General features: G+C 47.3%; 2 protein-coding genes, 1 long non-coding RNA gene and 1 other non-coding gene across 4 annotated transcripts; 3 read left to right on the top strand and 1 right to left on the bottom strand.

Annotated features, from left to right (window-relative positions):
* Positions 1-38059: 38059 nt before the first annotated feature.
* On the top strand, positions 38060-38166 carry LOC112938480 (small nucleolar RNA R71). The gene has a single exon (XR_003241679.1). It is a non-coding gene; the product is annotated as a small nucleolar RNA R71 (small nucleolar RNA).
* Positions 38167-43449: 5283 nt separating this feature from the next.
* Positions 43450-44267, bottom strand: LOC4333220 (uncharacterized). Its single transcript, XM_015773590.3, has 2 exons — positions 44131-44267; positions 43450-44028 (listed from the first exon to the last, which is right to left on the bottom strand). Exons 1-2 carry the CDS (start codon positions 44209-44211, stop codon positions 43534-43536), a joined length of 576 nt encoding a protein of 191 aa, XP_015629076.1. The 5' UTR covers positions 44212-44267; the 3' UTR covers positions 43450-43533.
* LOC136355526 (uncharacterized) lies at positions 43733-44455 on the top strand. Its single transcript, XR_010739795.1, has 2 exons — positions 43733-43882; positions 43974-44455. It is a non-coding gene; the product is annotated as an uncharacterized lncRNA (long non-coding RNA).
* A 17493-nt stretch (positions 44456-61948) lies between these two features.
* Positions 61949-62797, top strand: LOC136355649 (uncharacterized). The gene has a single exon (XM_066308477.1). It carries the CDS (start codon positions 61949-61951, stop codon positions 62795-62797), a length of 849 nt encoding a protein of 282 aa, XP_066164574.1.
* The last annotated feature ends 9292 nt before the right edge of the window (positions 62798-72089 follow it).

The raw sequence follows: 72089 nt of genomic DNA, 5'->3' as shown, positions 1-72089 counted from the left end.
ATATCTTAGATTCTCGCAACATTAGGTGATGGGTGGTTAGCTAATTTATAGTCAAACATGTATCACTAAAATGTAAATTAAAAAAAATGAGCTTTTGTGTCTTGAGATCACTTCTTGGTAGAAGATGATCTTGATACCAGGAATAAAGCTCAAACATTCGCCTTCATCCAAAAACCCCTTTTGTGAAAATTTTTGCAAAATCCTTTGTGTACCTTTTATTTTGAAAATTTGGTTTTTATCCCCTTCTTGTGGTGTATATTGACCATTATTATATAATGTTGATTGTTGGCTGGTCATATGCATCATAAGTCTCTACATGTCCATAGTTCTTTATTTCCCCTTGTTGGATTCTCATCTTCTTCTTGTTTTTGGGCCTGACTGCCCTTTATCTGTCAGGCCAGAAGTTCCGGGCCTCCCTGTCCGGAACCTCCGGGTGTCGGGGAGTATATATACTCAGGGGGAGTTAGAAACCCTAGTCTCTCTCCTCATTCTTCTCCCTCCCCAACGCCAGCCCTAGCCGCCGCTACAGTGCCCCGAGTGGCGATTTTCTTTTCCCTCCAATCAAATTCGATTCTTCTCCGTGGATTCATCTACATTGGTGGCTGGGAGGTTCTTCCTGTGATCGATTCGCAGTTTCTTCTCTCAAGGTAGCACTTTTTGATTCCCTCTCTCAGTTCATTGTATTTTTATCCCGATCTCTAAATCTGTGAACCTAGGGAGAAAACCACTTGGATAGTCTTGTTTCTGCTATCTTGTGGATCACCGATCTATAGGATTTGTTCACATGCACTGGCTATTTTTGAGACCTCTGTTCTTCATTTTTGCCGGCCGGAAGTTCCGGTGTTCTTGCACCCGGAACCTTCGGGCGTTGTCCAGCCAGCCTGTCATTCTTGCTTCTCTCAATTTTTGCCTAACTACTGCACTCCAATTTGTTGATTCCTGTTGCAGTAAGCACTATGACTCGTGAGAAAATATAGAAAGCCTCTCAGGATGTGTCCGGTGATGAGAGTCCTCCTATTTAGTTTCCTCGTGGTCGTTTGGGTAAAGAGAAAGTTGTTGAGGGCGGCAGTGGCAGTGGCACTCGTACTTCTCCCAGGTTTACAAGGCAATCCAGCAACCGTCCTGTTCAGATTAGGGATGCTGACAGTGGTCAAGGAAGTGATGCACCTAATACAAGAGGACGGGGGAGAGGTGGTGGTCGCAGTTCTGGGGCTGAAAGGGCATCTCATGATTTCCCTATAGGATCTCGTGAGAATCCTATTCGGCTCTACAAGACTCTTGTTTTTGACACCACTCCTATGCACCACATTGGAAGACCCAAGTCCAACTACCTTCATCAACTTGCCAAGTGTAGAAGAGATCGTTTGATTGATCCAGAGTCACAGCCTGAGGAGTCACAGGATCCTCGCTTTAGGACATTCACTCAATTGGATTGGTATATCTCAGTGATTATGGCTAGAGAGAATTCAGTGGTTGGGATGAAGTGGATTGATTGGGCTTACATGAGGAAGAAAAACAATGAAGTGTTCAACCAAGTGACGCAAGTGTGCCACAACAAGAATCTTGGAGATATTCTCGCCATGGAGTATGACTGGAATGAGGAAGTTATTGCACAGTTCAATGTGAAAACATTCTTTGGTACTACAAGGAAGGGAACCCCTTATGTGAAGTGGTTGACTGAGGGTGTTAGGCACAAGATTTCCATGGCATAGTTTGCTGAGATGTTGGGGTTAGATGATGAGGATCTCAATAGGCCCAACATTCATAGTGAAGCACCCCTCCCCATGATCAAAACCAAGTTCATGTATGCAAAGGATGCACCTAGGACTTGCATGGGATCTACTCATGGATTGCATCCCAACTACAAGGTGTTGTACTCCATTTTTGTTGGTCTTTGCTTCCAAAGGTTGGAGATGCTACTGCTTTGCCATCCAAGCATGCTCATCTTCTCAGTCACATGCGCTACAATCAGCCTCCTTTTAGTGTGATGAAGTTGATTTGGTATGAGATCGCCAACACCATTCTTGAGCCTAAGCGGAGTTGCATCTATGCTCCTTTCATTATGAAGATGATTGAGACAATCACTGGGGTGTTCTACATCAAAGATGGGCGCCATAATCCTTTTCGCCCTCATGCTCCACCTTCCTCTTCTCCAGTGGTCCCTCGATCTGTTCCTTGTACTTCAGCTGGTCCTTCTACTAGTGCCCCACCGAGTTCCTCGAGTTCTTCTCCCATCAAGAAGGCTCTTCAGGCAATTTTCTGTATGTGTGCTAAGACTGCCAAGAAAGTGAAGAAGATCGAAAGGCGTCAGAAGGAAGATAGAAGAGAGGCTGGGAAGCAAGTGTCAGATGATTCTGAGGATGAGGTCTATGTTGATCCATTTGAGGCTTATGAGGCAGCCCGCAACGTTGCCGGTGAAGGTCCATCCACCTTCTTCAATGAAGAATCTTCCCATTCTGATGATGATGATGATGATGGTGATGAGGGTGACGCCGAGGCAGCTGCAGAGGATGCTCCCACCGATGTTGATGAGGGTGACACCGTTGCACAGTCCGATGAATCTCATCTCTCCGACGATACCGAGATTGTTCCCTCCGATGGAGATGGAGATGAGTGATCCTCTTCTTCTCTTCATGGTTTCTTGCTTTTTGGTGCCTTGATGCCAAAGGGGGAGAAATTGTGAATTGAAGGGGGTCATTTAAATCTTTTTTGCTGCCTTGACTGTTGTCTGGTCATTTGGCCGGAAGTTCCGGGTCCTGTGATCCGGAGGTTCCGGCCAAGCAGATCTCCCCTCTATTTTCCCTCTCTTATGGACATGTAATCGTATTCTATTATGGTTGGATGTAATGACTATTAGATGCTTTATTATTCTTTTTGTCAGTAAGTTAGACCATATGGATGTTGCATTTTGATGTGATGATTGTGTTCTTTTCATCTTTTTGAGTGATTGCCATGTCATCTAGTCTTTCTATTTGCATCACTAATCATTCAAGCACTTTCATCTGCATCTCTTCTTTGATAAGGGTAGTGTGAGGTTTCTTTTGAGCTTTCCTTCATCTTATGCATAATGTTTTCATTTCTAGTTCTTTATATGCATATCTTTAGGGGGAGCTTCACACTTCTCTCATCATTCAAAATTTAAATTCTATTGTCTTTTTATTTGCTTTAACCATGTTGTCATCAATCACCAAAAAGGGGGAGATTGAAGATGCACTTAAACCCCCTAGTGGGTTTTGGTGATTAATGACAAGGTGGTTAAAGGTGACAAACGTGTTTATCAAGTTTATTCATAGGAGTTTAGTCCCAAACCAAGTTTTGATGGCTAAGAATGCAAGGAGACCTCCCAATTTGAATGTTCCTAAGTGCGAAAAACACCGAAGGTGATTAGACTAGGTTTTTCACTTTCGAAATTGAGTTTAGGAAAAACCGTACTATTAAGAGGGGTTTCAAGTGTGGTTCTAGGGTATACAAAGTGCTCTTAGTCATATCCATGAGTCAAAAGATTTTTGGAATCATTTTTGAAAAATGATTTTCACCCCGGGACAGAGAGGGCTACCCAGAGGTTCTGGCCGGAACTTCCGGGCGCCGTTTATTTACAAAAAAATTCCTAAGTTCTGCCCGGAAGTTCCTGGCACTTTTGCCCGGAACCTCCTGGCAGGTTTCCAGTTCAAACTTGTGAGTAACGGCTAGATGACGTCACCTAGCATTTATATATATGGATTTCGTCCCCAGGTCACCCTTTGGCCATTCCACTTCAGTTCTGTCATGTTCTAGGGTTTTCTAGCCACTCCCAAGCTTCCTTTGCTTCCTCCACTCAAATCTGTAGTCTATCTTGTGAGATTGAGAGATTAGATGAGAGTGTAGGAGTGTTTTGGAGATGGCTTGAAGATTACGTTTAATTGAGCACTTTGGATACCTTGTGGGCTGTCACTTTGGATACTCTCAGAGATCTTCTCCTAGACGGTTAGGTGTCGCCCGTGAGCTTCCAAAGATCTTGTGGATGTCCCGGGAAAGTTTGTGAGGGTTTTCCTCACCTCCACAAGGAAACGAGATAAGTGAGTAAAGATTCTTGTGCTGAGTTTTCAGAGGTTGTCCTATGTAGAGCAACTTGCACTTGTGGCCTTTTCTAGAAGGAATTTTGAGTTTGATCTTGGTGGTCACTCAATTCTAGAAAATGACCTAGAAGTGTTGTTGTCGAAACGACAACTGCATACGTCGAAGGATGTTGAGTACTAAATTTTGAATTTCACTTAGGATCCCCCATTACATGGCCCTAGGGGGCTATTTATAGCCCTATTGCAGGCTCTTACTACTAGGATCTAGATTGTACAGGGGAATTTACATGATTACCCTTATGAAAGGGACATTTACAGGGGTACATAATGTTATAGGGTCTCATGGGCCCCTGATGGGCCATCTAGCGATTGCCGGCCCTTAGGCTTGATGGGCCGGAAAGGCTTCCTCGGCCCTTGCGGGGGCGAACTTGCCATGGCGAAGTCGTCTTCCTTCGGCAGATAGTCTTCGCCTTGCACCCATCGCCCGAGACGCCCCTGGCCTGGCAAGGCCCTCGTGCGACTCTTCACCTCACGCCGTTCTTGCTCCATAGCCTTCGCCACGGGTTTCGGCAGATCTGGTCGAAGAGCCTCATGTCATCCGCCAACAAGTGTTAAGTTGAAGGCTGTGGACCTCCTCTGAGATCTTTGCATAAGTGAGGCAAGGGGTTAATCGAGACCCGGCTCTTTGGAGCACCTCAACGGAGAGTAGGATTCATGTGATCCGAACTTCGGGAAAAAATCGTCTTTGTCTCTCTTGTGCATGATCTTTGTGTGAATCTGCTGATATTCTGCAATCTTCATCTTGTTCCTCTGTGTGCCTAAACTTCCCTTGCTAGGACCTGTTTTTCATCTCAGTTTTAATTTATCTCTGCTGCTCGGAAGTTCCTAGCTCAAGAACTCCGGAAGTTCCGGGCTACTCATCCTGCCCGGATGTTCCGGTGTTCATCACCAGGAGGTTCCGAGCCCTATTAATTTAACTGCTGTGATTGTTGAGAAAATTTCAGGAAAGCCTATTCACCCCCTCTCTAGGCTACATCTCTACACGTTCAGCTATGCTTGTGCTTCTCCTTCTTCTCAAGCTTCTTCTTGTCTTCCTTGAAGTGGGGGCAATCCTTGATGTGGGGTCAATCCACAATGAAGTGCCCGGACTCTTTGCACACATAGCACACCCTTGCGAAGTGTCTTCCACTTGACTTGTTAGGGGAATACTTGGACGAACTTCCCTTGAAGAAGACACTTTGCTTCATGAACTTGCCGAACTTCTTGACGAAGAGTGCCATCTCTTCATCATCGATCTCCGCCTTGCTCTTGCTCTTGCGACTCTCTTCTTCTTCTTACTTTGCCTTCAATGCCAAGTCTTCCTTCTTGATGCTTGTCGTTGAGCTTTGGTTAATGTATTGGATGAACTCCTTGGACTCTTGCACAAGCATGTCATGGGCAAGGATGCGCCCAAGCAAATCATGAGGTGTGAGAGTCTTGTAGTCCGGACGCTCACGAATGATAGTTACCAAGGTAGAGTTCCTTGGAATGATTGCTCGAACCATCTTCTTGACCACTACCTCATCGGTCATGTCCTTGGAGCCAATTCCCTTGATCTCATTGACGATCTTGCTCAAACGGTCATACATGTAGCTTGGGCTCTCTCCATCCAACATCAGAAACCTCTCAAATTGCCCTTTGAGGATCTCCACCTTGGACTCGCGAACACTATCCGTGCCTTCATGAAAATTTCGAAGCGTGTCCCGAATCACTTTGGCACTCTCAATGCCGTCCACGCGGTTAAACTCACTTCCGCTCAAGGCGCTAAGTATTGCATTAGCGGCTTGAGCGTTCTAATGCTCGTTCTCGTCATCCTCATTGGTGGGATCCTCGGGTTTCTGCAAAACATAGCCCTTTTCGACTATTCTCCAAATAGATGGGTTAATAGACTTCAAATGCATCTTCATCTTATGTTTCCAAGCGGCATAGTCCGTGCCGTTGAAGTACGGAGCTTTGCCGCTATAAGTACTCACATAAGAGGTTGATGTGGATGGATAGTCATAATAAAACGTAGCTCCCTTTTCACCATCCTTGCCATTCCCCGTTTGGTCCGACATGATCTCTCCAAGCGGTTAAGCCTAATTAGGAGATTAGGCTCTGATACCAATTGAAAGGGTCAATTAGGCCTAGAGGAGGTGGGGTGAATAGGCTAATTTAAAACTTTATGCGGAAGCTAAACCTGAGTTAGGGTTGGAAAGTCTGATCCACAGTCAAACTATCCGAAAATATCAGATAGTCTGATGTTGGATCAGACTGTCTGATCCACTAAAGAATCACAACAAGCAGATCTAGTGCACAAACAAGAGTATAGCACAAACAACAGCTAGATCTATAGCGGCACAATTAAGCAAAGCTAAAGAGAAGATGAAGAGATATCACCAACGATGAAGTTGAGGGGATTCTACTCTCCGTTGTTCCCGGAGTTGTTCCCGGAGTTCAAATCCTTGAGGGGATTCTACTCTCCGTTGAGGAGCTCACTAAGAGCCGGGTCTCTACTAACCCTTTCCTCAAGAGGTTGCACTAAGCACTCCTCCTTCCACTAAGGGGTACCTCTTTCTTTGCGGAGGCGAGATCCGGCCTTCACAAACTTCTCCCGGCCAACCACACGTTGATCGGTGGCTCGAGAGTGACACCTAGCCATCTAGGAGTCCTCAACCTCCAAGAGTAACAAACACCACACAACTCTTGGTCAAACCCTAGTGTTCAAGATCGAGTGAAACACACACTAGGCCCTCAAACACCAAATCCACAACCACCAAGATCCACCACAGAAAGAATGAGGAGGGATTTGAGAAAGGGAGAAAGAGCTCAAAGATCGAAAGCACCTTAGCACCAAGCTCAACCCAAAGTGAATGTGAATGAATGAGTTGGGTCACCCTAGAAAAAGATTAGGTGGGGGATATTTATAGACCCCCCCAAAATGTGGCCGTTGGAGGGGAATCTTTCATCCCACGTCAGATAGTCCGATACAAGATCGGATAGTCCGATATTTTAAACCTCCAAGACAACGAGAAACAGAGAACGAAGTTCGATGAAATTTCGGACTTTCCAAGACATCGGACTATCTGATGTTAAATCAGAGTGTCCGATATTTTAGAAGCAAAAACTTCGTCCTCAAACAGAGACTCAAGTTCCATGAAATTTCGGAGTCTCTGTACCATTGGACTATCTGATCCAACATCGGATACTCCGACACATAGAAAAACTCACTCGAAAGTATTTTTCAAACAAAGACAGAGAGTGAAGTTTTGTGAAAAATCGGATAGTCCGATACATTGGATAGTCTGATTTCAAATCGGATAGTCTGATGTTGCTCCAGTAAAAATGCAATAACTTTTTACTCCAAACTCCGATTTCGAAGATCTTAGACTCTATGGAAAGCTAGTTTCGTGGGCTATCAAAACCAACATAAAACATGGTCCAAAACCTTCAAGAGATGTTGAAAAACTTGCAAAGAAACCTGGTGTAAGTGTTGTGACAAGTGAACAACTCGGAATTGAAATTTTGGCTTAGGTTTTTCAACTCACACAAAGATGAAGCATTTTGAGCACTAGTGTTCTACCAATTATATGCATGTGGTATCCCTCTTAATAGTACGACATAATGCAAGGTAAAAGATACAATATACCATTTGATCATTGCCGCATTGCATCGTGATGTCGCATTCATGGGGTATGCATCTCATTACAACATGTCGAGGACATAACAACCTTCACACTTGTTTGAATAAAAGTGTTAGTCCTCTCTAATCGCATTGTAATCAATCATCAAAATCATTAGGGGCCTAGATACACTTTCAGGCCCCAATCCTCCAGTATTCGGAAGGCTACATCCCACCCAAGTCTATCCACAAGCACCGATCCAGCCCCTTCCGTCATAAGCCACGCAAGCGCCAGTATACTTCACCAGGCAGCCTTCGACCGCAGCAATACATCCGGCCCCTCACGTGCAGCTGCAAGCTCAGCCGGTCGCTGCCCAAACACACTCTCAACCGCTTGGCCAAGTGTCACAAGCGATGGCAGAAGGGGCTTCGGTGTAGGTTCAAGCTTTCCTTCAACAATTCAGCCAACCCCACAACATTTCAGGTACAACCCCTTCAGCCTAGCCGAAGGGGAACACAAGTCAAGGTGCGCCCAGTTGGTTGCCGTGGAATCAGCCGGGTCTGGGGGCTTCGCCTTGGAGTCAAGGACCGCAGTTCGACTTCATCAACACTGCTCAGGCACCAAACCTTCGGCCGCAAGAAACAACACCAGGCTTCGGGGCAAACCAAGCACCAAACCAGGCCGCCATGGTGTGGCCCCAGCCAACGTTCGACCCATCCATGGCGGCTCACCAAACAGCACCAATCAGAGCCAGGCAACTGAACACCGTGGTTCAACCTCACGTGCAGGCCGTGACCTCGCCCTTCGCCACACCATATCCGCAGCAAGGTGCCGTGAATAGGGCAGGGGGCGAAAAGGGGCTACCACTGAGTGGGGGAATTAAGATCCGTCCGATCCCACCCCAGTTCAAGTTCCCACCCGTCCCACGCTATTCAGGCGAAACTGACCCAAAGGAATTCTTCTCCATCTACGAGTCCGCGATCGAAGCGGCTCATGGCGACCAAAATACCAAGGGAAAGGTAATACATCTCACTCTAGATGGCATCGCCCGTTCTTGGTACTTCAATTTACCAGCCAACAGCATTTACTCATGGGAGCAATTGCGCGATGTCTTTGTCCTTATCTTTCGAGGCACCTACGAGGAGCTGAAGACATAGCAGCATCTACTTGGCATTTGCCTGAGGCCGGGGGAATCGATAAGGGAGTACATGCGTCGCTTCTCGCAAGCCCGGTGTCAAGTACAAGACATAACGGAGGCGTCAGTCATCAACGCCATTTTGGCAGGGCTGCTCGAGGGCGTACTCACAAGAAAAATTGCCAACAAAGAGCCGCAGATGCTTGAACACCTGCTTCGCATCATCAACGGGTACGCAAGGGGCGAAGAAGATTCCAAGCGACGGCAAGCAATTCAGGCTGAGTATGATAAAGCCTCCGTCGCCACTGCCCAAGCCCAAGTACAAGCTCAGGTCACCGAACCACCTCTTCTCGCTGTTCGCCAGCCTCAGCCGGCGAACCAAGGACAACCGCCAAGGCAAGGCCAAGCTCCCATGACTTGGAGGAAATTCAGAACCGACTGTGCGGGCAAGGCTGTGATGGCTGTCGAAGAAGTTCAAGCCCTCCGCAAGGAGTTCGATGCCCAGCAAGCAAGCAACCATCAGCAGCCTACTCGCAAGAAGGTCCGAAAAGACATTTACTGCGCCTTCCACGGACGCTCTTTGCACACCACCGAGCAATGCCGAAATATTCGGCAGCGTGGCAACGCGCAAGATCCAAGGCCGCAACAGGGAGCAGCTGTCGAAGCACCTCGCGAAGCCATTCAAGAACAAGCACCCCCGGCCGAACAGCGCCAAGATGTGCAGTGCAGAGTAATCCAAGTGATTACAAGGGCCGATCCGCCGAATCAACTGTCGAAACGACAAAAGAAGATGCAGCTCTGAATGGTCCACAACATCACTTCGGCGGGCGAAGGGGCCCCGCAATATCTAAACCAGAAAATCTCGTTCGGGTCGGAAGACGCCAAAGGAGTAATGTTCCCGCATCAAGACCCTCTGGTGATCTCGGCCGAGATAGCTGGCTTCGAGGTCCGGTGAATCTTAGTCGACGGAGGGAGTTCGACCGATGTCATCTTCGCCAGAGCATATGCCAAGATGGGATTACCTTCCCTAGCCCTTACCCAAGCACCGGCCTCGCTTTGTGGTTTCGGCGGAGAAGCAGTCCAAGTTCTAGGCCAAGCGCAATTGCTAGTAGCTTTCGGCATAGGCAAAAACAGACGCGAAGAGCAAATATTGTTCGACATTGTCGACATCCCGTACAACTACAATGCCATCTTCGGCCGTGCGACCTTGAACAAGTTTGAAGCCATTTCCCACCACAATTATCTCAAGCTCAAGATGCCTGGCCCGGCAGGAGTGATCGTGGTCAAGGGGCTTTAGCCTTCGGCCGCTTCAAAGGGTGATCTGGCCATAATCAACAGAGCAGTGCATAATGTTGAGGCCGAACCGCATGATCGGGCGAAGCACGCGCCAAAGCCCGCCCCTCATGGCAAGGTAATCAAGATACAGATTGATGATGCCGATCCCACAAAGCTTGTATCGCTGGGGGGCGACATGGGTGAAGAAAAAGTTGAGAACATCCTAGAGGTGCTCAATTAAAACATTGATCTCTTCGCCTGGGGCCCTGATGAGGTGGGAGGTGTTTCGATAGATCTCATCATGCATCACCTGGCAGTTAAGCCGGATGCCAAGCCAAGGAAACAGAAGCTACGCAAGATGTCCGCTGATCGCCAAGAAGCAGCAAAAGCCGAAGTCCAACAATTGCTCAAGGCTGGGGTCATTCAAGAGATGGACCACCCTGACTGGCTGGCGAATCCGGTGCTGGTGTGGAAATCAAACGGCAAATGGCGCATGTGTGTCAATTTCATAGACCTAAATAAGGCATGTCCGAAGGACGATTTCCCTTGCCACGGATCGACCAACTCGTGGATTCGACAGCTGGCTGCGAACTCATGAGCTTCTTTGATGCGTACTCCGGCTACCACCAGATATCGTCGTAAAAAGCCGCAAGGCTTTCGACCATGCGTCCGACCTGTAGGAGACCTTCGACAACTTACGCGCGGCGGGTATGAAACTAAATCCTGAGAAGTGTGTTTTTGGTGTTTGCGTGGGCAAGTTGTTGGGTTTCCTTGTTTCTAAATGGGGTATCGAGGCGAACCACGAGAAAATGGAATGAAGCCCCCGTCGAGCGTACGTGAAGTACAGAAGCTCGCAGGCCGAATTGCGGCACTCAGTCGATTCCTCTCAAAGGCAGCCGAAAAAAATTTGCCCTTCTTCAAGACCCTCCGGGGCGTGGGAAAATTCACCTGGACACCCGAATACCAAGCAGCGTTCGACGAGCTAAAGCAATATCTGCAAAGCCCACCCGATTTGATCTGCCCAGCACCAGGAAGCGAACTGCTACTGTACCTGGCAGCTTCGCTAGTGGCAGTCACTGCTGCCCATGTCCAAGAGACAGAGTCAGGCCAGAAACCAGTTTATTTCATCTCCTAAGCCTTGCAAGGAGTGAAGATAAGATACATTGAAATAGAAAAGCTTGCTTACGCACTGGTGATGGCTTCGCGCAAGCTTAAACACTACTTCCAGGCCCACAAAGTCACAGTGCCATCACAGTACCCTTTGGGCGTGGTACTCCGGGGCAAGGAAGTTACTGGCCGGCTCAGCAAATAGGTGGCGGAGCTATCTCCCTTCGACTTGCATTTTGTCGCTCGCACTGCTATCAAGTCACAAGTTCTAGCTGACTTCGTGGCCGAATGGACACCGGCGTTCGACCCTGAGCCTGAGCCCGTCGAACAACCCTGGGTGATGTACTCCGACGGCTTGTGGTCGCACAAGGGGGCGGGCGCTACGGCAGTACTCACTTCGCCAGGGGGCGTGCCGATTCGGTATGCCGCAAGGCTGCATTTCGACACAACCAACAACGCGGCAGAATACGAAGCCATTCTTCTGGGCCTGAAAAATGCGAAAGCATTGGGGGTTCGGCACTTGCTCATCCGAACCGACTCCAAGTTGGTGGCAAGTCATGTTGATAAGTCCTTTGAGGCAAAAGAAGAAGGATTGAAGAAGTATTTGGAGGCTGTTCGGTCTATGGAAAAATGCTTTACCGGCATAACGGTCGAACACTTACCTAGAGACCAGAACGAGGAAGTAGACGCCTTGGCGAAATCTGTTGCTTGTAGGGGCCCGCATTCGCCTGGCATCTTTTTTAAGTCCTACACGCACCAAGCGTGCCCATAGAGAGCCTGGATATTATGGCAATCGACCAGGTAGAACTGGGCGAAGATCCAGAAGACTGGCGACCCCCGTTCATAAGGTACCTCAAGAGCGGCTGGCTTCCGGAGGACGAAGCAGAAGCAAAGAGCTTACAGCTCAGAGCCGCAAAGTACAAGATGGTCTCGGGCCAACTATATCGATCTGGGGTGCTCCAACCTTTGCTTCGCTGCATCTCATTCGCCGAAGTTGAGGAAATGGCAAAGGAAATACACCAGGGGCTTTGTGGCTGTGGAGATTATGGTACCCCATACCCACACGGCATGGTTATCCGACTAGCTATAGGGGATGACTTATATTTATGAAATATGTAACGGATCATGACTTGGGTATTATGTTTCCCTGTATATTGTGGAACGGCCTAAAGTCCTGGTTTGATAAGATTGTAAAGTAGATTTAGGAAACCGATACCGTATTGGTTAAGGTTTCTATCTTGTAATTTTGCCCCCCATCCTATATAAGGGGGGCAGGAGGCCCTCTAGGGGGCATGAGACAACCTGATCGTCAGATCAATATACACCCGGCGGATTCAAATCCCCAAACAGGAGTAGGGTATTACCTCGCATCGAGAGGGCCTGAACCTGTCTAAATCCTTTGTCTCTGCATCCATCCACTTTTAGGTCTCGTGCGCTACCCCCTTTTCATATTGCCGAAAATTTGTTTCGACAGTTGGCGCGCCAGGTAGGGGCTGCGTCGAGTTTCCTATCAACGAGCGCGATGGAATCAACTTCATGAGTCGCCGACTTCGTTTTAGCTTCGGGAGTTTTCACTTCCTTTCCGTCGATAACTTCTTCAAGCTCCTCTTCTCTGACTTGATCCAAATTAGTCAGGGGGAAACTCAATCGAGGGATTACAACAATCTACCACGGCAAGTTTCAGATTCAATCTCCTATGGCTGCCGTCAGCACCACCTTCATCTTCGGACTGGTTCTTCTCTTCTGGAGTTTGGCTTGCATCGCCACCACCGAAAATTCCGATGGGACGTCAGTCGTCAACTTGATCGTATGACATGCCGTGTCCATCATCTGGTTTAATCTGTTCGGCGATATCAATCTACCCGGATCACCAAGCAACGGATCAATTCTCAACCGCCAGCGTTTTTTTTAGATGACGTTAAATCTCCTGGTGATATTCAATTACCAATCTAAATTGGAGTCGACGTGGAATGTGAGCCAACCAATAGGAGCAATTTTCGCGCAAGGAAGTGCAGCACTCATGCATGTATTGCATGTCTGTCACAAGCTGCCGATATGATCTCCTGTCCATCCATTAACACATATACGGAGGACACTGAGAAAAAAGCTAAGTGCCTTTATTTTTCCTCTTTATGTGATATTTTCCATTGAGCAATTTTTTATATCTACTCATGCTAACTACTCGTCTAGCGCCGGACGCCTAGTTTTATCATTATTTATCATATTGATTTTTAATGTCAGATTAATCTCTTGCTATTTTTTGTTGTTGTTCGCATATAATTACGCGGCACTATTGAGGCGATTGATGCTGGTCATGGATTCGAGGCGTCTCAGCTTTCCGGTCGATCGGCCGCGAGTCCACTCCGCCGGCTTGTCCTCGCCACCGCCATTGCTGATAGCAACAACAACTTCACCGCCGGCTTGCCTCTGTCGCCGCCGACTAGTGTCCTCGCCTATACGGTTGGTTGGTCACACCACCGTTCATGGGCATCCACGTCTTCACCGACCGGCCGCCTCGTCCGCTGCCGACTGGTGTTTCCGCCTGTATGGTTGGCGGACTTCGCCACCGTTAATGGGCTTCATCATCTACACCACTGGCTTGGTTCCACTGGCGCCGACTGGTGTTTTTGTCACCATTGATAGACTGCTTCGTTCCCACATCGGCTACTTTTGCTGTCACCGAGGGAATACAATAAAGCTAAGTCATCATTTATTTTATTCTTTATATGATATTTTGCCTTTTCCTTTGCCTCACTACATCAACTGGTTCGCCGTTGACTAGTGAGTCGGGGGCTATAGATGTTATATCATTTTTTTTAAACAATTTTCATAATATTTATCTTGATTGCTTGCGACATATTCTGAGTACAAAAGTGCCTATCGAGTTATGGAGTTCCATCTTCCTATGCTTTCCGTTTGGTTTGCCAATGGATAGTTGCCTTTGGGCTGATTCCTAGCACCCGGGGGCTTGTTGGATGGACCGAATAACGCAAGGTGCTAAGTATTATTCAGAATAAATCAAAAGCATAGAGATAAGATAATTTATTTTCTGCTCTTAATAATTGCAAAAGTACCCGAGTAGTAAACTCCGACCCGTGAAACTTTGTTCCATTAATGACGAACTCATGTCACTCATATGCATGTTTGGAAAGTGCTTAGGCCGACTCCCGGTGTTTGGTGGCTATGACTAGTCGGGCAGAATGTTTAAACGTAATGAGTCATCTGCTCGGGGAAATCAAAATTGACAAGAGAAGAAATATATATTTATAAATATTTTAAAATACTTGAATTTTTCTCGAGTATTATATTTATATCAGATACTACTCATCCTATATGTTTGTTCTGTAGGATCCAGATCCAGATATGCATAAAAGGGATTCATGGCTTTAAGCTTATCTCTTACGCTCCAGGAATGGATCAGTCAGAACATCCGCCTGCACGGCTGGCCTATTATACTGGTGTTTCCGCCGCCGACTGGTGTTGTTGGGCGTCTACGTCTTCACCAACCGACCGCTTCACCGACTGGCCGCCTCATCCGCCGCCAACTGGTGTCACCGCCTGCACGGCTGGCCTGTTATGACGCCAACTGATGCTATCTTCTTCACGGCTGGCTACATCGCCGTCACCGCTAATAGGCGTCAGCATCTTCAACACAACTACAACTACTGATGGACATCATCGTCTTCCGTCATCGACTGGTTATGCCGCCGCCGACTGGTGCTTTTATCTTCACAAATGCGCGTCTTTACTACCGGTTTGCTTCTGTTGCCACCGAGTCGTGTTGACTTCATCACGGCTATGCAATTTTGTCACCATGGTGGAGCAACTTCATTTTTATTATCTTCGGCATCGGCAAACTCTATTGCCTCTACTTCACCAACCATGACGACTACAAGAGTTTCGACACCTCGGCATACGTCACCAAATATGATGCCGTGTTATTTTATTACAACAAGTGGTGTTCCAATCTTTAATATTTATCTTCACTCAAGTAATGACTACTCGACGACAAGAAGTTACAGTTCTCGACTCTATGTTCAGTTGTTTCCCAACTAACCAAAGAGTCGGGGGCTACACAAATACAAGACTCTTAAAATTCGACAAGCTGAAGTAATCAATTAATCAGCCAACGAGTCAATTCCAGGAGTCATTATCTTCGTCTTTGCTTTAGAGCAGAGTTATCAACCAATCAGCTCAGTTTCGACCAGTTGGACAACATCATCTACTTTCCTCCAAGTGAAGCATCTGCAACAGCTATAACACCAATTTGATGGATTATTGTCACTGACATCATCACCAGCATGTGTACTTCATCGGCCCTGACATTTACACCATTGCTAAGGGGCGACTACGTCTTCGCCTTCGGTTACTTTTATCATCATCAACTCTCATCACCGACTTGTTATTTCGTCTTCACGGTTGACCTACTATGCAAACGCTGATGAGAGTCATCGTCATTATCATCGGCTGCTACACTGCTATTGACTGGATCACCGACATCGTCATCTTTATCAACATCCTATCAAGCCTCTTCAACATAGCCCACTCTACTGCTATTGATGGGCAACTTCGTCATTATATTTGATCATCTATGATTGCTGCTTATCATCATTACTGTCGGTTGTGTTTGTCGTCGCCGACTATTTTCTTCATCTTCATGATTGGTGGATTTCGTCATCGCCTTTGATGCGTGCCTACATCTTCACCGTCGGCTGGCTTTCGTCACCACCGACCGGTATCCTCGCCTTCATGGATGGCTCATTATGTCGCCACTAATGGGCATCTTCATCTTCTTCACCAGCTGCATCGTCTGTCACCGACTAATTATTTCGCTGGTATGGCTACACAACTTTATCGCTGGGTGCCTTCATATTCATTGCTGGCTGACCTAACGGTTGCCGACTGGTTTCTTCGCCTCCACGGCTATGCAACTTCATCACTTTTGATTGGTATCACTATCTTCACTACTACCAATATTTTTGCCACCTCTGGTGGGCAATATTATCTCTATATTGGTCGTCTTGTCTCTATGCCAACTGCATCAGCTACCATCAATGGACAATGGTGACTATGACAGAAGGACAAGCTATATGCTCAGGGGCTCATCAACTCAAGCGTGAGGATTATATCTCCAATTTGGACTTGTTCCGGATACATGCAACATGAATTTGATGATCATGGGTCTATTTTCTATGCTCAAAGACTGGACTATTTATTATTCCCCGTATGGGTTATTAACCGAATACTTGCGCCAGTCGAAATTCAATTGTTATATCTATTTTGGAGTATCCCATAAAGGATAATCCCTCAGATCAGAAGCTATTCATATGAGCTACACTTGGTCTATATCACCCGAAAGATTTATTACTCGGGAGCATGTTACATGCGTGATCCTTTAAAGGGTGTCGAAGGCATATTTTTTGGCCTAGGCCTAATATGTCTGCAGCCCATATTTTCAGGTGTGGCCTGTCACGTTTTTTTAGGGACTTAGGCATCTTTTTGCTTAGGCAAAAGTGCGCGTGATTATGTGCCCAATACCTTAAAATCCTTTTATACCGCAGTTACTCAACTTTTTAGGAGTTGGTACAATACATTTTAAAAGGTGCCAAACAATAATGCTTTATATAGCTCCCCGCTGACTTTTTTATATAAGTCAAGGCGCTGTTTGGGTTCATAAAGCAATTGATTAGATACAATATCATTGCTTTTTGCCACGTAAGTGTGCATTTTTATTGACCAATATTATGGCTTAGGCTGATTATATATTTTGGTCATTTTCCAAACGATTGATAAATCCTTATGAGTTTATTTACTCGGATTTTATACCACATATGGCATATATTTCTAGGTGTGGTGAAACCATGTGTCTTTTATGGACTCAAGCACATCTGTTAAAGAAGTGTGCGCATGGTGTATGCCCAATACTTTGGAAATTTCTTTATTCACAACATACAAACTTCTTTATAGCTGTTTTGCTATGTGAATTTTCAATGATGTAGCCAACTTTAGGTTACACTCATCATATTTTACAAAACAGTCAGTATATCACTCGGATCATGTTATTCAGGGATTCACACCGCATATGCTATATATTGATATCAAGTCACTTGGTTGATTACAATTATCAAAACCACTCGGTTGGTTGGATTATTTATTCCTTGACTATATGCTTAGTTTGTTTAGCTAACCACATAGTCGGGGGGCTACACCTATTAGGTGCATCTAGTCGATGCACCTGACTTTATTTTTCAGCCCTCCACAGTCTTCATATTTAAAAGTACTTCGGAGACCATAGCGAAGATGATTAAAGCACTCAGCTTTGGAGTAATCTAGTTCGAGAGAAGATTATCTTTTTGACTGTGAAGGTCTCAGGGGCTACTGTGGAGATTATGGTACCCCATATCCACACGGCATGGTTATCCGACTAGCTATAGGGGATGACTTATATTTATGAAATATGTAACGGATCATGACTTGGGTATTACGTTTCCCTGTATATTGTGGAACGGCCTAAAGTCCTGGTTTGATAAGATTGTAAAGTAGATTTAGGAAACCGATACCGTATTGGTTAAGGTTTCTATCTTGTAATCTTGCCCCCCATCCTATATAAGGGGGGCAGGAGGCCCTCTAGGGGGCATGAGAATGAGACAACTTGATCGTCAGATCAATATACACCCGGCGGATTCAAATCCCCAAACAGGAGTAGGGTATTACCTCTCATCGGGAGGGCCTGAACCTGTCTAAATCCTTTGTCTCTGCATCCATCTACTTTTAGGTCTCGTGCGCTACCCCCTTTGCATATTGCCGAAAATTTGTTTCACAGAGGCACACAGCAGGCCGCAAGAACAGTTGCCTCCAAAGTGTTTCGACAAGGTGTGTACTGGCCCACCGTGCTGAAAGTCTGTGTTGAGCAAGTCAAGAAATGCGAAAGCTGTCAGCGCCATGGCCGAAGCTAAACTGCGCCCCAATAAGAGCTGCAGCCTATCGCACCAATTTGGCCTTTCGCCAGATGGGGGCTGGACATCATTGGGCCGTTCCCGGTGGCGCGAAACGGGTACAAGTTCGCAATTGTGGCTATTGAATACTTCTCCTGATGGATCGAGGCCGAACCACTTGGCGCGATCACTTCGGCAGCAGTTTAGAAGTTCGTATGGAAAAACATTGTTTGCCGTTTCGGAGTGCCAAAAGAGTTCATCACTGACAACGGCAAGCAATTCGACATTGACAAGTTCAGAGAGATGCGTGAGGGGCTAAACATGGAAATCATGTTCACGTCGATCGCACACCCGTAGTCAAACGGGGCGGCCGAACGCACAAATGGTAAGATCTTAGAAGCACTAAAGAAAAGGCTTGAGGGGGCAGCGAAGGGTAAATGGCGAGATGAAATGCTATCTGTTCTCTGGGCCCTTCGGACGACCCCCACAAGGCCAACCAAGTTCAGCCTGTTCATGCTTCTCTATGGCGATGAAGCAATGACCCCAACATAGCTAGGGGCTAATTCACCAAGGGTGATGTTCTCTTGGGGCGAAGAGGGGCGCGAGGTGTCGCTCGAACTCCTGGAGGGGGTGAGAGTCGAAGCACTGGAACAGATGCGCAAATACGTCGCAGGCACTTCGGCAACTTACAACAAAAAAGTTCGACCGACGGAGCTATTGCCCGGCCACCTCGTCCTAAGGAAGAAAGCGAACTCGGTGGCGGTCGGCAAGCTTGAATCGAAGTGGGAAGGACCGTACCTCATCAAGCACAAGTCCAGGACGGGGTCCTTTCGCCTAGCGACACTAGAAGGCGAAGAGTTCAATCGTTCCTGGAACGCTGCCTCTCTCAAGCGTTTCTATGTGTAGAACGGGTGGCACCCGAATCGCCAACTTGTAAAAATGTACATATTGTTATGTAAGCCTTTCGGCACTATGTATGCCTTTCGGCACGAAAATGCAAAAAAAAAGAGGAAAATGAAAAAAGACAAAAAAAACTGGATGTAGGGCTATTATCCATCCCGGAGGCCCGAACCAGTATAAAATCTTTGTGTTTTTCGCCTTACTATTTGTGTGATTGATAATTTGTGGGAAAAGCCCTAAGGCAAACGCCTGATCAGCAAAAATGCTAGGGGGGCGAAACGAATCGGCTGAAGCATCGCTCGCCAAACGTTAAAACCGCAATCTTCTAAGGTCTTCTGATGATTTCGCCAAAAGCGAACCATATCCTCCAAACGTTTTGTATGAACACGATCGTAATCTTCTAAGGTTCTCCCGGGGTGCGCCTGCAGCCAGCCGGCAACCTTAAAAACCTTATAGCTGTGGCCGTATTTTACCATCTCGCGATAAATAGGCCGAAACGGGCATCGCACTTTTGGCAGACCCTTCAACACCACGAATTTCTCGTTTTTGCTTCGCCAATTCCCAGAGGGGGCAGTGCACAATTTTCGGCGAACACCCTGCTAAACAGTGCAGACAGGGCAAAAGGCAAATTGCATAGTAAGAATGGGCGAAAAAGAGCAAATATTACGTAATACGAAAATGGCGCAAGCACATACGCCAAAGGCATCGACCATAAAAAATGACTAAGACTGAGTCATACATTCCAAATATCCAAAAGGCCATTTTCAGCTACATTAAGAAGGGTAAGGGGCCATCGGCCAAATATACATTGTTCGTCTTTTGCGGCAAACGAAAAAAAAGAAAAACTACAAAAATCTAAGGAAAGGGCGGAGGGCCTCACACCTCTGGGTGATCCTAGGCATCGCCTCCACCCCATCCAACCGCCGCATCCTCACCTTCGCCCTGGTCTGCCACCTCTGCCTCCGCCGGTTGCTCCAAAAGGCACGCCTTGGCAGTGGATCGGCCGTCCTTCTGCTAGAACTGCTCCACCACGCGCGGAGCGCGGGCGAAACGTCCTGCGCACTAACCTCCCATTCCCCCTTCGCATAGTTAGGGAACTCGGCGACGTGCTCACAGCCAAACTGGTGCAGAAGGCCCATAGTGAAGGCCGCCGATACACGTGCACAGCAATCACCGTACGCAGTAGCGCAGTCCGAAACTACACCAGCAGCCTGCTGTGTCCACTCCGAAAAGTCAAAGGCAGAGGCATCTTCGGCGGGGACTCCTCGCACCCTCACACCCATGTCGAAGAGGGCAAGGCGGAGCATTTGGCACACCGTTTTTGCGGACTCGGTGGCCTTTGCCATCTCCCGCGAAAACCGCTGCGACTCCTCCGCAGCGCTTGCCTCAGCCTTGCTGACCTCCAGGTCAAGAGCCTCTATCTTCGGCTCAGTAAGATTGTAATAGTCGGTCAGCACAGCCGAATGGGCTTTCTCCTTTTTAAGCTCGGCCATGAGGCGATCAACCTCAGCTCTAGCCTCTCTTCCCTTCTCCAGTTCGGCCTTAAGGCGATCGACCTCAGCTCTGGCCTCTCTTCCTTTCTCCAGTTCGGCTTGGAGTCGCTTGTTTTTGCGCCTTCACCTCCTTGAGGGTGTTGGCGAGGGCCTCCATCTCCAAACTCATGCGGCCAATCTCATCATCCTTGGCTCGAAGATGTATCCTAAATCTGTCAAGACGGGCCCGCACGGTTCGCTCTATCGAACAGTGAGCCGCAAGAATCTGGATGTAAGGTAAAACGGACGAAGAGAGCAAATGTTAGTTGTGGGATCTGTAAGAAGAAAATAAAGACAAACAAGAAGAGAGAGCGAACAGCATACCCGAACTGCCAAGCTTTTAATAGCAGAATACCCTTCGTCGAACTCATTCAGCTCGGTGAATAGGCTCAGAGTGCCGACAGGAGAGACAAGGTTGCTTACCCCCTCAACAAAGGGAATAAGTTCCGCCCGGGTCTCGAAATCGCCAGGGGCGAAGTGGGGCGCCGCGAGAGAATATTCAGGGGCAGATGTTTCGACGGCCGCCCCCTTCCCCTTCGGCTTCACTAGCAGCGAAACAATCGGCTGACGCAAAGGGCTTCCAAAAACCCTAGCTGCAGCCTTCACGACACGATCAGTGGAGGCTGAGGCCCTGGCGGCGGCACTGCCACCCGCTCCGCTAGCGTCGATCGGAAGAACGGGGGCGGTCGAAAGATCTAAGCTACGACCGGTGGGTGAAGTCGGGGATTTGTCAGAAGACTCGTCGTCGCTAAAAACACGAGCAACATCGACGAGTCCTTTCTTCTTGGCGGCCTTCTTAACTGGACACCCCTTCGCCACCTTTCCCGCCGAAAACGCAACTAGCGCCTTTGCCCCCTGCAAATACTTTCAATGAACGGGGGAGCTATTCGACTCCACCCCAGTGTCATTATGCCCTGGACTTGTAGTAGGAGTGTAGCCAGGGGTCTCGGCGTGGTTTTCGACCGCCTCGTCCGCAGCCTTTCCGGCCGCAGCGTCCGCCCCCTCTTCTTCCTCCCTTTCCTCCTCGCCGTCACGCTCTTCGACGTCGTCCTCGTCATCAGCGTCAGAATTGAAGGAAGCATGGACCCTTTGCTTTCTAGGGGCCAGTCTCACTTGTCCGTGTGTCCGCTTTCGCGAAGGCCCTGTATCGTCGTCGGCCTTGTGGGGGTTCGCCCGGGGAGGCAGTTCGCCGTCGTAAACCCGGTCCACCCGACCAGCGGCCTGTCGTGTGAGCAGCTGGCTGTACTCGATGACCGACACATCGCCGATCATCCTCCGGGCTTTGGCATCGGCCTGATCGAGAGTCAACACTGTGAAAATAAAAGGTGTAGCCATATTAAGCGTCGAGCCAGGAAAAATAGCGAAACACATAAGCGCATAGCGAAAGCGCAATCTCACCGTTCGTCCCCTCAGGAAGAACCAGCTTCGGCAAACCGTTGACCTCTTCATCTTGGTCAACCGCGACTTGCCACGAATGGGAGAGGGGAAAATGAGAAGCATACAGAACTCCTCCACCAAGTCGCGGCAGCTGATGCGGGAGCAGACCTTGCGCAGCAAGGCGAACCGTTCCTCCATGGCGCCGTCCACGGCGATCTTGGGTTTCCGGTTCGGCGCAATCGCCCTGCGCCGACACCGAAGGGCCTTCGCCGACTCGGACCCAGCCTCGAAGGGGATGGTGTGATAGAACCACCTCGCCATCCAGTGGCGATCCCACTTCGACATGGCAGCATTCACCGGCCAGAGATCGGAGTGCTCGGGGCGAACGTTGAAGTTCATGCTCCCGAACATCGTCTTCTTTGTTCCGGCCGGGGTCACCACCGTCTTCAAATTCACGGTGGAAAAAATATGGCGCCAAAGAGTTCAGCGCTAGATTCAAACCCGGAGGTCCGGCACGCCCAGTCGAAGATGGCGATCCGGACTAGCGCCGACGGGCTCAACTGTGGGAGCTCTACCTGGAAAAGGCGAAGGATCTCCGGCAACAACACGTTGCACGGGAACCGAAGCCCCGCCTCAAAAAAGACGATGAACACCACCGTCCGGTTGTCGACGGGCTTTGGTACCACGGCCTTCCCAGGGCGAAAGCCTGCCCCTCAACCAACGCCCCAGAGCTGACCAACTTCACCAGCTCGCCATCATCTATGAGAGAAATCACCAAAAAGGCCGTGGTGTCGTTGTCAATCCGGCCGGGATCGGGCCCTTTCGCCGAAGCGGGGTTTGGCTTTCGAGGAGCCATGGCGAAGGGTGTGTGCAGTGGCAAACAAAGGGAATGGGCGAAAGATATGAGGGGTCAAGGGGCACCGTGAAAGGAAAGAACGGTGGAATAGAGTGCGCATGGCAAAAATGACAAGTGTGGCGGTGAAAAGGGAAAAGAGGGTGAGAATATATAGCCCACCCAGGCAACGGTTCGCCTACCCACCAGTAATAAAGCGCCACGTATCGCAAGGGTAGGCGAAACGGTAAATTCCCATCAACCGAGCCGCACAGTAATAAGCCCACGAAGGGAAAGCCCATTACTGTTCCTTTCGGCCCAGGAAAAATAAAAAAATAACTCCACCATCCGCAAGAGGTGAAAGCTACAAAACAATACCAACCGAAAAGACACAACGCACTTTCTTTGCAGGAATAAGATAGGTTTCGGCAGGAGCATCGGTCGAAAGGGGGCGCCACATACCATACCACATGGTCTGCACGGTCTCGCCCGAAGCTCCTATCTCACCCTTGCCCATGAGGGGCTAGTTCGCGGTTTGGCATGAGGCCCTTCGACCAAACCTGCCGAAACCATGCGACCAGTAAGGATTCAAGCCTAAGACGTCAAGATCAGTTGGGGCGAAGCCCACATGGCGAAGACTATGGATCAAAGACGGCGAAGGGCGGAGAATCACTCGGGTGCCTCGCAGAGCCAAAGACCTCTTGGGCGAAGGATGTAAGGCGAAGAGTGTATGTCGAAGGGAGACAACTTCGCCATAGCAAGTTCGGCCTCACGAAGGCCCAGTGGCCTTTGGGCCAACGATCGCCTGACGGCCCATTAGGAGCCCATATACCTCAATTACACTGTATACCCATGTAAATGCCCCTTTCATAAGGGGAACCATGTAAATTCCCCTGTATAACTTAAACCCTAGTAGTAAGAACCTGTAATGAGGCTATAAATAGCCTTCTAGGTCCATGTAACAGGGGGATCCCAAGAAAAAATTCTCAATTATATACACTCTACTTTCTTTCCAACCACTGTTAAGTAACCAGTCTTTTGACGTATGCAGTTGTCGTTTCGACAACAGAGACCGACATGAAGGTCAGAGGACCCTTCTGAAATAGAAGTCTCTCAATCGGGGCTTTATAAAATTTTGATGTGGATGATCTAACGGTTGAAATTTCTGATCGTCTATATCCAATGGACTATATTTTGCCACCGGCGTGGATGCATAGTTTTGCAAGAAAGGACTATCTTTTCACTTATTTAGATGTGCCAAGATTCATGCCATACTCTAGAAAATTATTGTTTTGTGAAAATGCGCCTCAACAATATTGTTGATCATTGCAAGTTGCTACCAGCAAGTGCTTATCCCTTTGCTCTATCTACTGTTCATTTAGTTCCACATGGATCACTGCAGAAAATAAGCGGCATCATCCCATCGGGAAGAATTTTGAGAGGAACGCGGTGGAGCATCTGTCCCAGGTGTTGACTGTCGCCCGGTTCACGTAGAACCACTGCTTTGCCTTTCCCAGGAGTGAGCAAGGAAACAGACATAGCCTAACGGCGTCCGGACTGACACCCTTTTCCGTGTAAGTGCTGCAGATGAGCGCTTGCGTCCTCGTTAGGCTTGCCATAGAATGGGCTTGCCTATGCTATAGTTAGCAGCCTGTTCTTAAGGTCGAAATCGGTGTCTCCGATGTTGACAGCTGGGCCAGCAGGCACGTTGTCAATAGACGGGGCAACGAATTAATGAAGAGTCTTCTCGGCCTTGTTCCTGAAACTTGGTGACACTGGGATGGCTGGTTTCTTTTCGGAGAGTCTCTTCTGCGGAGGGACGACGCGAGGTTTGACACTCCAGAAGAAGGCCTCTGGATTCTCGTTAAAGTTTTCCGGTAGGTTGAAACCAGTCATACACTACCCTATTTTCACGACACAAGTGAAAACAATCAAGGTTAGCTTATAGTCATCTCATTATTAATCTTCCGCAGCAATGGCGCCAGAAATGCTTGTTGGTATTTCTTAACGACATTACTAGAAATATTCATCCTCGGCAACGGCGCCAGAAATGCTTGTTGGTATTTCTTAAGGACATTGCTAGAAATATTCATTCCCAGCAATGGCGCCAGAAATAGTCCTCGTATATTTATGGTTACAGAAGTAAATCCACAAGCGCACAGATATACCATTGTAGCATTTCACCCGGAAGTATTCCAAGGTATCGTATTTTTAATCCCAAGGAAAGATCATATGAGTGGACTTTGCTAATACACTTTATACATATATTACTTGTATTTATCAAAGTCTAAGTAGGGGTTATATTTAATATAGGGGTAGAGTGACAAGAAGCAAAGCTGTTCAAATCCTCATAATAAATTAATTTTAACTAAGTGGAACAAGAAACATAAAGCACTCAATTCCTATACTTCAAGTATACACTCAATATCTAGTTTACATATGTTACTATACAATCGTGTGGCCAATACCCCCTAACAGTGTCCTCCTGGTACTTCGAGAGTCCACCCCGGGTTGCCAAGTTCCTTACTACAACCTATCATGGCCGTCCAACCGGGGGTAAATACGGAGGAGTACCCTCCCTATGAATTTTTCTTAGGAATATATACTAACATAGAGGAATACCCGTACTGAGCTGTCACCATCAGTGGCCCACCTCTACTGTCCCGTAGCATATATGCCTATCTTCGGCTAGCGACCTCCTTTGTTGTCCTCCTCCGTAGACTTGTGAATTCGGGCCCAATGTGTCGTGTTATTTCTGAGTTCTTGGCCCATTCATACATAAGTCTAGTTCTCGACATCGTCCGATTGATTTATCATCTGAGTTGATGTCGATTCTCCTCCACTTTATTGTCATTCTCTGCAAAAGGTTAGTATATCTAATACTAGTGGAATATTATTATTCTAACAAATATATGCATTGCAAGCATCACTAGTTCTCCTCTATTTTAGTAATATTGACGGTCGAAACTGATCGATAACGACTATCAACAAAACCCCCCAAGCTTGAACCTTTGCTCGTCCCGAGTGAAGGACGAAAGGAAACAAAGACTTGGTTGTTGATCAGGAGTTGCTACTATGCTGCATATCTCTCAAATTAAATAATCTTTGGCACGGTGGCTTACCCTTACCCCTGATTCCCACAAGACACTGCTTTTCCTTGCCTTGAGCGATTGAAAGATAGAACAGTAATTAGAGCATCAATCACCCAATATTTATTCAACTCTTATTCTGGAAGTTTTCAAATGATTTTGCAAAAGAAAGCCAAGTTCCTCAAATGATTCACTCAGTCTCTCCAAGTGTATCAAAATGAATTCCTTACCAATTGTTGCCTTTTTGATTCCTACTCTAAGGTTTTAATATGTAGACCTCAGTAGGGATCAAACATGGCATACTTGTATTCACATTTATTACTAAATCAAAAACTTAGACTAAAGCAGATGACTAAACATACTCAAGATCAAGATCGTGCAAAATGTGTGTGGTATATGATAAAAGTGGTACATGAAGGAAAATAAAGAAAAAGCTTCTCCTTTGCGCTTACTTTCTTCTCCCAAAAATCCTTCTTTTATTGATTAGGAGAGGGTATGATTACATTTTTTTTCAACATCATGCTCATGCTTGATGGAGCATAACTTTTTTTTTTCATAATCATGCCTTTCCCTCCTCTCTTTTTTTTTCTTTCTTTCTAGGAGGAGAAAGCACATGAAAGCATGGAGAATTTATTTTGGTGGTAATAAGGAAATGGAATGGAATATTGCTTAGCTCCCAGTGTAGGAGTTTGGCATCTGCATATATGTGGATGTATGATCTTGATCATAGAGCATGAGAAGTTTCTACACAAGTCACAAGAGTTTGACAGAGTTCAATGGAATGACAAGTAACCAAAATGTATATGGTTTAAACATGATAGCACATTTTTGGCTCTGGTAGGAATTTATATCAAATGAGGAACTTTCCATTTTATAATTTTGAAAAACAAAACATCCGGAATTCAAGTCAAACTAGGATCAGGATCATAGTAACTCTTATTTACTATATCATAGCTCACAATAACTTAGACTTAGATCAGCAAGTGCAACTCATTTATCTCATGTTCCCAGATAATTGTTGGCTACTCATATTTGACCTTTGAGAGAGCACTTACCAAGAACCCATATATAAGAGATATAAAACAGAGCAACTATTCATCATTTCAACAAAGAGAACTAGCTTGTCTTACCTAGCATGACTCAAGCATATCCTATCTTTTTGGTATTTTCTATTTTGCAAATTTTTATGTTGTTTTCAAGTTTTATAAGATGCAATTGGAAAGGGAAAATATGCGATGTGATACAAGTTACCTCAGTGGGGGGAAGAGATGTCCCCCCCCCAAGCATGGTTTTCGCTCAGGGTCCTTGATAAGGATTGAACCCCTGAAAGCGGAAGTACTCTTGAAGGTCATCGTCCTGTTGCTGCATCATGTTCCTGAAGTTGGCGAACTGCGCATCAGCAGATTGTTGCCATCCTTGCGTTTGTGCTATGTGTTCCGTGAGGTTGTACTGTATCTCTGACGTCTGCATATCAAGAGTGTCCATCCTCCTAGTGATTTCACCCAAGTCCCAACGAGAGGAACTTGAGCGCCATTCACTTGGAGATGGAGGCGCACCACTTGATCTGGAAGGTTGATTGTCCCCCCATTGGATGTCATGAGGCGCACGCCACCGGTCCTCACTGGCACTTGCCCAGGTTGAGACTCCGATACTGTGACGTGGAGCTTGGGTCCATCCGGGTGCATCCCCAATTGGCTCCCAACCTGCCTCATACATCTGCACAGGTGTTGAGGATGATGAACTTTCTCGTTCATTTCTTGTCATGTTGCGCGTCTCCCTGTATGCTCCACCTGCACGAGATTCTTCTATGGTCTGCAGGGGAATGGTTAGTTCACGGCAGTTGTACAAATGATACCCCGCATTTGGCAACGGGATTTCATTTGTACAACCAGAGAAAAAGTAAATCAAAGATCCATCTACTCCATGTTTCAGAATATGCCCTTGCACTAGATAAGTCTCATCAATACACAGACGAGCGGCTGAGATAAAAGCAATTTGGTCGTGTTAACGACCAAATTTGGTAATATCAGCATCGGAAAAGAGGATTAGGCCGAAGCTGAGTCAAAGGCGAAGATCGATTCGAGAACATAGTAAGAATCAGCTGGAGTCCGGATCGGCTATGATTGGGATCGGCTAAGTCCGAGTCAGACTAGGTTAGGTGATACGGTCGATTCCGACAATACGACTTGGTATACGACATCGGGTTGAGTTGATATGCTTCAAGATGATTGCCACACATGGATAGAGTCCTGAGAAGGCAATTGTATCTATTAATTAGGATATTTTATGTAATTTCCTTAGAGATATGTTTGGGCAAAAGTCTGCCATAAAGACTTATGGTATTTTAGAGTTTGTTAGAGATAAGAGTCGTGTTCGATATGGACATTGTTTGTAATTTTTGGGTATAAATAGACCCCGAACCCCATGTAATCAATTAACACACTTGTTCAATACAATTTCGGCGCATCGCCACCCTTTTGCTTTAGTTTTATTTCGACGAGTTCTTGCTTTCGGGTTGAGCTGCATCGGTTTCGATCTTGTTTATGTAAAACTTGTTATGACGACTTGCGTTCTCGGGATTAGTGCTTCCATCTTTATGATACTCTGATCTTGTTTATGTAATTCGTTGAGTTATCATATATCTTACATAATCTCTGACAATATCGCTATATAACCTACAATCGGCTAACATCTGTCGGTAGAGGGCAGCCGATTAGGTTAAACATCGATGTTGACTTAGATTATATAGGATATCCACCACTCTACGAAACCTCCAGGGGCTTGATTGTCTAGATATTGTTCTTCTTTTCATACTTAATGCTGCATCAGTTGAGTTTGATCTATTAGGTCGTGCTTAGAATATCAATCTCTAGCCTGTCTTCTGGTTGCCGATTAGGGTAGTATCGGAGTTTCAGTCGATCTTATCTGATTTAACTATATTTACTCTATATGCTTCATTGATATGTTAAATCTGTCCTTTATATTAAGATCTTGTTGCATTTAAGTATATTAGACTTTTATTTGATATATTCTACTTGTCTTAATATCTTAGTATAGAGTGGTATCGGAGTATTAGCCGATACATGCTAGATCCATTTGATCGGCTATGCTATGAACATATATAATCCTATTATTAATATATATTTCGATCTAAATGATTTATACTGTCTCGGCATGGCGACCGATCTATCCCAATCACTTGATTTAAATATATATCGATATAAGGATTATATATTGTTAATATCTACAGCCGATCGAGTGGATATAGTTCTTTCTTATTTATTTATGACTACCGATCGATTTACACATGATATCGGCTCAAGGATAAATGACATGTCATCGGCACTTAGCCGATCGGCTATCATTTATAGATTTAACCACGGTTTCTTTGCCTTTATTTTTTGTTGGTTGCAGGATCAAATCAACTGGCACGCTAGCATACCCGAAGGCGAGTTTTGGACCTACACTGGAGTTAAGCAGATCTCGCAGGCCTCGTGTTTTTCATTAACACGCTTTTGGCACGCCTGGTGGGACATATAAGAAGTCAGAAGTCTTTTCTCATGGATGACAAGCCGCCAGCATCGCCGTCCTCGGCTAGCCCCGGTCCTGTTAATGAGAAGATACAACAGTTGGGCCTATCTGAAGTTAATGAAGGCAACATCGTGAACATCACTCTAGACAAGCTGACACCCGATCAAAAGAAGGATTTTGAAGCGATGATGCAGCAAGCACGCAACCAGTTCTTGAGTTCATTTATGCAAACCCGTAAGGGAACTATGGTGCAGAAGTATAAGGTAAAGGTGGTTGCGGATATTCCTGGGACTAGTTCTTCCAAAGATGGATCGATCGCCATGCCGAGACAGTATGAATCACTTAGATCAAAATATATATTGATAACAGCCTTATATATTTTAATAGCATAGCCGGTCAGATAGATCTAGCATGTATCGGCTAATACTCCGATACTACTCTATATCAGGATACTAAAACAAGTAAAATATATCAAACAAGAGCCTAATTGTAGCGCCCGTTCCGTCGTGGCGCCTAGCGGGAAAACTATCTCTTAAAAACCCTATTTGCCAAATCCGTTTCTTTGCTTGTTGTCGTGTCCGTGCCATCTCAGATCTCGAATCCCCGATCTATCGTCAAGTTCAATCCCGAATCCAAATCCTTCCCAAATCAAATCCCTCCGCAAAAGTCTATTTAGCCTCTCTCGGGTTCGATGGGCCGAATCCCTCTCGGCCCATCTCCCCCTCCCTCCCCGGCTCTCTCTCTCTCTCTCTCTCCCCGCTCTGCCCGTGAGCCGCGCCGAGCCCTCCTCCCTCTCCGCCCCCGCTGCCGTTCCCGCCGATGCCGCCCAAATCGCCGTGCCGCCCGCGCGCGCGCGCCGTGGTGGCCGATCGGCCAGTCGCCGCCGCCGTCAGCGCCTGCCGCGCCTGCCCGCGCCTGCCGCCCGTGTCATCGCTCCGCTCCAAACCGCCCCGCTGTCATCGCCGTCGTCATCGACACGGCCCCGCCTCTCTCCGTGCGCTAGCCACCAAGGGACGGAGGCAGAGCCCCTCCTCCCTCTGCCGCGTCGCCCCCATCCCCTCCTTCTTTTCCCAAAGTGGCAAGGGGCAAGCCCCCTTTCTTCCTTCCTTTTCCTTTTTCTTCCTCCACCGGCGTCATTCCCCTCCTCCCTGTCGCCGATTTGGCCGCTAGCCGGAGCGCCAGCTCGCTGGCTTGACCGTCCAAACTCGGTTCCCCTCTCCCAAACCGACATTGTCGCCCATATAAACCCAAGCTTCCCCCCCTTTCCTTTCCTCTCCCATTCGCCTCTTGTCGCCGCCTCCCGTGCTCTGTTCGCTGTCGCCGTTCGCCATCGTGCGTGTCGGAGGAGCCGGCACGAGCGAGGACAAGGAAGGGGACTCCGGGCGCTCGACTTCTTCCTCTCCCCCGGCCCGAGGCCGGAGAGATCACTCCCGTGTCGTCGGCCTCTCGTCACAGCGCCCCGCCTCATCTCGGTAGTGCATTCCCCCGTTCTCCCTCCTCGATCCATCTCCTCCCCTTAGTTTTCGGTAGTAGCATGTGTAGCCTTCCCGTAGCTAGCTGGCGCCGCCCCGACCGTTGCCGCCGCTCGATGTGTGCTCACCACCGTCGCCGCCCGTGCTCCGTAGCGCCCGCTCGTCACCGGCCTCGTTCGGCGTAGCTCCGCCCAATTCGACACTAGCAATGGATTCCCGTAGCCGCGTAGATGCTCTCACCGCCGGGAATCGGCCCCTCGTGACCTCATCGCCGTTTCCCCCTTCTCCCGCCGTCGGTTGCCGCCGCCGCAATCCGCCGCCGTCGAGCATCCCCCGGTGAATCCGAGCCATTGGCTCGTCTCCCCTCGTCCTGTGCAACATCCCGGTGTGCTCGCCTTCGCCTGTATCGCCATGGTTCGCTCCGCCGCTCGCCGTTGTCGTCCGCCGTCCGTTCCGGCCGGCGTCGTCGTCTACCTCCCGCCGGCCCGCGTGGCAGCCACGTAGGCGCCACGTTGGCGCCACCTCGGCCGCGACAAGCAGACCCCGGTCCGCCGCTTCCCTCCGCCCCCTCGCGCGCGCGGTCCACCGCGAGCCGTGAGGCTGCGCGTGGGCCCGCCGCACCGCGTCCTCCGCGAACTGCGCGCATGTGCCGCGCCTCCCTCCCCAAACCCTAGCACGCCCCGCGTGCACCTCGCTCACGGTGAGCCGAGTCGCCGACAAGCGGGTCCCACCCGGGACCACGCGGGATGGACCCGGCCCACCGGCTCTCTCCCCTCCCCGCCCGCGCGCGCCTTGGGCCGCCTTCTTTGGCCGGCCGGCCCATTAAGCTCGGCCGAGCCGCCCCATTCTCTTGGGCCGCGCCCTAGCCGCCCGAGGAAAGTCTAATTTCCCTCCCTCCTTCTTTTCTTTTCTTTTCTTTTTCAAAAAGGATTTAAATAAATCCTTTTCCTTTAGACCAAAAATCCAATAATCTTAGAAATTCAATATCTTCCCAACCGTAAGTCCGTTTGACTCCGTTCAACTTCCAAAATTCCTCAAATCTCGAGATCTATCTAATGGCATGCTTAGAGGTCAATAATAGGGCTTTATTTTCGCCGTTTGCTGAGTTGTCCCGTTTCGTGTGTAGTTTCGGAGCCCGAAGACCCGCAGTGCGATGATTTCGAGGATGAAGCTCAAGATCTCGAGCGAGGCAAGCCACCTTTGAACATCTTGAGCCTATATTTGAACTTAATTATGTTGCCTGAAAAATATTATGCATTGATAGGATCACACTTAATCTGCTTGTCCCGTCTGCAAGGCAGATTGGCGGACCTACCTAATTTGTTGCATTTGACCCTTCCATTGTAATTGTTATACCATGTTCGCTTGTACCCACCTAGTTGCGCCTCGGTAATCGTGCACTCTGCACGGGTATCGACGGTCGCCTTCAAACTTAAAATCTGAGAAACATCTTGGGTAAAACTTGGGTTTTACAAAAGACTTAGAAAACCCGACACCTGGGTCGGTGCTTGCAAACTAAATGAATTTCCAAAACTGCGGATCGGGGAATGTACCGGGTGTACGGTTTCCCGCTCTTGCACTTAAGGACCGTTTCCTTGGAATTTCATCCGAACATAAGACAAGTACGACCACATGGGTGGAATGGGACACCCCTGGCTGAGTAACTAGCTTATCGGGGGAGCCATGATGCTAAGAGACATGTGGATTCGCCGGGGTGGTGTCGGGGAGGACCCCTGGGCTTCCTGGCACAGTATGGTCTGGGACCTAATCTGGTGTTGGTCTGGGACCCCTCTCGTTGGCATATGGTGAACCTGTGTCGGCTTTCGAAATGCCTTGTCATGAAAGCCTTAAGGTCTCTAGTCGTGGCCGTTCTGCACGGGCTGGATGATCCGGGTTAGTAATGTCGTGTGGGTAAAGTGTACCCCCTCTGCAGAGGTTATTAAAACTGTTCGAACAGCCGTGCCCATGGTCATGGGCGGATGTGAGGTGATTCCTAGCGTAGTTTTGTTTGACTACTGCCTTGTGAAATTTGCTGTTGTGGAATAGGTTTGATGTTTGGAAAATCTACGGCTGATGGGATCAGCCAGGCCCGGGTGGCCGTTTGAAAGCTGTTGGCCGGGTACCAATCTTGATCAATTCAAAAGACTGAAACATTGCACATACTCCGACCGGATGAGACGCACTGTCTCATCCGTGTCGTTTGAGAAGCACTCCCTTAGTTGTTTCAGAAAAGAGTTTAAATAAAATCAATCGCAAAAACAACGGCCTTTCTTTGAAGCCTGCATTAAACACTTATTTCCCATGGCTTGCTGAGTACTCCTGTACTCACCCTTGCTCTATATAAATAATCCCCCCCCCAGTTGCTGAAGAAGATGGAGTTCTTCCAGGAGCAAGCCGGCTACGATGAGTTTTAGGGTTTCGGCCTAGTTCCCAAGTCGCGCCTGTGATGTTTGGTCCAAGTCTTGGCTTCCGCTTCCATTTAGTAATGCAGTTGTGAGCTCGGGATCTGTCCGCAGCCCAACATGACTGTACTCCTACTCTATAATAAAGAGACCTCTGTTGCTGTGATATTCTGTCTTCCTGTGATACCAGCACTGTTTCCTGGGACTGGTATTGATTAACAGGTTAATTTGGAGCGTCACGGGCTAGTTCCGGTTGGGACTAGTTCGAGGCGTGACACTGCAAAACCAATCCTTGAGCAGCTCAACCGATAGTTTTGCTCCGGCAACGGTTGGTGTGGATGCATAATCTACATAAGACATGCACCTACGATGGGTTCGTTCTTCTCCATCATCTTCTACAATCGGCTCCAGCCTTGGGAATTCGGCTTCTGTTACTGATGGCCAATTGACAACCTTCATGACCATTAAGTTGAGCTAGGATTGTAGCAGCCACCATGGTCCACCTGCTCCAACCACTGAGCCGATGGCTATTTTGGCCGATGCATTGTTCAGCATTTGGTATAAGTAGCCGAGGAGGATTTTGCCTAGAGGAAATTCTCGTTTTGACTCAAGAGCTTCGGCTGCAAACTGCCACTTGGTTGTAGGACCACAGCTAGATCCACAGAAAAGAAACTTTTCCAGCCACATGAGTAGAAAGGCCACATGTTCTCGAGGAGTAACAGATCCTTGGCCCATGTATGCGGCCACATAGAAAGACCAGCCACCTATGCTTTTGGTTCTAAAATCAAATTGATTCTTGGTATTCATGCTCATAGGGTTGGCCGATGAGGTTACATCTAGTCCGGTGATCATAATCAGAGTAGGAGTCATCGGCCCTTGGTTGAACAGAAAGGCATTGATGGTATTGGACCAGAAATAAGTGGCGGCGGCCATCAGAGGTTCATCCTTAGCTGAATTGGCTATGGTAAGGGCAAGCGCTTGGCCGATTCCGATTTCATCCCAATGTGTTCGCTTGCTAGCTGATAGGCGCTTGTACCATGTGGTCCAACTATTCTCAGGAGTAGTTTTCTCAAGAGATGGCCAAGACTTAAAAGTATTCTTCCAGTGACCTAGGTTAGGGTTGGCTAATCTAAAGGGGATTCTGTTGGTTTCGCCGATGATGAAATCAGTAGGGTCTAAGTTGCCGATTGGACCAAGAAAGTAATGGTTTTCATGCGACAGGCTGGGAATCGCAACTAAATTGGAGAGGTGCTGCAAATCCAAAGGATTCGAGAAGAAGGAAACAAGATGAGGGAAGGGGAAATCGAATTCTTACGAAGAAAAGGGATCTAGCCGATGAGAACTTACCTCGGCGTACTCGGCTGATGGCGCGGTAGACGGGCTGGCGGAGGACGACATCATCGCAGGCGGAGGTCCGGCAGGAGATGGAATCGCTTTGGAATCGCCTTTTGCGTCGGCGGAGTCGCCGGAGAGAGAGAGGGCAAAGTCTGTTTCAGCAGTAAAAACGGAAGAGGACGGTGCGAGATCTCTCGAGGGTGACGGTTAGTATTTAAAGCATGGGAGTAACGGTCAGAAAACGGCAAAGTGCGAAACTTGCTTGGAGTTGACGTACAGCAAATCCGAAACATTACCAAATATTCCGGACTTGGCGGGCTTGTATTAATGACCGAATTTGGTGATATCAGCATCGGAAAAGAGGATTAGGTCAAAGCTGAGTCAAAGACGAAGATCGATTCGAGAATAGTGTAAGAATCGGCTGGAGTCCGGATTGGCTACGATTGGGATCGGCTAAGTCCGAGTCAGACTGGGTTAGGTGATACGGCCGATTCCGACAATACGACTTGGTGTATGACATCGGGTTGAGTTGATATGCTTCAAGATGATTGCCACACATGGATAGAGTCCTGAGAAGGCAATTGTATCTATTAATTAGGATATTTTATGTAATTTCCTTAGAGATATGTTTGGGCAAAAGTCTGCCGTAAAGACTTATGGTATTTTAGAGTTTGTTAGAGATAAGAGTCGTGTCCGATATGGACATTGTTTGTAATTTTCGGGTATAAATAGACCCCGAACCCCATGTAATCAATTAACACACACGTTCAATACAATTTCGGCGCATCGCCACCCTTTTGCTTTAGTTTTATTTCGACGAGTTCTTGCTTTCGGGTTGAGCTGCATCGGTTTCGATCTTCAACAAGAGGTAAAACTTGTTATGACGGCTTACGTTCTCGGGATTAGTGCTTCCATCTTTATGATACTCTGATCTTGTTTATGTAATTCGTCGAGTTATCATATATCTTACATAATCTCTGGCAATATCGCTATATAACCTACATTCGGCTAACATCTGTCGGTAGAGGGCAGCCGATTAGGTTAAACATCGATGTTGACTTAGATTATATAGGATATCCACCACTCTATGAAACTTCCATGGGCTTGATTGTCTAGATATTGTTATTGTTTTCATACTTAATGCTGCATCAGTTGAGTTTGATCTATTAAGTCGTGCTTAGAATATCAATCTCTAGCCTGCCATCTGGTTGCCGATTAGGGTAGTATCGGAGTTTCAGCCGATCTTACCTGATTTAACTATATTTACTCCATATGCTTCATTGATATGTTAAATCTACCCTTTATATTATGATCTTGTTGCATTTAAGTATATTAGACTTTTGTTTGATATATTCTACTTCTCTTAATATCTTAGTATAGAGTGGTATCATAGTATTAGCCGATACATGCTAGATCCATTTGATCGGCTATGCTATCAACATATATAATCCTATTATTAATATATATTTCGATCTAAATGATTTATACTGTCTCGGCATGACGACCGATCTATCCCAATCACTTTATTTAAATATATATCGATATAAGGAATATATATTGTTAATATCTACAGCCGATCGAGTGGATATAGTTCTTTCTTATTTATTTATGACTGCCGATCGATTTACACATGACATCGGCTCAAGGATAAATGATATGTCATCGGCACATAGCTGATCGGGTATCATTTATAGATTTAACCATGGTTTCTTTGCCTTTATTTCTTGTTGATTGCAGGATCAAATCAACTGGCATGCTAGCATACCCGAAGGCGAGTTTGGACCTACACTGGAGTTAAGCAGATCTCCTAGGCCTCGTGTTTTTCATCAACACGTCGCTAACGACCCTTAGCCCTTTTGCTATCCGAGTAATCAGAGAAGTGCACTCAACAGGAGCAGAGAACTTTATACTTTCTAACAATTGCCTTATCATACAATTCACAGGAGCAATTTTGATCTTTCTAACCAAGGCAAACATGATAATCAATTCATCTCCCCTATGGGCCTTAGATCACCTCTAGGAAACAAAGTCATAGCAATCCATTTGTGCATGAGCCTAAGTGTAGGATTATGGATATCATTCGTTCTAGGTTTCTTGCAAATTGGAGCACCAGAAATATTTTCCCAAAACCTATTTTTCTCGAACCCAGAAATTCCTTTCTAGAGATCGATTTTACAGGAATCGTGAAAACCAAGAAGTGTACTTAAGCCTTTCATGTAAGTGTGTACTCCTTATGGAAAAAGCGAAAGGAAATTCCATCTTCTATTTCTTTCAAAGTGCACAAAAATTGCAAAGTAAGCAAACAAGAACCAGGCTCATCTACCACAGCAAATCTCTGCCAACCAACCGCTTTCTAAATAGTACGAAATTCAACATCCATACCTATCTTTTTTAGCAGCTCCGGTGAGTATTCTCGTGTGTGAGCATACTCCCGGTCGCTCAGCATGTAGTAGGCTTGTCTCTCCCGATCACTGACAAGGTCGAGGTCGATGTCGTTCAGGATGTGTTGAAATGGGGTGGAATTCCCTCTCTCGGCCGGTTGGCTTAAGTAGTGCACCCACAACGGTCAAAACCGACCTGTGAGGCCCACTAGCCGTTGCCTCAATGAAGGAGGCAGCCAACCGTTGGCCTGGCTAGTTCGACCGAACCAATGGGTTTGGCCGAACCCATGGTGGGCCCAACCGTCCCCGCTTTCGGCCGTTGGGTTCCAACGGTCAGTGTGGTCGTGGCACAGCGAATTTTCACTGAAAATTTTATTTTGGTTTGCTCTGAAAAATTCATTTGAAGAATTTCCTCAAAATTCAAAAATCCTATATGCAACTTTGAAATTCAAACATGTGATGATACAAAAATTCAAATTGTTGAAAGCAAATATGCGGATACATACCAATTTACCTGTTGGTGAAGGTCGTGTCATTTAAAGTCCGACGTGCAAGACTGTACCTCCATCCAGTTCAGTTCGTGGATTTTCCACCCGTCTCCGGAGGTGATGGAGCGGGCGTCTTTGGCTTCTCCTTCCACACATTCCTTGGCTTTGGTGTGGAAGACGGCTTCTTCTGAGTCGGCTGCTCTATCTTCTTGGCTGGTATGGGTGGTTTTACCGGCGTCTTCCAATAACGGTTCCTAGGCATCGTTGTTTCCTTCTCTAGGAAATTCTGCATGAATTTCACCAGGCTGTCCATTTTGGGTGGCTCCACTTCGACCACTTGAATATTCTCTGGGTTCAGCCCGTACTTTATTCTGACCATGGAGCATTGTTCCATCCTCGGTTGAAACTCAAACTTCTCTTCCTTGCCGTTGATGTGGAAACGGATACTCCCCGTTCCCACGTCAATGTTGGCTCCCGCGGTGCTAAGGAATGGGCGTCCCAGGATGAGCGGTGTCTCCTTCCCCGTGTCCATGTCCAGCACCACGAAGTCAACCGGGATCAGCCAGTCGTCCATCCCATGATAAGGACAAGCGGCCACGAATTCCTACAGACGTTCCCATGCTTCAGGAATAGACTCATCGCTTGCCTACTGGAAACATGAAATCCTTCCACGAAGGGCATTGGTTTTGCCCATCAGGAAGAATTTCGAGAGGAATGTTATAGAGCATTTATCCCAGGTGTTGACAGCAGCACGGTTGGCATAGAACCATTGCTTCGCTCTCCCGAGAAGGGAGAACGAAAACAGTGGTAGCCTGACGGCGTCAGGACTGACACCCTTGATGGTGTACATGCTACAGATCTCCAGGAACTATTGCAAATGAGCATTGGCATCCTCATTAGGCTTGCCACAAAATGAGCTAGCCGGCGCCATCGTGATGAGGCTGGACTTCAAGTCGAAATCCACGTCCCCTATGTTGACCAGCTGCCAAATGGCCAAATTGTCAGCAGAGAAAGCAGCGAACTCGCGGAGAGTCTTGTTAGCCATAGTCTTGAAGGTTGGTGGCGCCGGTATGGCTGGTTTCTCTATTGGTAGAGTTTTCTGCGGAGCAACGACTCGCGGCCTAACGCTCCGAAAGAAAGTTTCTGGATTTTCTTTGAAGTTTTCCGGCAAATTGAAACCAGTCATGCACTAACCTGTTTTCAGAACAAAAAGTAAAAACAACCAAGGTTTATCCTGCAAAGGAAAATGATTATACAAAGGTAAAAATAAAGTATTAGTTCAAGTAATCACTATTATAAATCTTCCCCGGCAACGGCACCAGAAATGCTTGTTGGTATTTCTTAACGATATTACTAGAAATATAATTCCCAACAATGGCGCAGAAATACTTCTGGTATATTATGGTTACAGAGTTCATCCGCAAGCGGACGGATATACCATTGTAGCATTTCACCTGAGAGTATTCCAAGGGTATCGTATTTATTTTATCCCGTGGGAAGATCATGTAGAGAAAACTTGACTAATAATTTATATATTACTTGTGATAATCATATTCTAAGTAGGGGTTAAGATAATCCAAGGGTAGAGTGACACACAAGCATTAACTACTCATTCTCATAATATATCATCTAAGCTAAGTGGAAAGAAAAGAGAGAAAATCTATTCCTATACTTCAAAAATCAATTCCTATACTTTTAATATACATAGTATACATACATTCTAGTTAACCGATATACTAGCTAATACCCTCTATCCGATACCCTCCTGGTACTTCGAGAAGCCACCCCTGACTGCTGAGTTCCTTACGACAGCCCGTCATGACCATACAACCGGGGCTAAATACGGAGGAATACCCTCCCAGGGAATTAACTTAGGATTATATACCGGCACGGAGGAATACCCGTACTGAGCTGTCACCATCAGCGGCCCACCTCTCATCCGCAATATATAACCCTAAATAATGATATCCCGTAATCTAGACACCACGTCTAAACTACCACGTACTACTCTAATATCATCGTCATGACATAGAGTAATTGCATAAGGAAACACTATACCCGCACCAAAGCATCTCCCAGATAAGCTAGCCGTATATTCAGCATAACATGAACATAATGTAAAGTAGGTACTCATATACTCGGAAAGTATTTCAATACCATAAATATATTTAGAAGAGTATTCTAGTAAAAGTACAAGGCTTACAAAAGAGAAGAGAAAAGCTACTAGAGCCATACCCGAACTCTTCCTAAGGATTCCGGACTCCTGATTTCTACTCTATTCCTATTCCACCAGCTAGATACTACTAAACTAAACTTGAGAGAAATGAGAGAGCTATTGCTTGAGGTGTGTGAGTGAAGTGAGGATGAGAGCTCCTTTTATAGCCTCCCAATGACGGTTGTGACGGTTGGAATTGTCGGTAATACCCTCTAACCGTCATTGGGGAGCCATCTCAGCCGTCCAGGAGAACCCTGGATCAAACGGAGCTATGGGGGGTTCGGTCGAAACACCATGGGCTGGCCCAACCCAGCCCATCTTTGGCTGGCGGCCTCCTTTGTTGTCCTCCTCCGTAGACTTGTGAATTTTGGCCCAATGTGTCGTGTTATTTTTGAGTTCTTGGCCCATTCATACATAAGTCTGGTTCTCGACATCGTCCGATTGATTTATCGTCTGAGTTGATGTCGATTCTCCTCCACTTTATTGTCATTCTCTGCAAAAGGTTAGTATACCTAATACTAATGGAATATTATTATTCTAACAAATATATGCATTGCAAGCACCACTAGTTCTCCTCTATTTTAGTAATATTGACGGTCGAAACTAATCGATAACGACCGTCAACAATGTCGTCACGGGACGCTAGGTCCACGATCTCAACGATGTTCACCCTACGGTATGAATTGAGACCTAGGACTCGAGCGGATCCAGACTATGGAGAATAGATGGTTCATGGGGGTCTAGTCCCAGATAGCCGACCAAACAAGCTAAGTCATCTGACATATCATCGTATGATCCCAAATTGATGGATTGATGTCATCGGGAGTGGATCAGACAATGCTTGGGAGAAGAACTGGCCGACGTAGACGAGGTCATGGATTCGACAACTTTGATGAATACCTTAAACCCTGTCAAAGTACGCATTTTGTCTTGTGGATGGGGCATAATTTGTATGACGAGATGCGTTGAGTATCATCAAGTTTGCAACCGTTGCATCCAGTTTTGTCCTTCAGCATAACACTGCACCCATATAGAGAGTGAGAACTCGTTTTGTTAATGGGGCACCACTTCTTCCTAATCTTGTGAGTGGACTTTGTTAGAGTGCGCAACCTAGCCCACCAACCATGGGCCACTCAGGTCTTGTCGATGGGGCATAATTTGTATGAGGAGATGCGTTGAGTATCATCAAGTTTGCAACCGTTGCATCCAGTTTTGTCCTTCAGCATAACACTGCACCCATCTAGAGAGTGAGAACTCGTTTTGTTAATGGGGCACCACTTCTTCCTAATCTTGTGATTGGACTTTGTTAGAGTGCGCAACCTAGCCCACCAACCATGGGCCACTCAGGTCACATTGAGTTTGCTCCACCACAGGCTCAACCGAAGCCACAACTCTAGGTCTTGAGCCTACACAACCCAAAAGACTAGTTTGATGGGTGAGGATTGCCCCCACCTTTTAAGTCGTGCTCTCCCATCATCAATTACCGATGTGAGACTAAACTCAACAATCTCCACCGTCGTCACACATCGGGCCCAACAATCTCCTATGTCACATTAACCCATGTGACCCTGAAGACTTGTTACCTGGCCTCCCCCATCATGTGACCCATGGAAATTGTTCCAGGTTCTAAACCTGGACTCTGATATTACTTGTTAGAGTGCGCAGCCCAGTCCACCAACCATGGGCCACCCGGTCATATTGGGCCTGCTCCACCACAGGCTCAACCAGAGCCACAACTTTAGGTCTCAGGCCTACACAACCCAAAAAACTAGTCTGATGGGTGAGGACTCCCTCCACCTTTTAAAAAGTGCTCCCCCATCCTCAATTACCGATGTGGGAGTAAACCCAATAGACTTCGCAGTCGGCTCCTTGTTCTCGGTGGAAGTCGGATGGTAGATCAACGACTGTTGGCGGCTGTTAAATGTCGATTCTATACCGCCAACATCTGCATAAAGTTCGGATAATAAAACATCCAACATAGTGATAGGTGCTTAATCTCACATATTCCACAAGTGTTGGTGTATATTTGTATGTAGATGATATACCCTGATGTTGGGAGGAAACCTAGACTAAAGTGAGGAGAATTATATATCTATACAAGGAGGGGTTGTGAACTTCATCAAAACATCAGTGAATTAACCCAAAACTCTGAGAAATGGATAGAGAAGAGCCCAGGGAGTCCATAGACCGAAGGCCAGGCCAGGAGGGCCCAGCCTAGGTTCGGGCGAACCCCTCTGATCGCCGTTGATCCTAGGGTTTGGCATCGACGCTCCAGATGCTCTCCCAAAGACGGTTGCGGGGCAGTTCGGACATTTCCCCTTCTCACAACCGTCATACCTGTCCTATAAATAGACCTCACTTTATTCACTCTCACACATACTTCCAAGCTTGAGCTGAATTATAAGAGGCTCTATTGTACTATATTGTATACTAGAATAGGAAGGAAGGGAGTAGAGTAGGAGTCGGAAGAATTCCGGAGTTGTCAGTAATCTTCCCCTATTTCTTTTATTCTGTTTATTACTGTGAATTCAATATAATATTCTTCTTGAGTAATTTAGATTTATCTTGTGAGAATTATCTCTTGGTTAGTTCCGAAGTAGCATACGGGATTATTGTTCACTATAATCAACTAAAATATAATGATTGCTTTAGTGAGTTATAAACACTAAAGTAGATAGTAATTGCTTAGACGTGGTGTTTAGGTAATTATTATCCAGTAATTGCTGCGTATCCCACAGTATGTTTGAGGTGGGTGTAGAGGTGGTGACAGCCCTCGAGATCACTTAAGTCCTCCCTGTCCGGGTACGTAGTAGAGCGACATCTGGGAACTGCGGGTTGCCAGTGCCTGAAATATTGCATTAGGATTAAAATTAAGCTTTCCCTAACAATGTTTCTCACTATTAAATCCTCTCTATCCTGGCTTATCATTTGCTTGGTGTCCTTGGATGAACCGGAGGAAGATCTGACCACACATGTTCTCTTGGATTCGATACCCTTGGAATACTCCGTAGGAGAAGTGCTACATCGGTATATCCGTGCGCTTGCGGATTTTGTCTGTGATCGTAAGAAATACTAACAACGACGTAACAGCGAAGACTGGGAATGTGACGGATCCAACATGCAGAAGAGTGAACATCAGCTGGGTTGGACCGCCCTGGCCAAGCTGATTATAGAGGCCATTGTTAGAAAATCCGTCTCTTGTACCCATCTCGTCGAAACTTTTTTCATCAAGCCCCCTACTTGGCACGCTACTATCAACAGTTTATACCTGACTACGGTATCTATATAGTATGGTGGACGTTGGGACTAAGCTATACGTGAGATTGCGGTAAAGTAATCTAAAGACAACGAATTTTTGTGTTGATTCAGACCCCCGAGATAGGTAGTAGCCCTAATTCAATTATAAATTTATAATTTATATCTCACAAATTATAATGGTGGAGCAAGCAGCAAGCTAACTAATCTTGCCAACCAACTAGTACTCGCTAATAACTATCCGACGACTTGTAGCCGCCGGCTAGTTATCAACAGCAAAAGTAAGTCTGAAACTTAAATTTTTATAGCGGCTGATTTTATATAAGGAAAACGATAAGGCTTGGAATCATCAAGCGGGTCGGCTCCGGGTGCACGACTCTTTTTTCTTTCCCCTGCTGAGCGCGACTTCTTAATCATGACGGTGGTGGGGAAGTAAAAAAAATAAGAAGTAAAAAAAAAAGTGAAGTAAAGTGAGGACAAACGATCGAGAAATGCGAGGGCGAGCAGCAAGCATGATTGAGAATAGTAAAGGGATGACACGGCAAGAAATTAAGAAGTTGTGTGCTATACATCCTCTTATCGTGCCAAATTGAGACAACGGTGGAGCCAAGGAGGCTGCTTCAGCGCGTCCTGCTGCTCCAGGTCCAAATGCTGCTGCGTCGTCCCAACACCGGGGCCACCAGCAACAACCTTCACCGCCGACGACGACCCCAACCGAGATGGCCGGTGCGGCATCACCGCCCTGCAGTTGGTGCTGCCGGACTCCGTCGACGACGACGAGTTGCTCGTCCTCGAGTCCACGCTAGACGACGGCGCCTCCTTCTTGGTCGTCGTCGTCCTCCCGATCGCTAGCGTCAGGTCCAGCTCGCTCTCTTCAAGAACACTAGTGTGAGCCTGTGGCTTGTCATTGTCGCTCCCAGGGAAGGTGTGCCATGGCCTGCTCGACCCTGCCTCGTTCTCCTCTGCATGATAATCGTCTTCAGGTATGCAACTGATGCCTTGCATTGTGATTGCAGAGCCGGCGTCCATCAGTAGCTTCTGTACTCGGTACAGCCGGTGCAGCTCCTGAACCTGAACAAAGCTGCTGTTATTTGCTTGAGGCCTGAAGGTTCGGTACTGGATAAGGAAGCAAGAGTTTGGAAGTTTCAGTATGGAGTGGTGTTCTTATCTTACCTGCTGCTTGAATGTCTCCTCCTGCCTCAACATGGCCATCTTCATGTGTTCCTTCTCGTACTGCTTCAGGTACCTTGACATCTTCTTGTGGCCGGAGAATTAGACCTTTTTTGGCTGGCTTTGAAGCCAAATCACAGCTGCAAAATACAGTGCGAGATCAACAGATTGCTCTCTCTCTCTCTCTCTCTCTCGATGGATGCATACGCTCAATTTTTTTCTGCCATGGCAGTAACAAACCAACCATATAAAATTTTGCACCCTAGCTATCTTTATAGATGGATGCAAGGAAAATGGAAACTATGAGAAAGGAATTGAGTGGCTTTTACTCACAATAGGTGGAGGCCGACCAGTTCGAACGCTTATCGGGATCGAAGCCTCAAAGAACCTTGCAACAGGGGCACTTAACTTTCTCAACAATCCACAAGAGCCTATTTTAAAGGCGGAGAGAGAGCGAGAGAGAGATACTAGCAATGGGGATTACAGTGTGGATTGACTGAAATCTGAAGCATTTGAGAGTGAAAGGGATGATGCCCCCACCACAAAATGTCAAGCAGACTAGAAAAGCAGGGAGACATAGCAACCCCCACTTGCTATAAATATGTGTGCATCCATCTTGTGTTGTATCTATCCAGAAATAGATTTAAAGGAAGGCACTACACCAGAAAGGAAGAAAGAATCACCCGAACCAAGAGACAGGAACAGCTAAAGTAACCAAGGCACTTCACATGTGTGCATGCCTGCCTGCCCTGGAATCATGCTCCTCGCTCCTAACTTGTTGACATCACAGACCTCCCCTCCCCCACTCAGGAATATACTACAACAGTACGGACCCCCTTTTTTCTTTCTTTTATTTCTCAATCTAGTTGAATGACATGACTGATTAATAATTGCCACCCAAGATTGTTTATAACCATTGTGGATCTGGGGATCTTGTCGACTTCCATGAGTAAATGCAGTCGTCCTGGAGAGCTTAAGCTTCAAGTTAATTTGATGATCTGTTCCTCCTCTTAAAGTCTGAAACTGAACATGACATTCAGTTTCAGGTATCACACTTCTCTAACTGAATAACATGACCCCCCCCCCCTCTTTCTTTCTTTGTTTTTTTTTTCTGACGGGAGATGTATGTTAGTAATTAATTGGTGTTATCAACCTAAACTATAAACGGTGTTTCACATTAATTAGTGATGCTAATTCCAATCCACCTAATTCGATATTTGAAAAATGACGCGCACTTATTGCATGTGAACTACAGAATAATTCTACTTAGATGTTTGCATGTCCTACCTTCCCTTTCCGGCTTAATTTTTCTCTCCATCTCTTTTCTTATCAAACTAAATTATTAGTGACCCAGCACCAACAATGTTCCCCCAGCTTTCCAAGAAACCCGATCGTCGCCACGTGCGACAATGGACTCCAATCAGCTAGCATGATAAATCTGAGACACGGATGGGGATCACCAGCGGTGTCCTGATGAGAAAGGCCCTTTTGGAGATCAGAATGATGAAGTAGCATTAAGAAATGGATGATCCTGAACTGTATATATGCCGCCTGCCTTGGAGGGATGCGAGCTTCTTCAGACAACTCACGCATTAACAGCCAAGCCCGGGAATCTGGAGACAAGGGCATGATTTTGAGGGATGTGGATGCATGTGCCTGCCCCATGATCTGATCCTCCATCTGTCCTCTTGGGCACCATGCGTACATGCGCTGGACTTGTCCTCCATGTCTTCTTGGTTAGTACAGTAGACAATAGGCATACATGGGAGGCAACGGATGGATTGCCATTGATTCAGTACTGTGCTGTGTACTTTACAGATGATGGCATCCCAATGCTTTCTTGTTTCCTTCCCGCCTTGCTAGCTGTGCTAAATCTGTGAGGATACGCTACCATTATCTAAGTACAATTGCCAGCAGGTTTAAGGATGTAATTTATCGTGTCAATTGCAGATAATGAACTGCAAATCTATCAAGTTAATTTCACCTAACACACATGATTAAGCCTACGGGTCTGTTTGTGTTCATGCCATGACGATGGTGTGCTCTCTGCAATCGTGCCGCAAGCAAACACATAGTTTGTTGCACTAATTAACCGGCTTGGCGTTGACCCTTCTACACACCAAATACTAATCTTTTGTAACGTTCATGTGTGTCAAGAACTTAAGATAGTTCAAGCATCGAACCATGAATCAGACAGGACCTACTTGATCTGATAAGGTAAATTATAGCTCTAGCTGTCGTTTAAATCCTGCAGTGTTTCACTGACCGACCCATGAGGGCAACCAAATTTTAAAAAGAGTAAAAAGGCTAAATATCTTAAGACTACATATTTAATAATAATAATAAAATTATTCCAAAACTACAAAATTTAGGGTTTAAATCCCTAGCAATAATGTTATGTTTGAATAATTAGCATCCAAGTTTTCTGATTAAATTGATGCTCAACATGTGATTTTGTGGTAACTTTATTATTAAATCTGTAGTACTGCACCACAAATATGTAGTTCTATAATAACTTCGGTGCTATAAATATATAGTTTTATGATAAATCATTGTTTGATAAAAGATTTCTATAGTTTTGTCATCATTAGTCTTATAAAAATTACTTTCATAAATGTGGACAATGCTACATTATGAAACGGATGGAGTACAAGCATAATTAAACTCATGAGACTAAACTGCAGCTAACAACACCTAATTAAATGACTGATCTATACCCATCAATGTTCGTTCCATTGCTCTCTAAAAATAATTAGGCCTTCGATCTCGACTCTCGACTGCTATCTCCTTTTCGCTGGACCAGCGAAGAGCGCTAGCCCAAGTAAGATCGAGGAAAGGGTGGTGGTCTGAAAAAATGAGCACAACGCCACAGACCAACAGGCTGCACTATGTTTAATTTCTCCGTATATAAATTAATTCCTTAGGTATCATTAAGTACATGAACAGTACTTGCAACTCACTCAGCCAAGTGCTTACCGAGAGTTACTATGGTAATCTGCCTCTCGCATTTTGGATAGTTTTGATGGATATCATTGTTGGTGGTATGGCATGAGGCCCTTCGACCAAAATCTGCTGAAAGCTATACGAAGAGTGGGGATTCAAGCCCGAGACGTCAAAGTTAGTCGGGGCGAAGTCCCCCCATGACGAAGACTATGGAACAAGGACGGCGAGAGGCGAGGGATCGCACGGGTACTCTGCCAAGCCAGAGGCCTCTTGGGCGAAGGATGCAGGGCGAAGAGTATATGCCGAAGGGAGACGACTTCGCCAAAGCAAGCTCGCCCCCGCGAGGGCCGAAGAAGCCTTTCAGGCCCATCAAGTCTAGGGGCTATTGAGCTGACGATCGCCCGACGGCCCATCAGGGGCCTGTGAACCTCAATTACCCTATGTACCCATGTAAATGTCCCTTTCATAAGGGTAACCATGTAAATTCCCCTGTATAACCAAAACTCTAGTAGTAAGAACCTGTAATAGGAGCTATAAATAGTCTCATAGGGCCATGTAATGGGGGGATCCCGAAGAAAAATTCTCTAATTAATACACTTTACTTCTGTCGCGACTGAGAAAAATGCATTTTCCCGAACGCTAGTGTATTAATCCCCGTCCCAGGAAAAGTCGGGGTACACCACACAAACATGATACAAAAGACACATCTTTATTATATCGATAATATTTACATTATTACAAAGGCACTTAAGGCCTGACAATCAAAAATAAACAGCAGCGGACTAGCGGGACTATGGCTCCATCTTCACAGGCGCTCAACTGGGGTATAAGCCAGGACTCCACCTAAGACTTCTTCTCCAAAGCTTCTCTTACTGAAGGGGGGGAAAGATTGAGCAAGAATGAGTACAACCACAGTACTCAGCAAGCCACACCGGCAGATGCATGATTAATGCAAGGGGGTGCAAGGGGTAATAATATAGGGGTTAAGTTTTGCAGTAAACAGCATTTAAAAGTCACTTAGTTGCCCAAAGCCATTTTATAAAGATGATCCTAGAGCTACACAGTGATATTAATCAAGGCCGTAAACCCCCACGAACATGCCTTAATCCAAGGCCTACGATGATTTAGACCGAACTGGCAACCCGACCCTGGGTCCCAGCTCGTCCCAAGCCAACCCAGGCCAACCATTCCACATTTTAGTTGTTAAGTAGGTTTTAAGAATTAAAACACTAACTTGGGTACATTGCTAGGCTTGCCCATAACCGAGGGCGCGGCTATTCGAATAGATTATACTCTTATCAGAGGTGTACATCTTTACCCACAAGACACATCTTCCTCACGTGTAACCACGTGCCACATACCACCACGGCATACGGACTGAAGATGCGACATAGTTCCCAACCCATCCTAGCCATAAACAAGAGTACTGACCCAGCCCCGCCTACGGCCAGAACCTCCGGGACAGACAGGCAAGATTGAGCCCCTAGCAGCAGGACACCAGCCCTGTGCCATGATATCTCGACTACCGGGCCGCAACTCGTGTAGCCTTTATTTGTCCTAAAGATGTCCATCGACCCCCGACTTCGTCCATCTCCATCCGTGTACCTTTGTTTATAACCAGACTGAGCCACAAACTAAGCCTTACCCACTAGACATGTGGAAGTACGGTAGTGCTTTGCAACAGAGGCCCGAGCTTAATCCTTATAGTACCCAAGGTACGACTAACAAAACCCAACCACGCACCTCGAGCCCAGCCTAAAACCATTTTGGGGGTTTTGAATAGAGGGGGAGGTGTGTGTCCAATTCCAACATAAGCCAACCATTCCATAGTGTCCAAATGATATGAGAATTCCCAAAGTCTAAAGTTATAAAACCACCTAATGTTGCCTAATTAATTAGCGAAGCATCTACCTAAATTCATACTAGTGGAACCATGAATAGGGTACCCACTAGTTGGGGTTTTGTTTATCCTAGGGTGAACAAGGTAATAATAACAATAACAACAATGATAAGGTCATAACAAAGATAAATAGGCATGGCTAAATAAAACAGTGATAACGCGGGAATTTGAATAAAGCGATAATGCAATAATTTAAATCAAAATAATTTTATAAACTAGGATTCAATATGCTCAAGGATGATGTGACTTGCCTTGCTCAGAGATAACGGCCTTCCGAACCTTCGGCGATGACCGCGAACCACGCTTCGGGAACCTCAGGAACGACAGAAGCTACGCGAAGCACACAAGCAAAGCTACAAGCCTATAAAGAAGCAATAACAATAGATAAAAAGAAAGCACAGGGTTCTTTAGGTTATAACAAACATTAGGAGACTTGAACGGATCGATTCGGAGCTCGTATGACCAATGCATGGTCATCCGAAGTTTAATGTTGTTATATGGAGATTTGTGGATTATTATAATTAGGTTTTACAACTATAAAACATGTGTAAGCGCTAGCCTGGAAAAGACAGGAAGGCTGCGCCGTTGACATGCGGACCCCACATGTCAACCTAAGGGACCACGGCAGACCGGGTACACAGAGATGGTCCACGGGTCGACGGAAGCGGACCCCATGTGTCAACCGAGGCGAGTGGCCGACAAACGGACTCCACTAGACACCACGCGGGCTGCACACGTGGAAACCACGCGGCTACCGAGCGGGCACACTAACACGGTCACCACACGCACAAGCGAACGACTACCGACACCAGTACACGGGTACCGGGGTCGACAACCGCACAACGGGCACGGGCGACACCAAAAGGACGAGGACGAGGGCGACGAGGGAGAGAGATCCTTACCACCACGTGACGAGGCGAGGGAACGACAACGACGAACGGGCGCGGCGGAGACGGCCGGGAACGATGGAGACGAAAGGCGAGGGGACGACTCCGGTGGCGATCCTTGGACAAAGGCGAGACGTGGCCGGCGCAACGCTTGGCAACGCAGAGGCGAGGACGAAGACAATGACGGGGCTGCGGCACTTGACGTAGCGAGGACGACGAACGAGAACGGCTTGACGGAGGGACGAACGCCACGACGACCGGGAACGACGGGAGGACGACGATGACGACGACCGGGGCCGGCGAGGAGGCGACGTGGGCAGCCGGCAGTGGCTACACGGCGACGAGGATGGCGTGGAACACGCCGCTGTGAATCCGAAGACGGAGGCGGCGCCGCGAGACGATGAGCCGGCGAGGACGAACGACCGACCGGAGGAGTCGTCGACGAGGACGAACGGAGACGACAATGACGGACAGCGGAGGGGTTCGGATGGAGGGAAGGCGATGCCGAGGACGACGTCGCTGGCTCGCCGCTGCGATGCCGGAGGTGGTGGTGGCACGGCCAACGGCGCACGGGCACGGCGGAAGGGGTTGCCGAAGGAACTCCAGCGAGACCGAGGGAGAGGCGCCGCGGGCGACGGTTTTCCGGCAAAACCGATGGCAGGCCGGGGTGGAGGGCGATGCGCCGACTCCGAGGGAGGATGGCGATGACGACAGCCGCTGCACCGGCGAGGCGGCACAGGCGGCTGGAGGCGGTGGAGTGGTGGCGACACCACTGGTCGTCGGCGAGGACGTCGCTCCGATAATTTCCCCGCGAAACGGAGGCGACGCCAGGGAAGAAGAGGCAGCTGCGAGGCCGCTGGGGGCGACGGCACGGCCGGCCCACACCTGAGCGGCACGGCAGGGGCGGCTGGATTTGGCCGGCGGCGTGGGAGAGAGAGGAGGGCTGCGGGGAGAGGTGGTGAGGCCACGGGAGAGCGCGGGAGGGGGTTAAAACGATAGAACGGAGCGAGCGTGTTCCATTTTATAGGGTAGGAGAGGGAGCCGGGCACGGAAGACGTGGGAACGGCGGCGGAAAAGCCGGCCGGCAGCCATGGAAGGTGGCCGGGGTTGGCGCGGGCGTTCCCGACGATTGGGGGCACGAATCAAGGGGGATATTAGGGGGAATTGATGTGGAAGGAACGGGGATTAATTCCCCCCAATCAATTTGGAAGGAAGGGCATTGATTCGCGTGGATTTAGGGGAGGAATCGACGCTAGGTTTCATGGGAGAGAGAAGAGAGAGAGGATGCCGGGCGGGAGGAAGGAGACGACCGGGTGGGTGGGACCCACCGGTCGGGCGCGCAGTCAGCGTGCGTGCAACGCGCGTGCACGGGAGGGGAGCGGCTGGGTGGCGCGGTTTGGGCCAGGCGGCCGGCCCAGGAGGAGAGGAGGGAGAGGCGACCTGGGGGAGAGAGGGAGGAGGAGGGGGCTGGGCCGAGGGGAAGGAGAGGAGGCCCAAGAGAAGGAGGGAGAGGAGGAGAGGGAGAGAAAGAGAGGGAGGAAGAGTGGACTTTGGCCACGGGCCGAGAGAGAGAGAGGGAGGACTTTGGGCCAGACTTGGCCCAAAGGGAGGAGGGGGATTATTTTTAGTTTTTCTTTTTAGTAAACTTTGTTAATTGTTTTTATTGCTTAATAATTATTTCCGGTGCTCTGAAAATTCAAGTAAAATTTGAGGTCTCCTTTTAGACCAAGGAGAATTTAACAAAAATTCTCTGGACCACATTCAAATTTTTCTTGTACGTATTTTAGTGTTTGCCAATTTCTTTTTGAATTTTAATTAATTCTATTATTCCTTTTAGAGAATGATTTTTATTTCGGGATGAATTTATCAGGACGTGACAAATCCACCCCTCTTACAGGAATCTCGTCCCCGAGATTCGAGGAGGCTAGCAAGAAGATAGGTTGGGCAGTCTTCTCTTCTTGTCTGACTTCTTCCGTCGCGTCTTCTATAACAAACTTGCCTAGCAAAACTTCTCCACTCTGGACTGCTTGGCTCGATCTCCTCTTGCAGATGGAATCTTCTCTTCACCTGACTTGTCCCTGGTTGAACCTTTAGCTGACTTCGACTGGGATGTGGCACTTGAAGATGGGGCTTTAGTTCCAGAACTTCTTATAATTCATATCTTTGGCATCAACCTCATACAAGTTACCCACTTCACGTTATGCGTCGACATCAGCTTGTCATTACTAGGATACCATGCTTGTCATCATGAGAATATCATGTTTGTCATTTACTTCTAACTTGCCACCAACTGCCTCATATTAGCTTTCCTGGTCTCCGGGTGCTAGCTACTTCTGCTATTCGATGCAAGGGTCGATAATTTCGCCTTTGAATTATGTTTCTCAACAGAACCAACTTATCCCACTATTATCTTCATGTTGTCATTATTTAGCATCCAACGTATTCCTTTACACCTTCGACCTTGAAGGGTTCATTCCCATTGGATCATCTTCCAAGACATGGCATTGCCTGGTAACCGGTGCCTGCACTTTTCACTCCGTGTAGCATCTGATACCGAGTTAAAGATTTCATTCCTTGCCTTCAAACAAACACTTTTACCTAGGTCATCTTGCTTACTCATGAAATTTTTTTTTCTACCTCAATGACAAGGTGACTATTGCAGGGTGATCAGGGGTCTTCCTCGAGTGATGCAAAGCATGCTTCTGATTATCCTTTATCAATCACCTTTCGGCCTACTTCTTTCCGGCTAGAGAACTGAGGTCCTTTGGCCTGCTGCCTTTCAGTGAAACCTTGAAGTGGTTCGTCAAAAAGCTGCACTGACTACCTTCAGGGAAATACATCGCTTGCTATCTGTATCTATGCCACTAGGGTTTAATTGCCGATGATCATCTTTAGTGCTTCCTCGAGATGGGGAGCATCCAAATTGTTCTTCTGCCATATCACCTTTGAACCTTTTCTGATACCTGATAGACTAATTACCAACCATCGACTACTATGTTCTCAAATATTGATGTCTCCTAGATCTTCTTAACTGTTTGCAGGTATATCCGAACTTATCAATGTAGAGGCATGGGAGGTACCCTTATGGGTTTCATCCAACAATCCTTATCTTGATCCGTAAAAGGCGTATCCAAACTCTTATCCCCAACTACTGTCTCATTGGCTTTTTAATCCAACACAGTTTAATTGGTTTTCTTTTCCATCAACAGGTTGGTTATTAACTCGAGGTTAGAATATAGTTCCTCTGACACGAGACCCTAGGTCTCCTTTATTAGTAAGCAATTATACACATAATCCCATATCCGCATCTTCCAAAAGAATCCTCATAGAACATGTCTATATTACAAATTTCTCCCTTATTAATGAATACTAAGCACTGCCTAAAAGGAAAGGTGCTTAGCATCGGTACATTGTTTCTGCTATGGGTTATGATTAACACGAGGCCTCACAGGTATGGCGTTTGCTCCAGTGACCACAATACGATTAGGATGTCTGCTTCGTGTAAATTGGCGGTAATGTGGAGGCCGACTTTGCCTTGGTTGTAGACAGTCCCTCAAGTCATGCCCTGGTTCTTTGCAGTTGTAACAAATCAACGTCTTCTTTATTGAGCTGTCCGTCTGGGGACGATCATTCTGACTTGGAGTTGGAATTGGTGGTTGGAAATCCTTGCTAACATTGGCATCAGTGGTACCATAGTTGCTATCACAATTTCTAGGGTTGTCATTCTGGGTGCCATCATTGATACTATCGTCGACACCTTGGTGAATGATGTTGACATTGCACGCTTGATTCGAGTGGTCACTAATGGGGCAAGAAGCATGGTTGTTGGTGGTATCATCATCATTAGTATTGCTAATGTTATTGTCTGCATTGTGTCCGTCTTCTTGGGGCAGGAACTCTTGATGCGCAATAGAAGATCCGGTGATCTGAAGTGGCTCAGTGCGCTGTCTTTGGTTACCACATGGAAATGTTGGGATGCTGACAATCCTTCTCTTGCAGTTCTTCATCCGATTATGCTCACTTTCGAGTTGTATGGTTTTGTCCACAAGTTTCTCAAAATCTTCATATTCCTCTAGGAGTAGTTGCACTGCGATCTCATCTTTTAACCCCTAGAGAAACTTCTCTTGTTTGTCTTCATCAGTTTCCACATCTTCTGGTACATAGTGAGCCAAACGATGGAACTCATGCAGGTACTCTGTGACGGTCAAATCTTCTTGCTTCAGGTAGCGGAATTCTCGTTTTCTCAGTGTGATCATTCCTGCGGGAACATGTGATCTCTTCAACACGGCTGAAAACTCATCCCAGGTGATGGTATGTCCTTCTGGCCGTGATGCTTCGTAGCTATCCCACCATTCTGAAGCTGGTCCAACCAACTGATGAGTTGCAAAGACAACCCGCTCCTGGTCTGTGCACTGAATCAACCCCAGCTTCTTCTCGACTGTGCGCAACCAATCACTAGCTTCCATAGGATCGACGGCAATGGCAAAGGTTGGAGGCTTAGTTTTTAGAAATTCTGATAACTTGCACTGTTGCTGGACTGTAGGTACTTGAACGTTGGTTGCCCCTGCTGGGTTGTTCCAATTCTGTAATAGTTGAAATGCTGTTGCCAACATGTTGGTTTGGTTAACCACAATTTGGATTAGCTCTGGTGAGGTTTCGTTGATGCTTTTCTCATTCCCATTGGCTTGGGTTCTTGAGTCATCGGATCCATCATTCACATAGCCTTTGTTACCAGTGTTATCCATCTGTCACAATGTAGAGGTTGAGAGAGGAAGCAAACAAGGAAAGAATAGACCAGAACTAGGGACAAGACCTTAAAGGAACTAACTCTTTTTGTTGATGTGTTGTTTGTTTTGCTTATTCTGCAAGTTGATTAAGCAAACAACCTAGCATGGTTACATCACAACCCACTGATGCAAACCACGCGCTACACATACAAGCAAAGGAACACACGACTAACGACTCTACCCTAGAGGGTGGCTTAGGTTCTGCGACGGGTTATCCAAGATCTTCACTCCTTCACAGCTGGCTTCACTGCTTCCTCCACTTCGCTAGCGGATCCCGCAATCTTCCGGAGCTTCGGCAGAAATTGACGACATCTTCTTCTTCGCAAAGCTGACCATCTAGTACTACTAGAAATTTGAAGAAGGAAGAAAAGAGTAAACCTTTTGCAAATAGCATTAGGGGAAGGAGAAAAAAAGAACTTTCGCAAATAGTTTTATTTATAAAATATGACCTTAGGTTTTATCCACTTGGCTTATCCTACAGTCGATATGGCTTTGATACCATCTTGTCGCGACCGAGAAAAATACATTTTCCCGAACACTAGTGTATTAATCCCCGTCCCAGGAAAAGCTGGGGTACACCACACAAACATGATACAAAAGGCACATCTTTATTATATCGATAATATTTAAATTATTACAAAGGCACTTAAGGCCTGACAATCAAAAATAAACAGCAGCGGACTAGCGGGCCTACGGCTCTATCTTCACAGGCACTCAACTGGGGTATAAGCCAGGACTCCACCTAAGACTTCTTCTCCAAAGCTTCTCTTACTGAAGGGGGGGAAAGATTGAGCAAGAATGAGTACAACCACAGTACTCAGCAAGCCACACCGGCAGATGCATGATTAATGCAAGGGGGTGCAAGGGGTAATAATATAGGGGTTAAGTTTTGCAGTAAACAGCATTTAAAAGTCACTTAGTTGCCCAAAGCCATTTTATAAAGATGATCCTAGAGCTACAAAGTGTTATTAATCAAGGCCGTAAACCCTCACGAACCTGCCTTAATTCAAGGCCTACGATGATTCAGACCGAACTGGCAACCCGACCCTGGGTCCCAGCTCATCCCAAGCCAACCCAGGCCAACCATTCCACATTTTAGTAGTTAAGCAGGTTTTAAGAATTAAAACACTAACTTGGGTACATTGCTAGGCTTGCCCATAACCGAGGGCGCGGCTATTCGAATAGATTATACTCTGATCAGAGGTGTACATCTTTACCCACAAGACACATCATCCTCACGTGTAACCACGTGCCACATACCACCACGGCATACGGACGGAAGACGTCACATAGTTCCCAACCCATCCTAGCCATAAACAAAAGTACCGACCCAGCCCCATCTACAGCCGGAACCTCCGGGACAGGCAGGCAGGATTGAGCTCCTAGCAGCAGGACACCAGCCCTGTGCCATGACATCTCGACTACCGGGCCGCAGCTCGTGTAGCCTTTATTTGTCCTAGAGATGTCCATCGACCCCCGACTTCGTCCATCTCCATCCGTGTACCTTTGTTTATAACCAGACTGAGCCACAAACTAAGCCTTACCCACTAGACATGTGGAAGTACGGTAGTGCTTTCCAACAGAGGCCCGAGCTTAATCCTTATAGTACCCGAGGTACGACTAACAAAACCCAACCACGGACCTCGAGCCCAGCCTAAAACCATTTTGGGGGTTTTGAATAGAGGGGGAGGTGTGTGTCCAATTCCAACATAAGCCAACCATACCATAGTGTCCAAATGATATGAGAATTCCCAAAGTCTAAAGTTATAAAACCACCTAATGTTGCCTAATTAGTCAGCGAAGCATCTACCTAAATTCATACTAGTGGAACCATGAATAGGGTACCCACTAGTTGGAGTTTTGTTTATCCTAGGGTGAACAAGGCAATAATAACAATAACAACAATGATAAGGTCATAACAAAGATAAATAGGCATGGCTAAATAAAATAGTGATAATGCGGGAATTTGAATAAAGCGATAATGCAATAATTTAAATCAAAATAATTTTATAAACTGGGATTCAATATGCTCAAGGATGATGTGACTTGCCTTGCTCAAAGATAATGGCCTTCCGAACCTTCGGCGACGACCGCGAACCACGCTTCGGGAAACTCAGGAACGACAGAAGCTACGCGAAGCACACAAGCAAAGCTACAAGCCTATAAAGAAGCAATAACAATACATAAAAATAAAGCACAGGGTTCTTTAGGTTATAACAAACATTAGGAGACTTGAACGGATCGATTCGGAGCTCGTATGACCAATGCATGGTCATCCGAAGTTTAATGCTGTTATATGGAGATTTGCGGATTATTATAATTAGGTTTTACAACTATAAAACATGTATAAGCGCTAGCCTGGAAAAGACAGGAAGGCTGCGCCGTTGACATGCGGACCCCACTTGTCAACCTAAGGGACCACGGCTGACCGGGTACACAGAGACGGTCCACGGGTCGACGGAAGCGGACCCTGTGTGTCAACCGAGGCGAGTGGCCGACAAACGGACTCCACTAGACACTACGCGGGCTGCACACGTGGAAACCACGCGGCTACCGAGCGGGCACACTAACACGGTCACCACACGCACAAGCGAACGACTACCGACACCAATACATGGGTACCGGGGCCGACAACCGCACAACGGGCACGGGCGACACCGAAAGGATGAGGACGAGGGCGATGAGGGAGAGAGATCCTTACCACCACGTGACGAGGCGAGGGAACAACAACGATGAACGGGCGCGGCGGAGACGGCCGGGAACGATGGAGACGAAAGGCGAGGGGACGACTTCGGCGGCGATCCTTGGACGAAGGCGAGACGCGGCCGGCGCAACGCTTGGCGACGCAGAGGCGAGGACGAAGACGATGACGGGGCTGCGGCACTTGACGTAGCGAGGACGACGAACGAGAACGGCTTGACGGAGGGACGAACGCCACGACGACCGGGAACGACGGGAGGACGACGATGACGAGGACCGGGGCCGGCGAGGAGGCGACGTGGGCAGCCGGCAGTGGCTGCACGGCGACGAGGACGGCATGGAACACGCCGCTGTGAATCCGAAGACGGAGGCGGCGCCGCGAGACGATGAGCCGGTGAGGACGAACGACCGACCGGAGGAGTCGTCGACGAGGACGAACGGAGACGACGACGATGGACAGTGGAGGGGTTCAGATGGAGGGAAGGCGATGCTGAGGATGACGTCGCTGGCTCGCCGCTGCGATGCCGGAGGTGATGCGTCGCTGGCACAGCGAAAGGGGTTGCCGAAGGAACTCCGGCGAGACCGAGGGAGAGGCGCCACGGGCGACGGCGTTCCGGCGAAACCGAGGGCAGTCCTGGGTGGAGGGCGACGCGGCGACGTTGAGGGAGGATGGCGATGACGACAGCCGCTGCACCGGCGAGGCGGCACAGGCGGCTGGAGGCGGTGGAGTGGTGGCGACACCACTGGTCGTCTGCGAGGACGTCGCTCCGATAATTTCCCGCGAAACGGAGGCGACGCCGGGGAAGAGGAGGCGGCTGCGAGGCCGCTGGCGGCGACGGCACGGCCAGCCCGCACCTGAGCGGCGCGGCAGTGGCGGCTGGAGTTGGCCGGCGGTGTGGGAGAGAGAGGAGGGCTGCGGGGAGAGGTGGTGAGGCCACGGGAGAGCGCAGGAGGGGGCTAAAACGATAGAACGGAGCGAGGGTGTTCCATTTTATAGGGTAGGAGAGGGAGCCGGGGACGGGAGAGGAGGGAACAACGGCGGAAAAGCCGGCCGGCGGCCTTGGAAGGTGGCCGGGGTTGGCGTGGGCGTTCCCGACGATTGGGGGCACGAATCAAGGGGGAAATTAGGGGGAATTGATGTGGAAGGAACGGGGATTAATTCCCCCCAATCAATTTGGAAGGAAGGGCATTGATTCGCGTGGATTTAGGGGAGGAATCGACGCTAGGTTTCACGGGAGAGAGAAGAGAGAAAGGATGCCGGGCGGGAGGAAGGAGACGACCGGGTGGGTGGGACCCACCGGTCGGGCGCGCAGTTAGCGCGCGTGCAACGCGCGTGCGCGGGAGGGGCGGCTGGGTGGCGCGGTTTGGGCCGGGCGGCCGGCCCAGGAGGAGAGGAGGGAGAGGCGACCTGGGGGAGAGAGGGAGGAGGAGGGGGCTGGGCCGAGGGGAAGGAGAGGAGGCCCAAGAGAAGGAGGGAGAGGAGGAGAGGGAGAGAAAGAGAGGGAGGAAGTGAGGACTTTGGCCGCAGGCCGAGAGAGAGAGAGGGAGGACTTTGGGCCAGACTTGGCCCAAAGGGAGGAGGGGGATTATTTTTAGTTTTTCTTTTTAGTAAACTTTGTTAATTGTTTTTGTTGCTTAATAATTATTTCCGGTGCTCTGAAAATTCAAGTAAAATTTGAGGGCTCCTTTTAGACCAAGGAGAATTTAACAAAAATTCTCTGGACCATATTCGAATTTTTCTTGTACGTATTTTAGTGTTTGTCAATTTCTTTTCGATTTTTAATTAATTCTATTATTCCTTTTAGAGAATGATTTTTATTTCGGGATAAATTTATCAGGACGTGACAACTTCTTTCCCAACCACTGTTGAGTGACCACGTCTTTCGACGTATGCGGTTGTCGTTTCGACAGCAGCTGGCGTCGATCGTGGGGACCTCCAAGCGAAACCATTGAGAGCGAATGCCACCGAAGAAGGTCGTGAAGGAGAAGGTTACAAGGCGAAAGGAAAGTGACGTCAGGGCGGATATGGCCACCGAAGAGGGAGCAGAGACTTCGGCGCCCGTTGCCGAAGATGGAGGAGCGCCATCAGCTTCCGCACCTGCACCATCACTACCGCCTTCGGCCCCTGCCACCTCTGTGCAGGTGCCGAACATGGCTGGTATGGCGAAGGCGGCTGCGGCGGCAAGGGCACTCCAGACCAGGGCGGAGATCCTTTTGACAAGCCAACTGCTGGTGCCCCAAGCCGCTCCGTCGTAGTCGGCAGCGGCCCCAACTGCGCTCACCGCTGTGCAAGCCCAAGTCAACCCTAACCCCGAAACACAAACCGAAGCCAACATGGAAGCCATGCGACAGAACATGACACGACTCCAAGACATGCTTCGCCAAATGCAAGAACAACAGCAAGCATACGAGACGGCAAGACGATCCAAGGTCGCTTCAGCACCAATCCTCCAGTATTCGGCAGGTTATGTCCCACCCCAAGTCTATCCACAAGTGCCGACCCAGCCCCTTCCGCCACAAGTCGCGCAAGCGCCAATGTACTTCGTCGGGCAGCCATCGACCGCAGCAGCGCATCCGGCCCCTCACGTGCAGCTGCAAGCTCAGCCGGTCGCTGCCCAAGTTGTAACACCCCAGCCCGTTTGAAGCCTGTTAGTAGTGTGAGTTTGGCCCATGTGGCCCAGAAGTGGATGTGTAGTGGTGGTTTAGTACCACCTTGGAAGTTTAGGTGGGTGAGAGCCTGCTTATAAGCCTTGGTGCTCCAACCATGGTATCCCCGGGTTAACCCTTTTACACGAAGCGAGGACGAAAGTGTAAGCGGGATACCATGCGAACGTGGGTCCGCTCAACGTGTAGAGTGGACTAATGCGGATTTTGGAGGCAGGGTGTTACAGTTGGTATCAGAGCATAAACCTCCGTTGTGTGATGCATGTGCTTTGGGCCATGGTCTGCACCGGAGGGGGTTCTAGGCCTCTGCCATGTAAACGGTGAGCTGCCGGGGCGTCAGCCCTTAAGGGGGGTAAAAGGCCATGGTCTGCACCGGAGGGGGTTCTAGGCCTCTGCCGTGTAAACGGTGAGCTGCCGGGGCGTCAGCCCTTAAGGGGGGGTGAATGTAACACCCCAACCCGTTTGAAGCCTGTTAGTAGTGTGAGTTTGGCCCATGTGGCCCAGAAGTGGATGTGTAGTGGTGGTTTAGTACCACCTTGGAAGTTTAGGTGGGTGAAGGCCTACTTATAAGCCTTGGTGCTCCAACCATGGTATCCCCAGGTTAACCCTTTTACACGAAGCGAGGACGAAAGTGTAAGCACGATACCATGCGAAAGTGGGTCCGCTCAACGTGTAGAGTGGACTAATGCGGATTTTGGAGGCAGGGTGTTACACAAGTACAACCTCAACCACCTGGCCAAGCACCACAAACAATGGCAGAAGGGGCTTCGGCTCTGCGGGCGCAGCTCCAAGCTTTCCTTCAGCAGCTCAGCCAACCCCATAGCATTTCAGGTATAGCCCCTTCAGCACACCCGGAGGGGAATACAAGTCATGATGCACCGAGTTGGTTGCCGTCGAATCAGCCAAGTCTGGGAGCTTCGCCGTGGAGTCAAGGACCGTAGTTCAACTTCATCAATGCTTCTTAGGCACCAACCATTCGGCCGCAAGCACCAACGTCAGGCTTCGGAGCAAACCAGGCACCAAACCAGGTCGCCATGACACGGTCACAGCCAACTTTTGACCCATCCATGGTAGCTCAGCAAGCATCACCAATCGGAGCCGGGCAGCCGAATGCCATGGCCCAACCTCACGCGCAAGCCATGATTTCGCCCTTCGCCACGCCATACCCGCAGCAAGGTGCCGTGAACAGGGCAGGGAGCGAAAAGGGGCTATCGCTGAGTGGGGGAATCAAGACCCGTCCAATCCCACCCTAGTTCAAGTTCCCACCCGTCCCACGCTACTCAGGTGAAACAGACCCAAAGGAATTCCTCTCCATTTATGAGTCCGCGATCGAAGCGGCTCATGGCGACGAAAATACCAAGGCAAAGGTAATACATCTCGCTCTAGACGGCATTGCCCGTTCTTGGTATTTCAATTTACCAGCCAATAACATTTACTCATGGGAGCAATTACGCGATATCTTTGTCCTTAACTTTCGAGGCACCTATGAGGAGCCGAAGACGCAGCAACATCTGCTCGGCATTCGCCAGAGGCCGGGGGAGTCGATAAGGGAGTACATGCGTCGCTTCTCGCAAGCCCGGTGCCAAGTTCAAGACATAACCGAGGCATCTGTCATAAACGCCGCTTCGACCGGTCTACTCGAGGGTGAACTCATAAGAAAAATCGCCAATAAGGAGCCACAGACGCTTGAGCACCTACTTTGCATCATTGACGGGTACGCAAGGGGCGAAGAGGATTCCAAGCGATGGCAAGCAATACAAGATGAGTATCATAAGGCTTCCGTCGCCGCAGCCCAAGCCCAAGCACAAGTTCAAGTTGCCGAACCACCTCCTCTCGCTGTTCGCCAGCCCCAGCCATCCAAGGACAACCGCCAAGGCAAGGTCAAGCCCCCCCCCATGATCTAGAGGAAGTTCAGAACCGACCGTGCGGGCAAGGCAGTGATGGCTGTCAAAGAAGTGCAAGCCCTCCGCAAGGAGTTCGACGCCCAGCAAGCAAGCAACCATCAGCAGCCTGTCCGCAAGAAGGTCCGAAAAGACCTCTACTGCGCCTTTCTCAGACGCTCTTCACACACCACAGAGCAATGCCGAAACATTCGGCAACGTGTCAGCGGGCAAGATCCAAGGCCGCAGCAGGGAGCAGCTGTCGAAGCACCTCGTGAAGCAGCTCAAGAACAAGCACCCCCCGAACAGTGCCAAGACGCGCAGCGCAGAGTAATCCAAGTGATTACAAGGGCCGACCCGCCGATCCAGCTGTCGAAGCGACAAAAGAAGATGCAGCTACGAACGGTCCACAATATCACTTTGGCTGGCGAAGGGGCCCCGCAGTATCTGAACCAGCAAATTTCTTTTAGGCCAGGAGATGCCGAAGGAGTAATGTTCCCGCATCAAGATCCTCTGGTGATCTCAGCCGAGATAGCTGGTTTCGAGGTCCGGCGAATCCTGGTGGACGGAGGGACTTCGGCCGATGTCATCTTCGCCGAAGCATATGCCAAGATGGGGTTAGCCACCCAAGCCCTTACCCCAGCACCAGCATCGCTCCGACGTTTCAGCGGAGAAGCAGTTCAAGTTCTTGGCCAAGCACAGTTGATGGTAGCCTTCCGCACGGCGGAAAACAGACGCGAAGAGCAAGTATTGTTCGACGTTGTCGACATCCCGTACAACTACAACGCCATCTTCGGCCGTGCAACCTTGAACAAGTTCGAAGCCATTTCCCACCACAATTATCTCAAGCTCAAGATGCCCGCCCTGATAGCGGAGAAGCAGTTCAAGTTCTTGGCCAAGCACAGTTGATGGTAGCCTTCAGCATGGCGGAAAACAGACGCGAAGAGCAAGTATTGTTCGACGTTGTCGACATCCCGTACAACTACAACGCCATCTTCGGCCGTGCAACCTTGAACAAGTTCGAAGCCATTTCCCACCACAATTATCTCAAGCTCAAGATGCCCGGCCCGACAGGAGTGATCGTGGTCAAGGGGCTTCAGCCTTTGGCTGCTTCAAAAGGCGATCTGGCCATAAGTAGTGCACAATGTTGAGGCCGAACCGCATGACCGTGCGAAGCACGCGCCAAAGCCCGCCCCACACGACAAGATAATCAAGATACAGATTGATGATGCCGACCCCACAAAGCTCGTATCGCTGGGGGGCGACATGGGCGAAGAAGAAGCTGAGAACATCCTAGAGGTACTCAAGAAGAACATTGATATCTTCGCCTGAGGCCCCGATGAAGTAGGAGGTGTTTCGACAGATCTCATCATGCATCACCTAGCAGTCAAGCCGGATGCCAAGCCAAGGAAACAGAAGCTACGCAAGATGTCCGCTGATCGCCAAGAGGCAGCAAAAGCCGAAGTCCAAAAATTGCTCAAGGCTGGGGTCATTCAAGAGATTGACCATCCTGAGTTGACCATCCTGAGTGGCTGGAGAATCCAGTGCTGGTGCGGAAGTCAAACGGCAAATGGCGCATGTGTGTCGATTTCACATATTTAAACAAAGCATGTCCGAAGGACGATTTCCCCTTGCCACGGATCGACTAGCTCGTGGATTTGATAGTTGGCTGCGAACTCATGAGCTTCCTAGATGCATATTCCGGCTATCACTAGATCCACATGAACACGGCCAACATCCCCAAGACAGCCTTCATCACACCATTTGGCACCTTTTGTCACCTCAGGATGCCTTTCGGCCTGAGGAATGCCAGAGCAACCTTCGCCAGGCTGGTGTACAAGGTCCTTTACAAGAAATTGGGGCGAAACGTGGAAGCTTATGTCGACGACATCGCCGTAAAAAGCCGGAAGGCTTTCAACCACGCGTCCGACCTACAGGAGACCTTCAACAACTTGCGTGCAGCGGGTATGAAACTGAATCCTGGGAAGTGTGTTTTCGGCGTTCGCGCAGGCAAGTTGTTGGGTTTCCTTGTTTCTGAAAGAGGCATCGAGGCGAATCCCGAGAAAATCGATGCCATTCAGCAAATGAAGCCTCCGTCGAGCGTACGTTAAGTACAAAAGCTCGTAGGCCGAATTGCGGCACTCAGTCGATTCCTCTCAAAGGCAGCCGAAAGAGGTTTGCTCTTCTTCAAAACCCTCCAGGGCACGGGAAAATTCAACTGGACACCCGAATGCCAAGCAGCGTTCGACGAGATAAAGCAATACATGCAAAGCCTGCTAGCTCATATCACTTCGGCCGCAGTACAGAAGTTTGTATGGAAAAACATTGTTTGCCGTTTTGGAGTACCAAAAGAGTTTATCACTGACAACGGCAAGCAGTTCAACTCTGACAAGTTCAGAGAAATGTGCGAAGGGCTTAACCTGGAAATCAGGTTCGCGTCGGTCATGCACCCGCAGTCAAATGGGGCGGCCATACATACAAATGGTAAGATCCTAAAAGCACTAAAGAAAAGGCTTGAGGGGGCAGCGAAGGGCAAATGGCCAGAGAAAATTCTATCTGTTCTTTGGGCCCTTCGGACGACCCCCACAAGACCAACCAAGTTCAGCCCGTTCACGCTTCTTTATGGTGATGAGGCAATGACCCCAACAGAGCTAAGGACTAACTCACCAAGGGTGACGTTCTCTGGGGGCGAAGAGGGGCGCGAGGTGTCGCTTGAACTCTTGGAGGGGGTAAGAGTCGAAGCACTCGAGCACATGCGCAAGTATGCCATAGGCACTTCGGCAACTTACAACAAAAAAGTTCGACCGACGGAGCTGTTGCCTGGTCATCTTGTCTTAAGGAAGAAGGCGAACCCGATAGCCGTTGGCAAGCTTGAATCGAAGTGGGAAGGACCGTACCTCATCAAGCACAAGTCCAGGACGGGGTCCTTTCGACTGGCGACACTGGAAGGCGAAGAGTTCGACCATTCCTAGAACGCTGCCTCTCTCAAGCGTTTTTATGTCTAGAACGGATGGCACCCATATCGCCAACTTGTAAAAATGTATATATCGTTATGTAAGCCCTTCGGTAAGAAAAAAAAGAGAAAAAAAAGATGAAAATGAAAAAAAGACAAAAAACTAGATGTAGGGCTATTATCCACCACGAAGGCCCGAACCAGTATAAAATCTCTATGTCCTCTGCCTTCTTTTTATTTGTTTGTGCGATTGATAATTTGTGGAAAAACCCCAAGGCAAACGCCTGATCAGCGAAAAAGGCCAGGGGGGCGAAACGAATCAGGCGAAGCATCGCTCGCCAAACGATTGAAACCGCAACAGCTTGTTTCGGAGAACAACTAGCCGAACACCGTTACACTCGATCAAAAGGAAAGCACGAGTGCTTCCTACAACGTAGAACAAAACGGATCGAAAACGGAAGCCGAAAGCTGAAAAGTCAAAACCTATTTCGCTAATATATGCAAAGGAGCCGACACGTTCCGACCCAACGAAAAGCACGCGAAGTGACAATGCAAAAATAGCGAAAAGGAAATAAAACGCACCTTTATTGATTTTAAATAAAAATGTATCGAAAAATACAAACCCATTACAATGATACAAGTGACAAGAAAATAGCAATGGCGTTACAGCCCAGCTTACAGATAAATTACATCTTCGCCCCCGCGATCACATTCTCTCTCTCTTAGGAATAATCAGGCGAACTAGGTTCGTCATCACTACTAATATCATACACAACCCTAAGAGGAGAAGAGGGTGAAACACAGACTAGACTGTAACGATGCTGGGAGATCGCCTCCTGCCGATCAGTCTTTTGATGGTTTCGCCAAAAGTGAGCCATATCCTCCAAACGTCTTGAATGAACAAAGATCGTAGTCTTCTAAGGTTCGCCCGGGGTGCACCCGAAGCCATTCGGCAACCTTAAAAACCTTATAGCTGCGGCCGTTTATCACCATTTCACGATAAACAGGCCGAAATGGGCATCGCACCTTCGGTAAATCCTTCAATGCCACAAATTTCTGTAGAATCGAATCACAAGAACTAAGCCAACCAAAGGGGGGTGAATGGTTGGTATACCCAAAAACCGAAAACTTTTAGCGGAAATAAAAGTTACCCTCGAAATCGACGGATCGCGGTCTGACCGAAGTTGTCCTGCCGGTCTGACCGCCTGGTTGCCATCGGTCTGACCGCGATTATATCTTCGGTCCGACCGCCGAGATCAGCTGCTGCTCGCTGTCGCCGCCGCCGGTCTGACCGCCGTGCTCCCGCCGGTCTGACCGCCGAAACCCGGTAAACACAAATCGAAGAACTCTTAAAGTAAATGATGACTTTATTGATTCTCTCTGTGTTTACAAAGTGCACCAACAGCACTCCTTACAAAAATTTCAACTAAACTCGAAACCCTAACTCAAAACTCAACTCAATTGCTCTCCAAAGCGATACAGGGAAACCTCACGCTCCCCCTCTATTTATACATGAGGTAGGCAGCCTAAAGCCACGAACCAAACTCATACTAAGAGTCCTAAACACCTTAGGAAACCCTCTAGTACAAGAAAGAAACTTTACATAACCAATCGTACAAAATTTGGACTCCTTCCAAATTTGACTCCGCATCCCATACGCACACAATAACTCCATCGTATGCCATATGGAATCTCCATCAACCACGTGCATCAACTCTAGCCTAAGTATCCCGCATGATCTCTGACCACCACGGACGTCGTCTTATCCCCAAGCCGACTCCCGGTCCATCACCGCAAATACTCTCCCGAGGCATCGAGTCACCTACACATGGAACAAACAAAGAAACCATATTCCGAAACCAAGCTATCTCCAACTTGACTCATTAGTAGCAAACAACAGTATTATATACATCTAGTATCCATCTAGAAGTCATAATCATGAAATAATCACGGATATCCAAACAAACAACCCGAAACCGAAATCGACACAGTGTCGGCCGGTCAGACCGCGGGCTGGCCGGTCTGACCGCGCGCATACCGCCGGTCCGACCGGCTACCAGAGCCCGGTCTGACCGGTCACATGAAATAATGAATCCTGCGATCACCTGTGAATCCAATCATCTCCAAAACCACTTCGTGAATAAATTCCAAATAACAAAACCAATAATCTCTAATGCCCAATTGTTTATCATAGAATAATAATCAAAAACACCTTTGATTTTACAATCTCCACCTTGATGAACACATTGGCAAACCCATAAAAAATGTTTTGGTGTTTGGAAAAATAAAAACAAAAGTGGTAAAAAGCACACTTCGTACAAATGTACACATCGTGCTCAAAAATCCAAAAGAAAACTTCTCCCCGTTTTTAAAAAGTAAGAAATTCCCAATTGAACCAGAAACATGCTCTTCTCAACAACTCTCCAAAAATTCATCTTGCTTCTCCAAAAATCCAAAAATTTTCACATTACTTCTCCCCCTTTGGACAATGATTTCATCAAGCATAGGAATTATGTTCATTAATGTTCAAGAGTTTAGCATACATATAGCATATCAAGTCATGTGTTGCAATAAAAAGAATATAAACCCATCTATAATATAACAATCATGCATTAAAGTATAACCATGAACCAAAGATTTTACAATTATGCTTGAATCAACAGTCAAAATTCATGATTTCATATGATTTTTAATGCAACATCTTAACAAGCATATAGGTTGAAAAATAAACACTAAACACATATACCTATTACATTTATCACTCTTTCTCAAGTAACCTTTAGCACAAAACAACCAAGAGAATTTTTTTAACTTTTTATTTTTCTTGAGCCTTTTTGCTCATATTTTTCTCTTTTATTCCGGGTACGTCCCTGTCGTCAAGACTTTTTCCAGGAATTCGGCACCCATTATTTTGCTCACATCGAATCGTCAAGACTGTTTCTAAAGATTCGGTATTCATTTTTTTCATATTTTTTATTATCTTTTCACAATGAGCAATTAAAACTATTTGAGGAATAAAAAGTCAATAAAGCATATATATATAGCATTTATACATCAAACCATATGCTAGCATCAACATTGCATATTTGCTTAATTCAAGTATAGAATTTAAGTGTCATGCATCATCTCCCTTAAAAACAAAATCTAAATCTCATGAAAAGACAAAAATACATACATGCTATGCTAGAGACAAATAAACCTTCAAAGTATTGCTAGCATGTACAAGAAAATACCATATGTATAAACAAAGCTCTCTTTTCTCAATTTTTCTCATTGTCATATTATTGCTCGATAAAACCATGAGGTACAAAATCCCCCTCAAACCATACCAAAAGGATGAATTATACCTAATTCACCACGAAGAAAAGCAAAGCGATTAGAATCCAAAGGTTTAGTGAAAATATCAGCAATTTGTAACTTTGTGTCCAAAAACTGCAATTCAACATCTCCCTTCTCAACATGATCCCTCAAAAAGTGAAAACGAATATCAATGTGCTTTATGCGTGAGTGTTGAACAGGATTCTTAGCAATATTGATAGCACTAGTATTATCACAAAAGAGAGGTACTTTCTCAAAAGTAAGACCATAATCTTTCAAAGTAGATAAAAGCCAAGAATCTGTGAACAACAACTAGCAGCAGCAACATATTCAGATTCAGCAGTTGACTGAGCAACACTAGATTGTTTCCTAGAAGACCATGCAATCAATGATGTAACAAGAAAATGACATGTTCCACTAGTACTTTTCCTATCAATTCTACAACCTCCAAAATCAGTATCAGAATATCCACTTAAGCATATAGAAGATGAAGTAGAATACCAAATTCCAAACTCATGTGTATGATTCAAATACCTCATTATTCGCTTGACCGCTTGACGATGTGAAACACGAGGAGAAGCTTGAAAGCGTGCACACAAACACACAGCAAATTATATGTCTGACCTAGAAGCAGTTAGATACAACAAAGATCCAATCATATTTCTATATTCCTTTTGATCAACAGCTTCACCATCTTCATCAGGATCCAACACAGCTGTAGAACCAATTGGTGTTGAAATTGGCTTGCAGTTCTCCATCTTGAACCGTCTCAAAAGATCCTTCATATACTTCGTTTGATGCACAAAAGTACCTTGAGGTGTTTGCTTAATTTGCAATCCCAAAAAGTACGATAACTCACCCATCATGCTCATCTCAAATTCCCTGCGCATAATCTCAGCAAAATCTACAACCAAAGCGTGAGTCGAACAACCAAAGATGATATCATCCACATAAATCTGAACAAAAAGTTGATTATCACCATGCTTAAGAACAAAAAGCGTTTTTTCAACCTTTCCCATTGTAAAACCTTTCGCAAGCAAAAAGTTGTTAAGCCTATCATACCATGCTCTAGGAGCTTGTTTCAAGCCATACAAAGCTTTAGACAATTTAAAAACATGGTTGGGAAAATCTGGATTTTCCAAACCTGGTGGTTATTTGATATAAACTTCTTCCTGTATAAAACCATTTAGAAAAGCACTTTTCACATCCAATTGATACAATTTAAAACCTTTTGAAGTAGCAAAAGCCAACAAAAGTGTAATTGCCTCAATTCTAGCAACAGGAGCAAAAGTTTCATCAAAATCCAAACCTTGAGCAACAAGTCTAGCTTTATTTCTCACAATCAAACCATCATCATTTTGTTTATTTTTGAAAACCCACTTGGTTCCAATAATATTATGTCCAGAAGGTGGTTTGTCACGCCCGGAATTTCTATCCAAAATTCCAAACGCTTACATATGTGTGAACCCTCGTCCAGGAATCAGCCGAGGCACACAATAACAAATTGATAATTGTCACATCCTGATTTTCGTTTCAGGATTTATAAATTATTTAATAAATTATTATTAGAATTTATATTAAATGATCTTTAATTTACAAGTGAAGTTAAATGTGGGAAATAAAATTTCCTAAATATAAAGCATGGATGGATTTAATTTTTATTAAATTCTCCATGGTTAATTATACTCTCTGGAATTTTCTCAGATTTTTCGAAGCTCAATTCCTAATTTTAATCATACAAAGAGCATTTCAGTAATTACCCACATATTAAATTAATCATTAAATGGTCTAATTATAATTTTGTTAAGTACTTTGAGTCCAAGTATTTTCAGGATTTTTCTTGAAATTATTTGGGCATTGGAAGTATTTTTAACAATTCAAAGATCATTTCATTGATTAATTTAATTCGAAAAGTAATAATAATCCTCTTCCTAGTCTTGGGCCCTTTCCAGCCCATCTCCCTCTTTTGTGTGCTCGGCCGTACAGCCCAAGTCGGCCCAGCCGAGCTTCCCCCTTCTCTTTCTTTCTTTGCTTTGTTTTCAGCCAGCCCAACACGAAAAGTCTAATTTGCCTCCCCTTCTCTCTCCCTTCCTCTCAGCCCGCATAGAAGTCTGTTTTTCGTCCCTGTCGCTACAGTGCTCCTTCTTCTACCTCCAGACAGAGCCCGAGCTCTCCAGCCCGTGCACAGTGCCGCCGCCTCCTCCCACCAATCTCGCCTCCCCGTTGCTCCTTTTTTCCAATTTTGTTGAGGGGAAATATTCCTCTTATCCTCCTCTATCTTTACCCCCAAAAAATCGGAGCTAATCGTTGAGTATCTCATCCGAATCGAACTCGTTTTCGAGTTTATCTCCAAAACCGAGTTTTTGATTTCCCGGATCGATTTCTTGCGGGAGGAGTCCGATCTCTTCAATCCAAGGATATAAATAGGACCCCCTAGTCTTCCTCTTTCGTTTGCCCCTCTCCCGTGGTCTCCCGTGCCCCATAGCCTCTCCGCCGCCGCCGCCAAGTTCGCCGCCGCCGCCGGCCGAACTTCGGCCGTGTCGCGCCGTCGCCTCCGCCGTTGCCGTCGGTCGCCGTCACCGCTGTAAGGTGCGCCGAGGTGTGGGCAAGCTCGGCCGCTCCCTCCCCGCTGTCGCCGGTCACCGGAGCCCCGTCGCCGCCGTCGACCGAAGCCGCGCCGCCGCTAGACCTCGTCGCCGGCCGTCGTCGTTCGTCGTTTGGTTCGAGGGTGAGTACCTTTGGGTTCGTCTCGTCGTCCTCTACGTGTACATGTCCTCCAAAGTCGCAGCCGACCATCCAATCTCCGGCGAGGTCGCCATCATGGTCCGGCCATTGATGAGGTCATCATGACGTCATCATCGTTTTTCTTTTTCCTGTTTTTCTAATAGATTAAATCTTCGGAAATTCATAACTAAATCATCGTAACTCGGTTTTGAGTGGTTCAAGTTGCTAAATTCATCTAAAATTATGATCTACATGTTTGTTTACTTTTTATGTATTGTTTATTTGGTTTTTATTATTCTTTTTTTTCGTTTTGCGTGTTAGCTTGTCGTTTCCGTCGTTGCGAAGGTTCGTGAGTGCGTCGTGAGTGTTCAGAAGATTAATTGAAGACCGATTATTGCAAGGCAAGTCACACAGATCCTAAACACAATCCTTTGAGCATGTTGATCCTATATTTAAATTCTCTATTTATTTCAACTGTGCATTTATTTTCGAATGTCACTGGGTGGTGTGAATCTATTCCTTTGTTATGGCCTGTTTGCATTGATTACTTTATTCCTTGATACCTTGGGTTATTATAACTTGACTAGTTGAGCTATATATATTGGTTCAGCTAGATATTAGATATGATTGCTTAGCCATGCTTAGAAACATTAGCACACTATTGGGATAACTTATTATTCACTATTATTTAAGGATGGTTTAATGATAGTCCACGATGGTTAATCGTGATTGGTTAATTAATTACTTGCCAACTAAAAATTGATAATGGTGGGTTGTGAGCACATGGTTTTGAGAGTTGTGCTCATGACAATTAAGGACCGGTTCGCGAGCTACTATTGTGAAACATTAATCGTGCCAACCACAAGCCAGCGTGGGCAACGGCTTTACCTTTTGTACAGCATGGTTCATTGCGGAGCACCAGACTGAGAAGTGGCGGAGATAAGCCCACGGGGGTCGCTGGGGAGTCCATGCCTCTGGTTATTGAGGAGGTGATTATGATCCAGGAATGGTGCACTGTGGTGAGTTGTGTTGTGCAGAGGGTATTGTCACAGCCTCTATTCGGGTACTTTCCACTATCGCGACGCATGGTAGACATGATGTTGAGGCTGTGTCTTGTGGGTACAGTGGTACACCTCTGGCCAGAGTAAAACTATTCGAATAGCCGTGCCCGCGGTTATGGGCGGGTTGAGCAATGTTTTTCATGAT

Source organism: Oryza sativa, chromosome 3 (genome assembly GCF_034140825.1).
Source record: "Oryza sativa Japonica Group chromosome 3, ASM3414082v1".
NCBI lineage: Eukaryota > Viridiplantae > Streptophyta > Magnoliopsida > Poales > Poaceae > Oryza > Oryza sativa.
The sequence above is the reverse complement of the archived record's forward strand: the minus strand, read 5'-3'. Positions and strand labels throughout refer to the sequence as shown.

Bases quoted from the DNA above. Each gene is read 5' to 3' on its own strand.
- LOC4333220 (XM_015773590.3), bottom strand. From the start codon at position 44,211: ATGTCAAGGTACCTGAAGCAGTACGAGAAGGAACACATGAAGATGGCC. The intron at 44,029-44,130 runs GTAAGATAAGAA...AGCTTTGTTCAG, and splicing joins AGGAGACATTCAAGCAGCAG to GTTCAGGAGCTGCACCGGCT.
- LOC136355649 (XM_066308477.1), top strand. From the start codon at position 61,949: ATGGCTGTCAAAGAAGTGCAAGCCCTCCGCAAGGAGTTCGACGCCCAG.